The sequence below is a fragment of the Hydractinia symbiolongicarpus genome, chromosome 3 (genome assembly GCF_029227915.1).
Source record: "Hydractinia symbiolongicarpus strain clone_291-10 chromosome 3, HSymV2.1, whole genome shotgun sequence".
Lineage (NCBI taxonomy): Eukaryota > Metazoa > Cnidaria > Hydrozoa > Anthoathecata > Hydractiniidae > Hydractinia > Hydractinia symbiolongicarpus.
The window spans coordinates 12,108,462-12,180,550 of record NC_079877.1 but is presented as its reverse complement, the minus strand read 5'-3'; the positions used below and the strand labels follow the sequence as shown (position 1 = coordinate 12,180,550).

Genomic DNA, 72,089 nt, shown 5'->3' with positions numbered 1-72,089 from the left:
CATAACTTCCTGGAAACAACGTATATTACGTCTCATAATTACCTATCACCGTAGTTAAATAATGAGTAAAGGCAACTCGAGATAGTGTAACACTATTCTCGGAGAATTTTTGGCCACCTTTTTAGAATATATATATATATATATATATATATATATATATATATATATATATATATATATATATATATATATATATATATATATATATATATATATATATATATATATATATATATATATATATATATATATATATATATATATATATATATATATATATATATATATATATATATATATATATATATATATATATATATATATATATATATATATATATATATATATATATATATATATATATATATATATATATATATATATATATATATATATATATATATATATATATATATATATATATATATATATATATATATATATATATATATATATATATATATATATATATATATATATATATATATATATATATATATATATATATATATATATATATATATATATATATATATATATATATATATATATATATATTCGAACACAAATTTCTTTATCCAGTTATTCCACAAAGGATATATATATATATATATATATATATATATATATATATTATATATAAGTTCATAACAGCGTATGCCAAAGGAAGATTATCTGACAATTGCCATATATTTTGTATGCACTTATTTCTATCGTGCTTAATTTTCCAACGATTTAAGGGTATTATCATATGTGCATTCCACAAATAGTGAAGAAAGGGTAACACAATCTTTTATTCAACCTTGATATCTCGAAAAGCTGAAACTATCAAAAACAATGCACTTTCTCTGCATGTGTGGCTATGAAAATAGACATTTGTTAGTGTAATAGCAAGATACACAACTTATTTCCTCGCAGTCCTCTTTGATCACTATTTGGGAGACTTTTTGATCTTTTTTGCTTCAAGTTTCCTTCCTTTGAGGGTTTTTTAGCCGCTGGTTTCTTAGCGAAAATCTTCTTTTTATAAGGCTTCTCTGGTGCTTTCTTTGGCGTGCTCTTTTTTGCTGGCTTCCTTTTTATTGTGTTTTTATATGTAGTGGGCTTTTTGCCGTTGCATTTTTTGCAACAGCTTTTCTTTAGTTTTTTGTTCTTTACCTTGCCCTGCTTGAATGATCCTGAAGCATCAGTGCCTTCAGCTTGAACCAACTGACCAAATGTAACTTCTCGTTTAAGAGCCAATTTAAGATAATGATCTGAGTTTTCAGCAACTTTGTAATTAGCATGAATATATTGTAAAAGGTTGACGAGATAATTAAACGCGTTCTTATAAAAGAAGCGATAGTTGCCTTGATAATGTGCTCATATTTACTGTGATAGGCAGTCTTCCTTTGCGGGATTATTTCGGTGCACTTTTCCTTGGAAAGGCTCCTACAATCATTTTTAATGTTTTCTTGCAATTATCCAACGATAAACGATGTTTGTTAGCTATAACAGTAAAAGTATACTAAACATTACACTGTAAATGAGATATAATTTGACAGGGTCTGATTAATGCGGACGTAAAAGTACTACTCCAGGGAATTTATTTGACGGGAAAGCAGAAATGTGTGTTTTTGTGCATCATTATAGTGCCAGTTTCTAATACTTTATGCGCAACAATGCTTATTATTATTCGTGATTCGACGCGATGGTCTAAGTAAAGGCTGCTCGAGGTCGAAGTCGTCTGCTGTCTTTCTACTCTGTTAATTTCTGCTTTCTCCGCATTTTTGTTAGGATTTTCTTAAGGCGTTTGTTCGTTTGAGCTACGTAGCTTAGCTTACATCGACGGTACTGGCCGCTAACAGCTATTAAAATTGCTTATAAACGAAATATACGCGGGTATCATAGAAGTAATATCACGCGCTTAAAATTGTCGGCATTGTCGGTTTTCGCGTACGTACCAGCCACTCGCCAAATACGCTCTTTCGGAGGAAATTAAACAGCCTTGATTTTTACTACGCTGACTTTCATTGTACGTGGGGACAGTGGTAAAAATAGGAAAGTGATATGCTTCGCCAACAGTTACGGGATAGTGTAATGCGCACCATCGTAACATGTGTTTTTAGTCGCTTTTTGACACAATGGTGTAGTACTCGTTCTTATATGTTTACTACCTGGTAGACCATTGTCGGAATGGTTAGTAAATTAATCTAATTTTTGACCTTGCTTCATGGATGGTGGATTTATTCATGCCGTTTCCACTGGTTGCCTTGATGCTGCTGTAAAGTAAATAGTGATGGCACACCAATATAATCTACGGAGAAACTTAACGCGAACACTTAGCGAGAATACAGCCTATTCCGCGACATGGCAGTTAAAGGCGATAACACACTCAGTTACAAGCTTTGACAAACTTTGAAAGGTATCCCATGCTTCGTCACAACTTAAATTCATACAAACCTGACGGGGAAATACAGACTGATTAATAAGGATTTCATCGTTAGGCTCTTACATTGCAATACGCTTGGGCTGACCTCTGATATTAATGTAGATGTCAGTAAAGGCGAAAGTCAACTTCGATCTCGCAGCACGGCGTTCAAAGCGCATAAGGTATTACGCCCTTGGCGCACAAGCGTGCAATATCCACTTAACGTAGATGAAAATGAGCGCAAAAATATAAACAGAAATAAGTAAACAGAAATGGCAACTGTGGTTTATAGAAGAAAAAACTGATTTTTCAAGAAAGGAAGGAAAGGGGTTATTTTCACACACTAGTGAATGAAACAATGCTATTTGACCAAGACTATTTCTTTAAAGTGTTTTGCATGCTTCCCAGTAAATTTAAGCATCTGTTGAGATCAGTGGGACCCAAACTAGGAGGAGATAATACTCGTTGTAAAGCTATACAACCATCTGAGAAACTCTGCATAACTTGTGGTATCTTGTATCTGGTGATTCATTCATATCGATAGGTTGTAGTTATCACATGAGTAGCGTTACAGTTGGGCGTATTGTTAAAGATACGTTCAGGGTCTTATAGGACCCTTTGAAAAACGAGTTGAAGGCTCCCAAGTCAGTGGAACAATGGAGAAAAATCCCAATAGATTCTGAAAATAAATGGACTTTTCCGAAATTGTTTGGGCGCAATTGGTGGTAAACATGGTGCTACTTAATGTGCACCTACAGATGGATCTCCCTACTGTAATTACAAGGAATTTCATATCCTTGCTCTCATGGCTATAGTTGATGCCAACTATGAATTCATTATGGCGGATGTCCGAGATTTTGGACGTATAAGCGACGGGAATATTTTTGGTACATGCAATATAGGTGTTGCCATCAATGGTAACATTCTAAATTTACCACAACCACGTCGTCTAACAAATAATGCAGTAAATTTTACTATATGTATTGATGCCCTATCACACAGATAATATTTAAGAAAAGGAAAAAATATTCAATTATCGGCTTTCTAGAAGACAAAAAATTGTGGAAAATGCATTTGGTATAGCAGCACAATTTCCAGGTTTACGCCAAACTAGCACCCCAGGAATGCAAACAGTTGTAGAGGCCACAAAAGCAGTCACAGTATTACACAGTTTTCTCATGTAAATTATAGTATTACGCAATTTAAACATGCTTATCACAAGAAGTAATGAATACTGTCCAGCAGGTTTTATAGATAGAGAATCTCAGGTTAATGTTAATCTTGTAAAATGGAGAGCTGACGTTTCTGGAGGTGGGTTATTTAATTCACAACGCACACAAATCAAGAACTATTTAAGAGATGCAAAATTGGGTAGAGATGCGTCTTGGAATTAGTTAAACTCAGATGAAGGTTCAATACCATGGCAGCTGGAAGTGGTTAGAAGCAATCTTTGCTGAACGTTTGTTTATTCAAAGTATAGTCTAGTAAAAACAGCAACGGTTTTGACATGTTGGAGTTGTTGAAGCACAAGCCCCAAATTTAGTCGACACCTTTTTTTCTTATTATTACAGCGTACAAAACTATCTCGTACATTTTCTCACTGGTTTCGCAACACACCTGCAAAGAAAAAAAAAACTGACATATTACTTCTACCTTTATTTACATATCCTAAATTAACATATTTACATCAGTACATGCACCAAAAATTCTACATTTTGCATTGGTTTAGGTTGTTGCTTGCAATGTATGCCAGGTATTTACGAAAAAAATCGCTAAAAGTTTACACATATTTTATTTTCGTCAGCTTCCATTCTCGTGGCTACTTCTCACTAAGCATTATCCTTCTTTGTAGTCACCTGGTATCCACGGCAAATAGTTTTCCAAATTTTGGCATACTGCCTCATTATATCTATGAAGATTCCGTTAAAAATTTGACTTTCTTCCACAGCTGTTTGGTGGTTCCATCAATAACTGTTGTGTTAGCTGTGTTATCAACATTATTTTTAGCATTTTGAACTTCTTCATGTGATAAAGCATTAGGTAAAAATTGCAGATATATCTGAACTCGGTCTTAAGGGCATGCTAGAACGAATAGGACGAGGAATACCATGAAGACTGCCCCTAGCACTGTTACAAGAGTTCGTATTTATCTTTTCATAGCACTGCTGGTTGGTCGGACAATTTTAGCACCTTTGATGTTCGATCTAGATCTTTGGAGAGATGTTGCTAGATATGTCAGTTGATGGTACCAGGAATCTAACCTGACTATCATTACGTCTTAAATTGGCAATATACCCCATATTTCTTTTTATTTCTCCATTTTACCTAGCTTCATATTCCTTTGTATTAAAGTAGTCTTAGTTCGCCATCTTGTTTCTATATTGTGGTTTTGAAGCAATTTCATTGGTCGAAATGCTATGTATACGTCATTTCCTCTTGACGCTACTTCGCGTCCGTCGAAAATATTAAAATCGGTTTGATGTTCATGGCGGAGAAAACGATCACAAGCGCTCATGAAATGTTGTCCAATAACATACGCTTTTAGGCGTGTGCCTAGAACGCCGCTTGCTCGATCGAAGTGAACTTTTGCCTTAACTCGACCGTAGAATTAAACACTATAAAGAGCCCTTTTACAGATCTTGCTTGGAACATTTTAACGTAAAAATCTAAAAAATGAGAGAAATGCATGCCATTAGTGTTTTTTTACCAAGTCTTAAATGTTAATAAAAGTAGAATTAAATAGAAATAGTAATAAAAATTAAAGAAATGCCTCTTGCTACCGGAAAGTCTTTCGTTTGTGGTTCACTCATGTTATTTTTATCCTTAATTCAATAATCTGGTAAGTCGATAAAGCCCGTGAAAAAATACACTGAGGCAGGATGAAATTGAAAAAGAAGCGTTATTTGAATTTTGATGACGTCAACCTATTCATCAAAAAAATAATTCAGAAGCTTGTTTTCACGTTGCCTCTCTATTGTGTAGAGCTTAAAGCGCTTATCAAGAAAATCTCTATGATCATATGCTTTTGATGAGTGGTTAATGGGATATACGAGTTTAAAGATTTTGTTGACGTCAGCAACGGCCCGTTAAAACCTAAGAATTTTTTTTTTGGAAATTTGCATACCTGTTGCCTCGCATAGATCTTGCAGCGCTGATCAAAAAAATGTAGAGGATCATGCGCTTTATACACGGTTAAACGGTTGCACTGATATTGGGGTTTGAAGGTTTTTTGTTGACGTTCCAACTCGTACATTCCGAAACGGATTTGTGGACATAGGTTTGGGAAACTTACACAAATTGGTGCCACGTGGTACCTAATTACCCACGCGGTGAAAAATCATTGACGTCACCACCTCGTTCCCAAGTTATTTGGCCTCAAAGTTTTAAGTGAACTGTAATGCCTTTATTAATTTAATATAAGATATTGTTGACCTTAAGGTAGTATATATTATTGACGTCGCGCCGTAACGTCAGAAAATTTAGCATTTTAGACATGCTTTTTTTGGCAACATCAAAGGAAAATAAAGACATCCACTTTGCCTGTCACAGACACACGGAACTGGCGTATTATTATATAGATTGATATTAATAATACCAGAGTAAGAAATACAGTATTTGAAATGAAACAGAAAACCTATACAAAATTGTACAAAATAAATTTAAATTTAATAAAAAACACAATGGAGTAATAAAAATTATTACCCCAATTTTGATAAAAACATGGTATTTAAAAAATATTTTTGTGTAGTAGACAAGTGAAACATAAAATCATGTTATAGTTTATTGATGTGGTTATTAGACTGCATGAGAAAAACTTTAAACAGAATATACTAGTGAAGTAAATACATTTTTTTATGAAATATCATCACAAAGTTTTACATTTTGCAAATGTGATTAAAAATTGATCTGTAACCTTATAACTAATACTCTAAAATGGAATTAATATTTGACCACAACAATATTAATACATTTCCCTAGAAGGAAAACCATTTCCTTTTAGCCCCTCCGACTATATACCATATATTTTTCTTGTAGTGATATCTGGAAAGGTTGAAGCTATCAAAACCAATTTAGTATTTGCAGTTAATCAAACTGCTCAATTGCAATGGAGAGTTACTCCTGAGAATGGAGAACGTATATATGTAGTAGAGATGTATGTTGTAGGACCTCTTGCTGTTAAAATAATGTTTGGATTTCGGACGGCGGCAAAGCCCCTACAGGCCGGTAAAACAATGTTTGGTGAGCGATTATCTGGACGTTTTTCTAATAGCACCTATACGCTATTCATCAAAAAGATACAGTTTAACGAAAACATGTCTTTCAGATTCGAAGCTGCATTTCTATTACAATCAAAAGGTCGGTTTGAAAATGCAACAGTGGTTATAAAAGACGTTGTAGGTAAGTTGAAAGTTCTCATTTAAAACCTCTAAAATGTTTAATCACTTATCTCAATGGTTACAACTCTCTGAGAAAAACTGAAAATACATTAAATTTTGCCATTGTGTATCGCTTTATCAACAAGATATAAAGTATGGATTAATATAGAATAGAAATTTGCTATAAATGCGACATTAAAAAACTTGAAAACAAAGTTTTAAAATTTACATCCAGGGTTCCAATTATTTACTTTATACTTGAAAGAGTGAAAACACACTATCAGATTCCAAGTTCAAAGCACCAAAATTTGTTATACCAAATTTTGGTAAAAAAAACGTATGAGAGATACTGTAGCCACCGTTTTAGGTTTACTTATTAAACCATTCCTACTTTAAAATTTCACTTTTTCCTATTTCAATATTGTGTACAGTGACGCAGTAGGGAGTTGTTGTCCCGAGTATTGTGCATTTTTAAAAATAAAAACAGATGTGGAGTAAAAATTAAGAAGTTGCTCATTTTACGTCGACGAATAAGTATATTTTCAATGATTGATTTGCTTTTAAAAAGTCCGAAAATGTAACTTTTCGATGCATTTTGGTTGTCGATGTTGTGTCTCAATATGAAATAAGAAGGTATGCCAAAAAATAAAAAATAACATACTAACAACTGTTGCTTCTCTATTTAAGTTTCTCGAAATTAAAACTTTTTTAAATAAAATAAATCTTTTGGCACATCTTCAACAGTTACTGATTAATTGTACTTTTTCAAAATACATATCAAAATAATTTTTTCAGTAACTTGTTTGTATATAAGCATTTTACTATTTTATATGAGAATAAACACGTGAACTTCGCCTGTTACAGACAGATGGAAGTATCCTACTAATAAGGGCAACAATAGTTTATATTTTAAATCTTGACTCAAGCTTGATAATGTGTATGATTACTAAGTACTAACTAACTGTAAGCAAATTATACGAGATCATAGCAATTAGAAAAGATAGATTATAAGTTATAAAAACAACATGTGAGTCCAGCCTCGTTCTCAGAGACTCTTTTGCAGGTTTTAATAATCTCTTCGCCGTCCGAGATCGGTAGAAAGAGAAAAGTAGTTTCTCATACTACTTACACTTATCACATTAAATTAACTATAATATTCTCTACACGCCTTTCTTATTAGAAAAATTATAAAAACACGAGCTTCAGTTTTGCTGATAAATATGAACAAAAAAAGAAAAACTTTAGCCTTGAAGCTTCATAACAAAACACAACAGTATAAAATAAAACTTAATATTTGTGTATTTGCCAGAACTTTGAGCTTTCGTTTATTTCTTATTTTAGGTGGACCTGATGTGTGTGGCATTTCTCTAAATTCGAGTTACATTGTCAACGAAGGAAAACAATTATCTTTTATGAGCGAAGTTTGTGGAAATCCAAAACCTGTTTTAACTTGGAAATTGCACAACGAATTAGACTATTCATATTCTACCGAAGTTGCGCTCATGAATATCGTATCCATGCGATACAGATATGTTTATAAAACTCGACGTCCCGTGACACGTGAAGATTGTGGAACAAAGCTAGTTTTCAATGCCACTGGTGCAAATGGAATGATCAAGGGAGAGACACTAATAGATGTAGCATGTAATGTCTATTTATAATTATGTTTCCTCTCCGCTTTGATTTGAAAATTATAAAATCTAATTTTTATTTCAGTTTGCCCTCGAAAATTGCGGAAGGTAATCTTTTACAAAGATAATAATTGTATAAATGGTACATGGACAAGTGAAGCAACTGGCAATTGTGCGCTTAACTATCATTTGCAATTTGCACAAAGAAGTGATATTTTGAATACAACCGACACACATTACGCTGTATGCAACATATTTAATGTTTCCAGTGTAGTTATTTGGGCTTCATATAAAAACAATTATGGCAAGAAAGCAATAGTAAATATCAGTTTAACAACTCCAACACCATCTACAAAGGTCGTAGATGCTTGCAAACATCCTATATCGTTTGAAGGTATATGTTTCTTCTTTAATCAAAATAATTAATGTAAAAATAATTTAGAGAATCTTCTTATATCTGAATTTCCACTATATATATTTGTCTTAGCAAAAATGTTGGATACGAAGAAATTATTTGTAACAATAATTATAACGCTGGTTGTCACGCAAATAGCAAATATATGTATTTATGGAGTTGTAAAGCGCAGAGGTAAAAACATTTTCTATTAATACAATAAGACCTTGCAGTAGTATAAAGTACGAAATGACAAGCATATTTATTTGTCTAGGCGTTAAGACTAATTGCAGAAATAAAGAAAGCCGAAAAAAAGACGACGAAAATACCCAAGATTATGAAGTATTTCCTACCGCAGAATCTCATTATACAGGTCTTCAATTGGAAGGAAGAAAAGAAACTCCTTATGCCGATTTATCACCAACAACAGTCAACGAGTATTCAGAAATTGGAACAGAAGATAAGTCAAAACAAATGTAGGCCACTGGAAGAACATTCTCATTCTGATTAGCCTGTCCTATACATTTTATTGATTTTTGTTAACCCTATTTAGCCCGGGGTATAGGGGACGAGTGTAGTCCGTGGGGGAGGGGGGCAAAATACCCTACCCCACTTGCATTAGGTTATAACTTACAAAACGTGGTAAGAATGATATCTGTCACATGACAATTAAAAATCATGTGTCAAATGCTGACTTTCAGCAATTTTTTTGTTGACGTCATCATTTTTTTGAATTTGTGTAGCTTCATGATAGATTTTTATTTCTTCTTTTGTATATATTGAAAATGTTATTAATTTTAATAATTAAATAAATATTTTAGCTAATTTGGCTTAGTTTAAGACCATTTGTAGTAATCATATGATCGTAAAAAGTCAAATATATGACCACCTGGTTAGAGACAATTATAATAATAATTATTGACAATTAACGCAGGTATCAAAGTTTTAGTGAAAACTAAAAAAAAAGTGGCGTAAGGGGGCGTTCCCTTATTATAAAAATTAACGCCCACGGGCGTCAAAAGGCGATAAAAGCGAAGGGCGCAAGTTATTTGAACAAATTTAGACATATAAACGTATATGTTTACATTTTAAGTCCATTATGATATCTATATACCGAAATGCTAATAATAATTGGAACAGTGCCTTTCAAAATGGGCATGGCACACCACTTGCTGTAAATGCCAGGTAGGGCATACTTTCGTTAACGCAATTAAAGAATCTAAATAAACAGTTTATTTTCATAAAATGGCAAATAAGTGTAGAAGCATATATGGTCATGATATGGTTTTTACCGTCTAGTTTAGGTATTTTGAAGCGTATTATTGCTGCATATTGTCTGGAGTATACTCCAATCGATCTATTTCAGATATTTCGCATATAAATCTTTACGTGAATTTACAATTTTCAGATTTTTGCGAATACATATTTTGAAATTCTAGCATTCCGCAATTTTATTTGTGGAGATTTGAAATTTGCTCAATCTAGCCTAAAGAGGAGATTATTATGGGTACAAAGATAATCGCAAAATATCCAAAAAAGCAAAAAAATGTAATAAAGAAAGCCTGTAAAGTAGTTTTGCTGCGAAGGTATGAGAGAAACGGCAGACATCGTTGTGTTTTTAAAACACTTTGCACATTAGATTTTTCACGAATGTAGGTGAACTTTGAAAAATTAGCTAAAATTAATCTTCGCATAAATTAATCAACTGAAGGTAGCTGAAACATAGAAAAGATATTTATTTCCGGTGTAACAGGAATTTAGGACTTCAGGGAATTAAGACCAATGAGTCCTAAATCTCTAGGGATTTTTGGTTTAGGGAGGCCCAATATCCTAGTGAATTAGGAATCCATTGGAGAATTAGGACTTTACCGAAAATACGACTCGTTGTAATAATAAAGTCATAGTTCACTAGTAAATTAGAACTTTTGTTTTGATATAGATCTTTCGAATTCCGAATTTATATTTTGAAATATAATTCACGTGGTTTTAAAACCAACACAAAATTATGCCATCTCAACGAAAAAATTATAATTTTTCATCAATTGAAGATTGTATTAGAGATAGAGGCTATCCTGAAAATATCGACAAAGGAGAAAAGTCTAACTTCAGGAGAGGTACGTATTAACAAACATATTTCTAAATATTTTTTTTTGTATATTCTTTTTGTAATTTTTTGTATAAAACAATGCTCTCCCTTGAGTTGACTTTTGTTTATGGATGGATGTAGTCGCATGGGCCTGCCAAAACAAATTTTTCAAGCAAAATTAGTTCGTTAAATTTGTCTCTATCTGGAATAACTTCGCGTTTAAACAATTTTTGGAAATTTCACGCGAATAAACCTTTCCGTTGGACTTGAAAAGAAACTTGAAAAGAAAGCGAAAGTTCCTTCTCGTGAAAATTTCTTCCATTTCAATATACATAACTGAGGATATTCCATTCCATTTAGCTTGAAAAAGATTTAGCTCGGTAAACGGACAGCTCATTAACAAAAAAGATCGCAGGGTTATTGCCGAGAAAAAGCGTCAGTTTGAAATTATAAAAGACATTCATGAAGGTAAAGCAATTATTACAATAAAATTTTATAAATCGGCCATTTGTAAGCAGTGTTTATTTTTGCGTGTTTATCAATACACATAATTACAGATTTGGGTAACTATTTTTATTTCACTTTTAAGGTATCGGAGAAAGCTCGCACGCCAAAGCTATGGCTTCGCATTATCGAAGAGATTCTACCTATAACAAAGTTTCTGCTTTATTTTTAAGGTATTTAACGTGTGTACCCTGTCGCAAACAAGGAAGTTTAAATCTTAAGACAAAAATTGAGCTGCACAGCGTACCTGTTCCAACAGCCGTAATGAATCAGAATGGTATTGATAACCTACCAGAAGTTGATGTATGTTTAGTTGTATGCATAGATTACTTCAGCTAATGTTCTGAAGCGAAACCATTTAAAGAGAAATCGACAGTATCTATTTCACAGTCTTTGTACCAGTTAAAATGCAGACACGGTTGCTTCAAGGTCTTACTGGCACCAACCAACGCGTGACAAGTGGATACCACCCACAAGCAAATGGTCTTGTGGAAGGACAGAATAGAACAATTAAAAAAATTCATTAATAAATATGTTGGATAGTAACCCTACAGATTGGCCATATGTTATCAAAGGGGGCATTTTACTCATCGCGTCAGCAAGCATGCGTCTAAAAGATATCCCCTGTTCGAGCTTTTATACAATAGAAACGCAGTGTTGCAGATTGATATTAAATACAATGCAAACGATCTTTCGAACTTAGATGAGCCTTTTGACAAAGCTATGTTGGATGCAGTTCTGGAGTCAGCTACCTTTTCAAGAAACAATACTCACCACAACAGGCTAACATTAAAAAGTCGAAGAGAAAGCAACAGCACGATTATGACCTACGGCAATTTAGAGGTACTGACAATAAATTTGAAGATAAAGTTTCTTCGAGAGACAATAAGCGTATTAATAGAAAGGGAGAGGAGGAGTGTTTGGGGCCTTACGAGGTGACGAACATGACTGACCATGGATTAGCTTCATTGAAGAACCAAAATGGAACCGTTCAAAAAAAAAAGTTTAACAACTCTTTATTACGTCTTAAATAGTAAGGAATACGGATTAAATTAACGATGACCATGTCAACTTACCTGAAGAAGAAAATAATACTGACGATGATAAGTAACGTACTTAAACAGATGGATTTCGGCAAACTATGTCAAAGCGACGAGCCAACCGAATCAACTAATCTATGGGATGTGCCAGATGAAATCGTGGAAACCATTTTATTAAACGCTATTTCCAGCTTTAAAAACCAAATACAAGACTACCATTTATTAATTCGAACTGCTTCCACGTGTTTACATTCAGATACATAAAGAATTCGACCATTCTTATTGCCATAATATTGTCAAGGTTAGTGTCAGAGAATTTGCGAAAGTATTTTATCAAAATAGCGGACTTATCTTAGACATATCACATTTTATCAGCAAAAAGAAATGGAGATCAGCTTGGATTATTCTTTGTGAAGAGAAGTATTCATTTTACATCTTATACAAAACTTACTGGAAAAATGTTGTTAAATAGATGAAGATATCGCGTTCTGGTTACAAAATGAGTTTCATAACTTAAAAGAAGAAGATCAAAACATTTTGATATCTAAAGACGCCTGGCTTAACGATAACATAATGGACGACGCCCAAAAACTTATCTGCAAAGCTTTATGCAAAATAGACCGCCTCCAGTCAGTGCTCAATCCACAAAAGAAAACAAATTATTCATTCAGAATAGTTCGTAACGAGCACATACAGTTGATACATGACGGAAACCAACATTGGCTACTCCCCTTTTGTTCCTGTGACCGTGTTCAATTTGGAGACAACTTCAAAAACAAAACTGGGCGGTATACATTTAAACGCACTCTATCGCAAATTCAAAGACACCTCAACTGGAAAACTTACAATGTCATTTCTTTCTGTTCAAAAGAACAAAGACAGTTCCAACTCCGGCGTATTTGCTATTGTTTACGCAGCCGAAATTCTGGATGGGAAATTGTCCATTGAAGCTCGATTTGATATGCAACAGATAAAAACCATCTCATTTCGTGTTTAGTGCAAAAAGAATTGCGACCGTTTCCAAAAGTACAATGAAATAATGTACCTTGAGCGAAATAACTTTCAATGGAACTATTTTTGAAATTTGTTGAAATATTATCGCTTCCATTGTTAATATTATTTTTAAAGCACATTTTTATATTTTTATACTTCTGCATGTATGTATACATACAGCCAATACTAACATTGTATAAACATTTTGATATACATTTTATTTGTAATTTTGTTTGATTTCTTTTAAAAGATGATTTTTCATTGAAAAAATTGTTTTATTCCTTAAATTAACAAACCATTACCTTGGAGTCTTAATTCACCGATGCTGTCCTAAATCACTAGGGAATTAGAACTGCGTAAGTCTTAAAACACTAGTAAAAAATGGCTTCAAATCCTAATTCACTAGGGAATTATGACTCTGGAGTCTTAATTCTCTGCTTCCTATTTCCCCATGACACCGGCGAAAAGTATGCGAAGTTTTATTTTATCATATGCTACATATGTAATTATATAAATATATATTTTTTGCAAAATTTTATGTGATTTAAATAATTGTTAAAATTTAAAATTACTATGTTTAATAGCTACGTATTGCAAAGAGGTTTTGTTTTTTGTAGATGAGAGGTAAAGAAAATACATATAGACTTTCTTAAATGCCATTTTTTTGAGTAAAATTTTATTGATTTTAAAGAAATTCTGCGAAAAAATTATACGAACTATTTGATATTATATTACATTACATTTTGTAAAACCAACAATTGCGTCTGTATGTTTTTACATATTTTTCGAAAAGATACCTACTGCAGAGATATCCTTTCGCAAGTTATAAATTTCAAATATTATCTTTTTCTATGACGTGTACAGCAAGTAATGAATTTGGAATGTTTTATAAGCATAAGTTGAAACTGACTGGAAATCCTTTTTGAAAAATAAAAACAGATTAAGCCTTATTCCTCTCACCTTGGCTTTTACAAAGCGAAAAAAATTAAATTAACTGCGCGAACGGAGCTATAGTAAGGTCACAAAAAAATAAATTCTTATTTAAATTCAGATCAACTATTATTCTAAATAAAATTTTTAAATGAAATATATATTTTTAATCTTTTAAGCTGCAGACTGATAGCTTATTGGAAAGGCCATTATTTAATTGGAAATCAACTTTTTTAAGTTTCCTTAAATTCTAATACTGTAACTGGAACAAAAATTATCCTAAGTCAACATATTTTGTAATAGACCGCATAATTGCAAAAACATGACGTATAAACTCAGTTTTGGAAAGAAAGAAAGAATTGTCTTGGCATGCATTACAATATAAGTTGCTCGTTTAACAAAATTCCAAATAAGTTATATTTGTAATAATACCTATGTGGTTGATTTGTAAAGCACCGGAAGGCAATTTAATCTTATTCGGGCCGATATTTTTTGTAATAACTAAAATTATAGTAGCTATAGTAAAAATTGTAATAGCTAAAATTTGATGACTTTTCAGAATAGCGACAAAATATTTAGTCTGATGTCACGTCTGACTTTATAGTAACTCGTCGATTAACAGGTTGTCAGGAAAACAAGCATGAAAGAGATATCAGATACAATATTTTATATCAATTATGAATTAGTTTTTACTATTTGATGGTCTCCTTACATTTATTGTCCTATGTAAACTGATCCACTAATATAGATATAAATCAATACTACTAAATAATTACTACTACTTATGATATCTCTTTTCACAATTTGTGAAACCTGGTAACCTGGCAACCGTTAGTCAAAAGTACATTATACTATACGTTTTCTTGTTCAGCGTTTCAAGATCTATAAGATGAAGGCAACGGGTATACAAATTTCGAAGGAAAATTTTTTGTACTCTCATTAGGGACTTTGCTGACGTCAGTCAAAAAACATTTTTGTGTTTTGGCGGGTTATTGCTAACGTCAGCAAAATTTTTAAAAACTTATATCTAATTAACGGTTCATCAAAAGCACATCACCATATACATTTTCTTGATCAGCAGTTTAAGCTCTATACAATAGAGAGGTAACATTAAAACAAGGTTCTATTTTTTTAAATGACGCTATTTATTTTTTTAAATGACGCTTATTTTTCATTTTTATCCTGCCTCAGTAGATTTTTCGCGGGCTTTATCGACTAGTATTCTATAATATTCTAATAGTAATATATTGAACATTTTTTTAATTACTTTCTGTTCTAGGCTCTGTTAGGTTTTCTTTTTTCTATTTATTTTACTTCTCGCGAGAATTTTTAGGTCATGTTGGAGCAGCACAAGTTATAATAAAACCTCAGTTGATGGTAGAATCCTTTTCATAGGGTTAAACAGCTGTACCTTTTCTTAATTACATAATAAATATAACAAAATCTTATTTTATATTTTTCTGGTCATTAAGAATGAATATGAGAATGTGATTATTGTAGGTAATGTGATATGAGATATGATATGAGAAATTCAGTTGTTTTAATAACAACAAATTATTATTTTTATTGTGTGTATGGATATATTTGTAATATATTTGTTAAAAAAAGGTGATGATAGAAGCTGATGTTAACAAAGAAGAGGGATATTTTGGGATATTTTGAAAACTTTTAGTAAAGTTGAACTCAGAAAAGCAAGGTGTTTAAATCCGCCCTATTATTTGACAATCTTTGAAACCTATATTCAGAAACCATAACTATGCATTTCGTTACTTCCTTGGTAAAGTTTAACATTACGATTAGTATTTGTTAAAAGACTTTTGTTAAAAATAAAAAAAATAATTTTCATATCGAAATTTTTAAAGCATAGTTCTTTCTGGCTGGATTTGTTGTGAGTATTACGGATGATATAATAGCAAAATACAACGGCACTGTTAATTTGAAGTGAAGAGTAATAGACAATTAGAATTAGCTAAATTTTAATAGAACTGTTCTGCCCAATCTTGGAACGCGCCCCGTCTTAAGACTGGCCAGGCCAATCTTCCGACAGTGACAAATGGGTGGCCAGTCTTAAGACTGGACTGCCCAATCTATGGACGTACATGCCCAATCTTAGAACAATTGTGGAAGACAAACAGAACAATAAAAGTTTTAGAATTTACCTCTTAATAGGAACTTTAAATTGAAACTTTTCTTGGAAAATCAAAGGCCAAAAATTTATATATACCATGTATTTTATGTAGCTATAAAAAATTGAAACTACTCAACCATTTTAGCATAGTCTATAAAGTTTTTCTTCTATAGACTATGATATTACATCTAGTTAACTAATAATATGGTTGAATACGATTTTTCTGATACTTCATAAATAAAAACATTTTATTTTTAAAATTTAGCCACTACTACAAGCTGTATATAAATGCTAAATGTATAACACATGCTCTACCAGCTACCTAGCTAGCTAGCTACGATTTTCACTCTACTGTGTCCAAAAACAGGCCGGGTCAATTCAACAGTACCCAAAATATGATGTTTTAATGTGCCTAAGAATGTTTGTTGGGAGTCGCAAAAAACAGAGCTCGTGTGGTGCATCCCTTTCTTAAAATCTAAACGGCGCCAAAGATGGGCCTAACATGGTCGTTTGCCCAATCTGTGACGCCCTGCCCAGTCTTAAGACTGGCCGGCCAGTCTTAAGACTGGCAAATTTTATGTCCAAAGATTGGGCAGCGTCCTAAGATTGGGCAGAACAGAACTATTGTTTTCAAACCGTGTTCCAAAAATACTTTAAAGGAAACCAGAGATTTTGCAGAAAAAAATTTTTTGTTGCTCTATTTTTTCGCTTTTTAAAAAGCATACAAACATTATTTATTAACGAACTTAACAGAAATAGGTCTTTTATAACGAGTGTTTTGTTTTTGATAAGTAGACACTGTTTTTAAACAAAGTGACTACGTGAGTAACCCAATTTCCCGAAAATAAAAATAAGAAGACATAAGTAATATATGCAACTCTTTTAATTGCATAACAAAATCTTAAAACAATGTTAAAATTCGGTTAAAAACCAAAACTATTAAATTTTAGGCAGACAGTTGTATTGCAGGCAAATTTTAAACATTCAATGACGTCACATAAGAAGTGTTAATATAAGCAAAAACATATTGAAGTCATTTGTTTCTTTTATGACATGCTAAAGGTGTGCTAAATTTGATGGAAAATCCAATCAAAAGTTGTGAAGGTATGAGAGAGAGGGGAATACGTATTATCATCTCATACTTTGTATGTAATTGTTTCCCAAACTGAGAAATCGACACGAGCATCCCTCTTACCGGTTTGATTATTGATGATAGTATTATATGAATATTTGCAACTGACCAGTAAGATTTTACTTGAACGTTAAGGATGTTTTAAATGCTATTGATCTTGTTCTGACACCTAATCACGAACAAAGCCACGTTGTTCCGGCACTTCCCATTGTAGAATTTACAAGGGGCAAAAGTATGAAAGACATTTCCCACAGGAAATACAATTTGGATAACCTGTCATACAGGGTGTCCTTTAATTTTCATTTTTAAATGCCTGACCAGAACGTAATGCAAGATTGGCCCTACACACTAATGTACTAAGCACAATACCTCAATATTTACCAAAGTGAGATACTTTTAGAAACATAACTTAAAATTATCTATCTGTTGGTCAATTAGAGTTATCGCTTCTAAGAGTACTGGTGGTTTTTTGCAATGTGGCGTGGCTTTTCTTTAGTTGTATTACTGGTGTTTTATTTATCTTCTTTATTTGTTTCATTGGGATTTTCCTTTACATCTTTCCACTTAAATTCCTATATTCATTCATTATCCCACTCTACTGTTATAGTATTTGCAAAATAACCGGTTACCTTTTTTTCTTCTTTATTTTGTTACAATACACGGATTCCTGCAATTAGATTCTCTAATAACTTGCGTACTCCATTTTTAACGCTTCGACATGCATGTAATCTTTTTAACATGCATGGCTACAAAAATTATGATTACATTAAGAAACATTTCAAATAAGCTACAAGTTGTATCTATAAATAAGGAAAATCTTACCTAGTGAATTACAGTGAAATAATAAAACCACAATAACATTAACGCCCTGCGTCGACGTAAGTGTATTCCATGTGTTCATTCAAACGTGTCAGTAAGTGAAAATGGCTATGACTTGTCAATGATGGATGTTGCGCAGGCCTTAAGGATTTCAAAAATTTCCCCATCTTAAGATGAATCTACCAGATGTCTGGCCAACAAATTGTAAACCGCATAGATTACAGTGCAATGAACAAACTACATTTTTATAATGATAATGTGAACAAAAAAATTAAAAAAATACCATGTTACTTTTTTGTTGTTGGAAAGTATTAAAAAGCAAAAGTAACAGACGGACACAGTTACCGCAGTACCTTATAAGATAATATATAATAATCTTTAATTACTTTCTGTCCTAGAGTCCGTAAGTTTTCGTTTTCCTATTCATTCTATTCTTGTGGTGTTAAAACTATGATTCAGTACAATCAAGGACTTGTTTTATAAGTCACAACAAAGTTGGTTGTGGTAGAATCGACCACAATCCACGCAGTATAAATATTGCGCATCTATTTCCATCTCTTTACCCCTATTTGGTATGGGCTTTTTGACCCTTGTAAGTATGGGGGGGCATAAGGTGCCCGTGGGCTGTACTTTTTGTTCAGTTTGGTTTTAAGTAACGAAACTTGGAACAAAAAAGCCTCAAGATGTTGTGACTTAATTTGTGACAAAATATTTGGGTTGACATGTCATCACAGGAAATGCTAACGTCATAATGAGACAATGGTCGAAGAAAATATAAATTCTCGTTTTTTTATCTTTTTTAAAACTATTTACAGTACCAGTCATAAAATAAGTATTATAAGAATGCAAGATATTATTTGGAACATTTACAGATGTTATAAAGACATAGGATTTCTCTAAGGAGAAATTGAAAATTGATCAGAATTCAAACCTTCAATAAATTTTTTTGAAAAATCGACATCGGAGAACTTTAGTGCTAGTATCTGTCATGGATGAAAATTTGGTATATCTATTAGCACTTATGTCAGTAACTATTCAATCAAGACAATTTGGGTTGACATGTGACAAAATGACCTATGACGTCATCATGTGACAATGGAAATAGAGAAATAGTAAAATACAAATATTCCAGTCTGTAAATTACCAATATTCCGGTTATACAGTATGCATGTCAATTTTGTATGATGATTATTTGTCACTATTACATACATAATCACATATCACGTAGCAAGATCTTCTATTCTATATAGGCCTTTATCAATCCCGATAAGGGTTTCAAAAGCCCCTACGCCAAAATCTCCATCATTGGTCGATCCGGGCGTCGCTTTGTAAATCTTAATATATTTATTTTTTTCGAAAAGATTCAACCACGTACCGCGGATTTGTGTCCTGCTCTATATAGTCCTCAAATATCGTAGGTTTTTCGATATCCGTAATATAGAGTTGCTTCATTGTTTCTTTTCTTTAAGGAAAGAATGAATATTTATAGCTATAATCCATCAGAAAAATACAGATCAAACAGAGGAGAGTGGGCTCTAGGTGTAACTAAAGTGGAGCATCAGGACCTCTACGTGTCTACGACTTAGCACATTTCCATGGCCTTCCCACAGTTTAAAAAGTACCCTATCAAAGTTCCAACGACCTATCTCAATGATCCTGTAAGTGTAAATTGGGAAGGGCAAGCCTTGAACTATTGGAACATCCAAGTGAATTTCGCTTGTTATTGCGCGACAACGGCGTTGGGGATCTCTGCCAAGCACATGACTGGCTCCGTACCCCTCGTTAACTCGATATTTAAGTTTCACATCTATTACCACATGCGTCGTATTCTCGCGAGGATGAAAGTGCCAATGCCATACAAAGGAGGATTTTCACAGAATGAGAACCCATACTCGAGGTCAGGCTATGCGCAGGTATGCCGCGAATACGGTGCAAATCCTAATAGCCTCTACAAATTCAAAGCCCTGACTTCATCGTTGACGAGTGGTAGATGGTGGCCTCAGGTTAACGGTGACTGGGCTAAATTCATCATACCAACCTCTCAGGATTTGACATCGGAAGGTTTAACCAAGCTAAGTGAAAGTATCCGCGTTAATGTGGTTCTATTGCTAGGGTCTCAAGCAGAGGCTAAAGAATCCCTTCTAGGGTCTGGTGCAGACAACTAAACAGCTAGACAGATCCTCCTGCAGAAATTTGAGGCCATGGTTTTACGTGAAGAAAACGTAGGTCAAGATAATACGGAATTTCAAAAGGTGCTTCAGTTCAGTATGCACGAACCCCAGTAAATTTCGCTGTAATGCCAAGCGTGTACATGCTTCCTTCAAATATGGACCTCCGCATTGGAAAGATTGTAGGGTATAACAATAATGTTCTAATCGCGCCCTCTGATGTAGATATTGGTGTGGAGTTAGATCTGAATATCAAGGAACTGTCAAGCCTATACCACTCCCTTCACCATCCTCTAAGGAAGCTGCTGTTCACGAGGAAACTAAGGCTACTATTATCACTATGGGAATATTGCTAATTATCACTTATATATGGATGAAACATTAAGATCTGGTAAGTTAAGGTAAGTTTACCAGAATATTCTACGATCTCTTTCCACTCCTTCTGTTTCCCACGTATGCAACAACAATACCCACAGCTCCCGCAATCGCTAGGTAGAGGTGTCTCACTACATACTCCACTACTTTGCCGGCTACCCGGAAGAAAAGTGATACGATCGTACCAAATATCCCCAGCAGAGCAGCTCCCACTTTGCCTGCTAGATACTTTAAAATTTTTCCGAGCCTTTCCAGTTGCTTTTGAACGAATCCTTTACTACCACCACCACCTCCCGCACCTGCTGCACTACTACCTCCTGTGAGTGCTAATACGAGGTTTGATATTAGTAAGCCCACGGCTGAGACAATGATGGCAACAGTAATAACTTGTTCTTTGAATAGAATGTTGAGCTTCTCCCGTAATAAAGTATCATCTCCAGCTATTTTCATGAGGGTTTCTTTGATATTTTTCAACTGATTGTGATTTTTAGATGATAGTAAACTATGTGATTCCATTATAGCCTTTCGATCATTCTTTAGCTTTTCACTATCCTTCTTTGCCTTATCGAGGTACTTATCCCAGATAGCTAGCTGTTCCTCTGATACGTCGGACCAAGCCTTCTTAGCCTCAAGCCTCTTAATTTTGTCCTCTGCCTTTGAAAGCTCGCCATCGTAGTATATCATCTTACTTTTCACAGTATTCAAGTCGTCGTGGAGCGTTCTAACATAGAAATGAAGCTTTCTTCTTTCACGTTCGTCGAAAGCTTCGGTAAATAAAGTAACCTCTATCAAACTCTTCGTTTCATCAAGCACGTTCTCGAGTAATGGCAACATCTCAATGTCTCCGGGGTTGTCCTCGATGGTGTCAATATTATTCAAGAGTCCCTGCGCCATCTTTTTACTACCTTTGTGTGGTGTGGTATAGTCAGTAAACCCCATGGTTCGCAACCTACCAGCGCCCAAGGCTTTTTTTATCGCTCCCATGGCTCTCAACTCACCATTTTGTTTCGTGAGCTCTATTTCATCGTAGGTAAGCCGGTTACCATCCATTTCAAAATCATCATGATGTCTAGCGAGTGATTGACAGATCTCCCCACTAAGAGCTTCGTAGAGGCTATCAACCGTAATTCCGGCTTGCCGTGTCAGTGAGGCTGCCTCGTGAAGGTGTTGCGGGCTCAGTGCTTGTTCCTTGAATATACTCAGGCCTAAGAATTTCACTACTAAACTCTTCAGGTTCGTATGTCTTTTTCTGGTGTAAAATCTGGTTCAAACGCTGGATTATCAGCCATTTATTTCAACCCATGCGCCACTATAAATAAACATGTCTAACATATTCGGAAATAAGCTAAATCCATACAAGGAAGTCGAAACTATGCTCGGCATGAAAGGGAAAAAACAAAGAGTGAAGGTATCGCACGTGTCATCTACAATTATTCAGAATGAGGATCTATATGTGGACATACCAAACATGGGGGAGAGCTGCTTAATTTTCCCCGGCTCAATCAAGTTGCTGTTCAGCAATATCGGTACAGAGCTTACGGATTACACTGAATGCTAACGAAACACAAAACATAGAAGATTTTAATATCCTCGGAGTGTATAGGAATTTGTGGCTGCCAAAATTTGAGCGCAACAACACTTTGATTCTGGAGGCGATAAATCCTAATGATGGTACTATCAGAGCCCTCCAGGTGAAGGCCAGTGATCACGTTGGGAATAACGAAGAGAAGGCCATAGCCGAGGCCTACGTCAACACTTTTTGTATTCCGATAGGCAAAATGTTATCGTTGACACGAGACTTGCCCTTCTACCAACATGGCTTTTATGATAGACTGCAGTTTATCCTGTATTTTGCACCATATAATCGGGTTATCAATGATGCCGGGACTCCAGCATCTGGAAGCACAGCAGCAAAGGCCACGGATTCCTCCTACAAGATCAGCAATATCTGCTTAGAGTTTGATAAAGTCATCAATGAAGGTCTCGCAAGTGTCATGATGTCGAGATACTCGAGATTGGCCCTACCATATGAGAGGATCCTCAGAAGTAAAGTGGTGACCCTTAAAAAGGCTGACACATCATACAACCTACAATTAGAAACCCCTGCCAAGAGCTTAAAGGGAGTCCTTCTATTATTCCAGGACCCTGCAGTGGTCAAGGCATATGCTGGTAAAAATGAAAATTTTTACAATCCTTGCATATCGTCGGTCAGTGTTACTATCGAAGGAAAGCCCAATCAGCTCTATTCCCACGCGATTTTGCCGAAAGATCACATGGAACAAATGGCTGCGTTGCTGGGATCTCATGATTCTATAGTGACGATAGGCCTGTTTTTAACTGAAAGATATGCGCTGTTTGTCGAGCAAGTCCGGATGATACAATCCACGGGAGTGGGCGACCTCTACAAAGGCTCAGTGATAGCATAACCCTGCACATGAATTGGGGATATACGGTGTTACGTGTACTTGCCAATGGACGCACAATTAAACATCCTGGATGGCAGGTTCCACAGTGACGAATATTAGTGCAGCAAATTTTTATAGGCCTAGGTCTACAAAATAAGTGGCAACAATTGGAGTACTCGTAGCAGGTGCAGCAATTAACGCTTGGGCCTTTTAAGGCTCAAATTTTCTATTCAGTAAACTAAGTGGACACTGGGAAGAGGAAAGGAAGCGCCATGACTTAGCAATCGAACCTCTGCAAGCTGCCCAAGCTCATTGGGTGCGCAATAGACAAGCAAAAATAGATTGGTATAACCAGCAGCGAGAGCTTAAGCGTCAAGCTGGTGAAAGTTTGAAAGAGCTTGATGATGGTATGCAAGAATACTATATCGCGACAAAGGCCCCTAAGTTATCTGATTTTTATACATCCTTCAAGCAGCAACAAGACGGTGAACTCACATTCATTCTCGGCTCATTAATCCTCCTCGGCTTCATAGCGTACAAATGGATGTAGTCGTTGTTTTGACATGTATAATAAACATGTCAAAAGTAAAGCATATTGTTACAACCGATGAAGCTAAAAGCTAAGTCATATATATTACCAACCAGAACATCTCTGGCCTGGACGCAAGGCGATCGCTAAGCTTGTTGAAAGCACTGGCATCTCAAAAAAGAAAGTCATACATTGGCTACCCCGTCAGTTGCAAGAGTCCGAAAAAGATCAATTACCCGCATTTCACTATCACTAAACCGAACGAAATGCATCATTTTGACTTGCTCTACATGCCCCATGACAGAGTATATGGTAGCACCTACAAGTACATCCTGACGGGTATTGACGTGGCATCTCGCTATAAACTGGCTCGGCCATTGAGAACCAAAAAGGCTAGCGAGGTCACCAAGATGTTCCGCGATATATATAAAGCGGGACCTTTACACTACCCCAAAACCTTTCAATGCGATAATGGTAGTGAATTCAAATCGGACGTGACAAAGCTGTTAGAATCCAAAGGAGTGGAAATCAAGCGGGCAACTACCAAATACCATCAAAATTTCCCAGCGTTTGTGGAGTCCTACAACAAGGTGCTCGCGGAGAAACTATTCAAACCCCAAGATGCGCAGGAATTGGCTTCTAATGAAACTAGTACCACATGGATCAAACACCTGTATACCATCGTAAAAAGCCTTAACCAATACCAAGACTGCGATGATCGGAATGAAACCGAGTAAGGCCGTTAAGCTCGATGAAGTTCTGCTTACGAAAAATGAGGAATATACCGAGGAAAAGCCTTTGCCCGATGATGGCCTATACATATGTTTGATGCACTCCGGGGAAGATCATGGGGATGGTCGGAGAAAGGCCACAGATGCCTGGTGTTTGAAGCGTACGTACAGGTTGGATCGTATCGTAACCGGTGGTACCCGTCTCCTATACTACTTGGCAGATGGGCCTGATCGATCCTTCGTATCAGAGGAATTAATGCTAATACCAGAGCTACAAAAACACATTATGACATATCGATATCATAGATCCCCTCGAAAACTCACGCGTAGCATCATTTGGCAAACTAAAATGATTTCACTAGAATTAGCCACACCGAGATTATTATCCCTAAACCTATTCCATGTATGTACGGCGTTGGGATCGTTACATATTGAATTTCTTTCTACCATATCTGGATACATATCCCGTAGGTTACGGAGTTGGTCGTTTAGAGATCGACGTTGGCAACGAATGATATAGTGAGGATGTTGCCCTTTTTTCCCACATTCATTAGAATCATTTTTATCTATCACGCAAATTACATTATCATAGGGATAACCATTAGGAACATATCGATCACGAAGCTCCCCATTTTCTAAGGTTCGAAGATCTAGCTGTTTCTCTCGCTCTTGAAGGTCATCAGTGATCATTGCTAGAGCTTGACGATGCTCTTTGATGGTTTCTTGTAATTTTTCCACACCTCTTTTAGTTAGCTATTTCATGACCTCAATAGCCCTTGGTTTTCCAGATCTATGTATAATCTCCAATGCATCATCAAGGGGCACGAAAGCATCGTCTGCGTTTGTTTCCTTGGACCATGCGTTAGCCGCATGGTTTGTGATCTCATGACGAGGCGTGGTTTTTACATCTCTGTAAGTTGCTCTTATCTCAGCAATTCCCAAGAACCTTCCAAGATCAGCACGCTTAAACATGGGTTGACCTTGATTGTTTAATAATATCTCAATGGTAGGCAATAAGGTAAGTGCCATTTTTCTTTAAATAATGGTTCCAATCAGGGTCCATATAATTAGGACAGATATGAAAAAACACTTGGTATTCCTTTCCCTTTCTAATGCATCCCTTAGCTCTTCATCAAGAGCCTCTACTTGAGATTGAAGATAGGGTATTCTGTCCATCTCTTTATAACAATTTTCCAATTGCCTTTCTAATGTTCTAATATATGACATTTATTTTAATATACCTCAAGTCCGAGGATGTTCGAGACGGATAAACAAACACGCGTGTTTTGACTTTTTTAGTTGAGTTTTAATGGGCTACCAATCGTCTATCAGGTTCGTTTTTTCATCGATCGGCTTCATATCGGAGCGCTCACTAGGGTATCACATAAACAGCTGCTTCTTCTGCCGTCTTAAATTTTTAGACAAAGTGGTATAACTCTGAGTTATGAGCCAGGAACTGTGCCTTCGATGTCTAGCAGAGATTGCGAGCTCCAGTAATGATTGCTTACGTTTATCCATGGATTCATCGGCTATCATGTCGTCGACAATAAATAATGTTTGTTCGCCTGCCAGGAGGATTGAAATTTTGCTTATCCAATCGAATAAATTATCACCTGGATCAATAAGAAATACATGAGGATCTTTCCAAAGCGATGTTCTATCGAGATAAGTGGCATTCCATCGGAAAGTAGGGCAGAGTATAACGATATTGTGGAATTGTCCTCGATACTCGTTATCTAGGAGATCTAGGACTCTTTGAGTTTTACAGCACGACGTAGGGCCGGTAAATATTGTAATGCACGGATCTTTAACGATGTCTAGAGTCATTTATTCTTCGTGTATACCATGTGGTATACACGAAATTTGCATGTGCTTATTCTGTAATTTTTCGATTACCCTTGGACATGTTCTCGTGTGCCCACATTGGTTGAGTGTTGGTGTAGTGTAACCGTCTCGCCACTTCATCAAGCGACGGAGCAACACCATTTTTCTTATATAGTAGTAAAATTTTATGGTCAATATGCCAATCTCCATAATTGTCCCGATTCATACCTTCAGTGAACTGAACTTCAATATGATCCCTCAGTTTAGCCATATTGCACCCAAGGTACTCTTGAAATCTGAGCTCTTTGCTCCTCTGTAGGGTATGGCTGACCCGACTGCGTACAACATGGGCGAGATGGCCAGGAGGGGGATCATGAATTTTACAGGTGGATCTTATCCTACCACATGGGCATAATTGATTACCTCCGCAGTCCTTACATTGATATCTTATCCTACCATGTTCAATACACCTATTTCGTTCCCTTGAAGCCTTCATGCCGTCTAGGCATTTGATACATTGTTTTGTCCCTTGCCCATTACGTTTGTTGATCTTGAAATTGTCTAATGTAAAAGAGCGATTGCATTTATTGCATTTCTTGGTCCCCAAATTGTTTGTGTATACCGCCTGATATACACAAATTTTTCGCTGGGCTATTCTATTTTGGAGGCATCATGGAACGCTTATACCAACCTTGTTTTATTGCGTAATCGTCAAATAAGATCGCACCAGTCATATATCCAGCGAGCTTAAGCCCATCCTCCAGATCCATCTTCGCACCTGGTCGAGAAACGCCTAATGCTTTTTTAACACCCAGTGCCAAGACGATTGTATATGAAACTAGTCTGACAGACTCCCATAGGCTATCAACAACTTCCTTCTGATATTCTTTGCCGCTCATGCTTTTTATACGCTCATCGCATCTTGAAAATGTCAGTATCTGCCTTGGACTCCTGCCGCGCGATTGGTTGATGAACCGCTGGTGGAGGCTGCTGAGTAATCGCGGATTTTTTACGAGTAAAATATAGGATACCTCCAATACATGCGATCGCGAGTAGGCTTCCACCAATGTATATTCCATTTCCTGACTGTATACAACTCACTCTAGAAGAGGCTTTGACTGGAGGTTGTACAGCACCCTCTTGTTGTTTCAGATCTTCCTTCCTCTTCTTCATCAGTGCGGCCAACTTGTGGCCTTGGGCTACTCTACCAGGACGATTCACTGGTTTTGTTATGGCCCTATCTTCTTGTGGTTGTTCAATGCTCATTTCTTTATAAGCCGCGAGAGTTATAAAATTTTCTTTTATGATGGAGGGCTTGTATCATTTACCATTTCCTCCGAATCCGGGGAACCCTGTTTAGACAATTTTGTATGATTTATCGTGTGCGCGGAAATGAGCAAAGGCGCGATGAATCGACCAAAGGCTGTATAAACGAGAATACCCAAGTCAGCCATGCTCTCCCTAATAATAGCATCTTCCTCTATATCTCTTCTCAAACCTTTGGGGCTATCGAGGGTTACCAGGTTGCCTATAGCCTTCGGTTACAAGCTAATGGCGTGACAGGAAAGAGCTCTGGCAGTATTCTGCCCATTCTCAACCACCTCGCGTTCAGTAAAATCATTATATATTTTTTCGATAATCTCGGGTGATGCTTTATCCAGAAAACCATCAGTACATTTTTTTGGCAGTAAATGTGGCTTGGATTTGCAAGCATCCTTCAAAGCCTGGCGTTTATTTATAGGTTGATCAACAGCACCCGCTGGTGTATCTACAACATCAATAATATCAACGAGATATTACATGTTTATCTGTATAATAATACGCCAGTTCCGTGTCTCTGTGACAGGCAAAGTTGATGTCGCCATTTTCCTTTGATGTTGCCGAAATTCTCTTTGAAGTCGCCGAAAAAAATATGTCTTCTTTGTCGTGAAAAGCTGCGAGTTTTATGTGGTTTTTTAAATGAAGTTTTAGCACAAAGTAACGGAAATTGTGTTTGTAAAAAAGATGGCTGTTCTTTTTAAGGAATTTCTACTCTTTCCTTCAAAATAAATCTTTACAAAAGCATTTAAAAAGGGGCATGGTATATAAATGAAGTATAAAAAGGTTTCTGTAAGGTTTGTTTATGTTTTTTTCAGTTTTGATGATATTATGTTTGTTAGCTAGCATCAACCACACCAACAACAACTAGCTAGGTAGCTGGGAATTTATAAATATGTAGCTAGCCATGTTCTTTATACCTAGCTAAGTCTCCAGTTTAAATTTAAGTGACCAGCTATTAGCTGCTGTAGCTACCTTATGTTAGCTTCAGTTTTATGTTGCTTTTTACATGTAAGCTAATCTTAGTGGTCTTTGCTAAGAATGTGACTGTAACTTATTTTAATTGACATTTTAAGCTTAAATTAACAAGCCACAACAACTTTTAAAAAAGTATTACATAATATTTAAGAAGAGTTTAAGGACTGTTTTTAAGCAAATAATGTATTTTTCACAATTTGTGTATGCAAATAATGTATTTTTCACATTTTGTGTAACTAAACTTATATACATCGGTTACATGCAATATGACGAAACGATTTTTATTTAACATGTAGTAATTCTGGTACCTTAAGTGTAGTGATTTTTGTTGTTCCAGATGTTCTGACTAAAATGTTTTTGTTTATGGCATTTTGTCTCAATTAAGAAAAGTTTCAACTTTGATGCGTTCCAAATCACAGTTCTTTGAAATTTTAGGTAATATTTAATGAGTACAAGATGCAAATACTGATTTTTGTTGAATCAGAAGTATTTCCTACAACCATTCTTTTTTTACACTTCTGTGGAGAAAAAGTGTATGCAATGTCATCAGAATAACTGATTTTGTTGCAAACTGTTTTTCTTTTTTCACATTTTGGATTGAAATATTGTTATAAAGGGCATATATCAATAGACATATATATACCAAAATAATTAAATTCTGCAAACTTTGATTTTGTCGTTCACCTCTCATCTTTTATATTTTCATTAAACTTTTGAGGAAAACCATAGGAATTATTTAGAATTTGTATTTTGTGTTGCAAATTTAGTGCAAAAATTTAACTGTTGTGAGGGAGGACCATATGCAATTATATATACTAAAAATAATAATTTGATATTCTACAAGTTGTATTTTTGTATGCACTTAAATGACTGCTTTTTCTGAGTTGAATTTGATGGGTTTCATATCAATTTTGTGGAACATTTTATGGCTGAAGACAATATAAAACATGCCAATTGAACTGATTTTTGTTCATATTTTGATTTACCTCCTCATAAACCTTTGTGTTATACATTTATTGTAAACTTTTGTGAGGAAGGACCATATATATATACAATGTTTTCAAAATAATGATTTTTGTTGATTTGAAATTTACTCCTTGCTCATTGCTTTTTCGACATTTCAGTTTAAAATGTTTGGTAAAGTCAGTACGGATCATGAGACAAAAAATTGTTTTGTTAACCGGTTAATTTTTTGTTTTTAGGTGTTTTGTGTTTGTTAAAGTTTGGCTTTTTGATATTGTTCAGGTTGTATTGTTGTATAAGCATTTAGGGAAAAGACAATGTTTAAAATGCGTAAAGAACTTATTTCATAGATCTGTGCTTACTGTTGCAAGCCTTTCTTTTCGACACTTCAGATTAAAATATTGAAGGTTTTCAACATAATCACATAATAAGATGTATACATATTTGAGATATGTGTTATTTCTGACATTATTATTATTGTTGTCGTAACTGTCTGGGTTGTGACTGTCAATGTTGTAACTTTCTACTGACTAGATTTTACACCTTGCACGCCATTTTTTTTCATATTTTTTCTGAAGTTTTGTTGGGAGGATTTCATGCGATTTGACATTTGATATTTTGTGTTAGATTTTAAGAACTTTTTTGTTAAATTATGACTTATATACTTTCTTTTTATGCATTTTCAGATTATTTTTTTTAGTAAAAGGCATATTCAATATACTGAAATATTTGCTGATGTCATCAAAATTCAAATGACAGAACTTTTCAATTGTTTTTCTGCCTAAGTGGAATTTTCCACGGGCCTAATCGACTAGTCTATATAATATTACGCTAAGTGCGTCTGTCTGTGTGTCTGTGACAGGCAAAGTGGATGTCTTCATTTTCCTTTGATGTTGCCGAAAAATGCATCTCTAATATGTCAAATTTTCTGACATTACGGCGCGACGAAAATAACACTACTTTAACGTCAATATCCTATATTAAATTAATGTAACCATTACAGTGCACCTGAAACTTTGAGGCCAAATAACTTGGAAACGAGGTGGTGACGTCAATGATTTTTCACCGCGTGGGTAACTAGGGACCACCTAGGATCAATTTGGGTAATTTTCCCAAACCCGGATCCCCGAATCCGTTTCGGAATGGACGTGTTGATGACGTCATCAAAAATCCTTTAAACCCTATTTCTGCAACCGTTTCTCAAAGGTACATCATCTTATACATTTTCTTGATCAGCGTTTCAAGATCTATGCGATGGAGGCAACAGGTATACTAATTTCTAAAAAAATATTTAGGGTTTTGACAGTTCTTTGCTGACGTCAGCAAAATTTTTAATCCCTGATATCTCATTAGGCGTTCGTCGAGAACATATGATTCTGTACGTTTTTTTGACCAGTGTTTCAACCTCTACACATTACAGACAAGGAATAAACAAATTTCGCAATGTTTTTTTATCTGCACTGCACTGCTGACGTTAGCAAAACATCTAAAACAACTTTCTTTTTATTGACCTTTTGCCTAAGTGGATTTATCCACGGGGTTTATACACTAGTTATTATTAATAGCAATACCTCCATTTTATTTCTCCTTTAACCGGTAATGTCCTCTGGCTAATGTGATCTGATCCGCCTGAACAATTCTTTTGTCATCAGCGGGATTAAGCGCGATTTTTGTTACTTCCTGCGTGTATAAATTATGGCCTTTGTTATTAATGCACCTCCAGGTTTTGTTAATATCGTTACCCTCCATCAGACATTGTTCATAGTCCTCGAAAGTGATACATTTTTTTGTTACAGCCCTCTTCACACCATTGGCCTTTCTATCGCCGCCGTCTTTTGTGAGGCTCTTGTATGCATAGGCCTTCCGTCTCAATGTGATGAAATGTGTCATTATTTTCCCACCGAGCTCATCTTTCATTAAACCAACGTCTTTCTTATTTTTGTCGATGGTCAGGGGTCTATTATCATCCTTTGAATATCCTGAGGTATCAAATCTGGCTTCAACATTATCGGAAATATCCTTGTAAAAATCATAAGTTTGTATGTGGCAAATGAAACTGTCGGTGTCCATATAGCAGATCAGCAACTTACTACCATACTTGGGTTGCATATACTCATAGTGGAAGCTGTACATGATGGCCTTTGACCGATCTAGGATGGCCTGCCCAATATACACAGGTTTGTTCATTTTGATACTAATCTTACCCATCTCCACGCCCATGAAGGTGACTGCTAAAGTAGTTTCCACCCTTGAAATTGGGCTTCATTACGAGCTTCGTATATGTGGCTTCATTGGTGACTAGCTTGATATTGCGATGGTTCCCGATATTCTCCATCGTTTTCCCGAATACGCTTAAATTCATTAGCTTGTAAAAGTCCTTCTCAAAATCATTCTTGGCAGCAGTCCTAAGCTTGGTGTTGTGATCTATATAACCTCGGAGCCACGCGCTTTGTTTAAATTGAATAACACGGTGTACTTTCTTAAGCTCTAGCCCGTGTTTCAAGGCTTGATGAAGAGCCCCTATGTGTACAACATATTTCCGTTTATGTTCGAGATTTGGCATCAATTTCTCTACTCTATGTACAAACTTGCGCTCTGGTAGGAAAGGGAGCTCATTGTGCTTGTCGTAGAGGTTCTTAGGGTAATCAACATCGATCTTCAGGAGGTATCCATGCTTGTTATCAGATACCAGCTTCGCGATCTTCTTTTCATTGATTATTTCTACATTAGAAACCCATTTGAACCCATGTGTTGGAAGAGGCTGCTGCATCGCCCAGCCGTATAAATAGATATAAATACTGAAGGTATGACGACTCATACTCCGGATTCTATTAATCGCCCATATATTTGTTATTCGCTCTCGCGTAGCGGTGTACAACCTGAGTTATACCACCCCTAATACCCCTTTCAAACATCAATAACACATCGGGGTCCGTAAGGAGCTCCAGTTTGATTTCTGTGTACTTAAGTGCTGTCTTCCAAGCGAGACCAGGTGCGCTGTAGAAGTGAGCAGGATCGAGCTTGTAGTTATCATGGCACACTCCTCGAAAGTTTTGGAATATATCAGTCAATAGCAGTACATCCGTCACTAAATATGCATCGTGGTAGTCATCCATGGTAGTCTCTGGACCCTTTGGAGTAATAGAATTCATATTAAGAGTGCTATAGAAGGCCTCCCTAGGCGGAAGCTCATTCTCCTCGAATCTTCGCCAACCATTCATGTATTCATAGGGATATATGCCCTTTCGAAGCATGAGCCGGAATAACTCATCATCGTTAAAGTAGTAGCTCATGGCTGGTGTATTAGCCTTTACCTGATCCTTGTTTAAGTGTTTCGTGGTGTCAAAGTCGCAATTTTTACACCAAAAGCTTGCCACATACTCATAATTGATGTTCCTAAATTCCAAGCATGTATCTGTACACTGCTGGCATTTCATACCTGTCGTGTTCGTACCAATAAGGTTGCTTGCCAATTTCTCCCATGAGGATGCCATGAATCGGCAACTATCAATAAGTCTTATTTTAATCTTTTTGTAAAATTCAGCGTCACCGTACCCCATACCCGCTATTGGGATCTTGATCTTCACATTAAATGATATATATTTCTCTGTGTTCTCAGCAATGCAGCCGATATCTTGGGTATCGTATTTTTCACCGAGCTCACGAATGAACAAGTGGGCATCGTATCCTGATAGGTTGTGAAAAATCACTGGTACATGGTTGGGTATTTTATATTTTAAATTGCAGGTATTGTACGCGGCACCCCTGTATAACCCAGTGTAGTGACAGTGTTCCTTCACCTTACGGTACTTCGGGTCATCGCCAAAGGGTTTCATGCAGATGTGACAACTCGTGGCGGAGTCGTGATCCCTTTTTAGTACTTCCGTTAATGGTAACATGTCCTGTTGAGGGTAGGTGCTGTAGAGTCGCTTTACCTCATCCTCTAGAACTTCTTTACACACTCTTCGCCCCTGTAGACTGCTAGTGGATCTGGTACTTATCCATATGCGAAAGTGGAGTATGTCGCCCACCCGCATGGTACATGCTTATTCAACGTCTTAATCTTGGTATCCCAAGCATTTTCTTTCATCGGTATCAGTAGGCTTTCAAAGTCCGCATATATTACGAATGGTACTTTGAATTGACATTGTTCGTCCTGGTAATATAACCATTTTTCCTTCTCGCTCGGCATTGTGATTGTGACCGCTTCGTTGTCTTTGGAATAGGTATAATGATTGTGTCTTAATTCTATCGTTTGGAACCCCTGCAGGCAATTAAGACAAAAGTGCTTTTTCCCATGCTTCATCGATATTTCACGTCCTAGTAGTCTTATAGATTTTTGATGACCACGTAGTGGCTCTTCTTGTCATCCGTTATTAATAGTGTGCTTCCCACGTTCGTTAAATGCCGATCGCCGTAAGATATTAAAATTTTTACCCATCGAATGCAATACCTTCACAGCAATATCAGGATTATTACGTTCAAATTTGTTGATGTCCTTAATACTAGTAGGGAATTCTAAACCATTCCAATAATACTGCTCCTCATATGGTTAAGCTTGCTTATTCTCTGATGGTTTGAACCTATGTCTTCGTGATGTATGACGGCGATAATTGACCATTTAAAGCATTCTTGATCATTGTTATTCGGATTAATTATGGCCTGCTTGGTAGCAATCCACTTGGGTGTTTTAATATATCATGATCCCCGCGTTAACTTCAGTTTATGAAAGTCCACGTCAAGATGTGGGATGCGGCCGATACTAAAAACCCTCTCGGGCAGCGCAGAATTCTCCACATGCGTTCTGATTTGTGCGAACATTGTATCCATCACTTCATCCACGATTGTTCCCTGAAATACTGATGTCAATATGCTATGGAACACCTTTTTCACCTCGATAAACTCGTTGGTACCATCAATTAGTTTCCTCCATAAATTCAAAAAGGAGCACTGGATTTTCGCAGAGCCCATTTCTTCCACTTGGTTTTCAATAAGTGTTTTTACATTTGATCGAATCATACCCAAGTAACCATCAATATCTGTTCCATCAATACCAGCTATACGATAACTTTTAAAGGTCTTATGAATCGCATGCTTATGTTCCTGAGGCGTAAAATCTTGGTTAGGTTGCTCTGAATTATGATCCTCCTTCGCCTCCTCCTCGACCTCGCCAACCATGGTATTCTTCTTGGCACCATCATATATTGAAAGTATTCGTGATTTTATCGATGTATATATACTTTGCACTGGTTTCTTTATAATCTCAGGTACATGTAATAATAGCCACTCTGACCATTCCTGCAATTTACTTTTGACTATTGGTCGCGTCCTCACCATCTCTTGGAGCTCAAAGATATTCATGGCTTCTGGTGTTGGTAGAATAGTAACTGGTCTGACTGGATTTCGTCGCTCGGCCCTCCTGAGTTGTCTCTGTGGTACATCCTCTATGGGAGTTGATGCTGGAGTGGGTTCTAATAAAGCAATGAGATCTGCTTTGCGTACTTTTGAATAACCTTTAATCCCACGGGTTTTTGCAATTATATGTAATTGTTTTACGGTTTCAGAATTCAAATCCATCTCTGTTATATATATAATTTTTTTGATTTCAAAAAATTTTGGCACGGTCATGATTTTGAATGGGAATTTCCCTTTACTCATATTGCGCATGATGTCATTTATATTATTTAATATGATTATGTGTTAGTATTTAATGATATATACATTAATATGAGTTTGTGTTGGTAATTGGCAGATGACGTCATGTATTTTACATTTAATATTATTTTGTGTTACTTACTAATGGATGACTTAGGGAATTTCCCGTTAGTCGACGTCGACTGTGCCAGAAGGAACATTTCTCTATCTCTTTACTGAAACAGTGATCAAAAATAAGTTAATTGCATTACAGACAGTTAACATAATTAATGTAATTAAACCTGTCAAGTTATAACGAAACATTAATCTTACTTTATGCATCAACAATATATGTAATATTTTTATTATTCCAAAATGATAGTTTTCGATAGTGTAAAGAAGAAGCATCTTTGTATTTGTTTTACACTTCTTTTAAAGTTGAACTCAGGTAAGTAAGAATTGTCCGTATTTTTTCTCAGTCGTTAAATCTTTTATTTGAAAACAAAAACCACGGATTTTTATATTGCTTTGGTGAAGTTCAATATTCTACAGACGTTTACGAATTAAAAATTTCATAGAACGTGACGGAGAAAGTTTCATTTCTATACTTCGAAAGCGTAGTAATTTATTGCTTTCTGTAGCGATTTGTCTATCTCTTGTGAGTACTACAAATGACACAGTAGCAAAATGTAACTAGACTGTTTTAAGTGATGTGTAATAGAAAATCAGTACTGGGAAAAGAAATTAGTGTAATAGAATTATTGTTCTTGAAGTCAAAAATACTACCATTTCCAAAAAAGGTAATAAAAACATTTAAGGTGACATAATTACACATTAAAAGAAATGTTATAGTTGCAGAAAGTTCAATTGCATTTTATTGAAGATGACAGGAGCTACCGATGTAGGTAGCATTTAGTAATTATTGTTATATTTTTTACTTATTGTGTTATCTATTCTTTTTTACTACGCTAAAGACAATAAAACGGAATGTACATTTTAGCCAAAACAAGATTTTTTCACTATTACCATATTATTTGTATGAACTTTTTTCTAATGAACTTGATTTTTTAAAGGTATAGATGCTTGTTATGAAAGTATTGTTATACGTTCTTTCTACGGAAATAAGTAAATTTTGATGTATGCATAGTGCAGAAAGTGTATCATTTTTTTTTTCCTTTTAGTGATATCTGGCACAGTTAAAGCTATTAAAACCAATTTAGAAGTTCCAGTTAATCAAACTGCTCAATTGCAGTGGAGAGTTGTACCTGACGTTGGGGAAGAAATAGCTGCACTGAAGGTGTTTGATCTTGAATCTCACAAAGTTCCATTAGTGCTAGCCACAACGTTGGCATCAGACATAACAACTGCTGGTAAAGCAATGTTTGGTAATCGATTATTTGGAAGCTTGTCAAATGACGTATATACACTATCTATCAAGAAAATCAAATTTAATGAGAAAAAGTCTTTTAAGTTAGACGTTATATTCATATCACAATCAGAAGGTTATGTGAAAAGTGCAACACTGGTTATAAAGGAGGTAGTGGGTAAGTTAAAAGTTATTATTAAAAATTTTCAAAATGTGCAATTTATTACTCCAATTTCTGGTTGCAGGCTTTTTTTAACCTTTTTAATTTTTTTATTTTTTATTAAGCAAATATTTACATTGGATATACATGTCAACTAAAAGCTCTTATAAATATGTGTCCAGTTAAAATATATTAGAAGATATTATATATACATAAGTGATAAAACTAAGTATGATGGACAAACGAGAATCCAGGACAAAATAAGAAGTCGGGTGTAAACGAGCCTAAAAAACCTAGAAAAAAATAGATTAAAAGCAGAGAAAAACTGGAAACTTACACCAAAGGACCTAAGTAATATAAATAAATACTAATTGAGATGTTCATTTAAAAATGTTTTTAGATCAGACATGCCTAAAGAACGGACTTCTAGAGGAAGTGTATTATAAATGTTTGCTTCCATAAAAACTTTTTTTTTTTGGAGTTGTAATCAACTTTCTGTTATTTCGCGTGTTCATTTCATGATCTTGAGCATGAAAATAGAAAAGACATTTGTTGCAGTGCACGCACGTTTTCTATTTTCATTTACTATTGATTAAAGCCGATTGTTCGGATCGCTATAATCGCAGGGAATCCATTTTGTTATGCTGAGTTCGTGAGTGCCACGAGATGTAGCCCACAATAGGTGAACGTTGGTATCAACTACTTAACTGATGGTCAACTGTGATGCTAAAGTTGGCGAGCTGATGTTTTACTTTCCTCGATGTTCCAAATAATAGAGCCTCAGTTTTTCCTTTCTTCAGATTAATTATAAGTTCGGTTTCTTTGCACCACGATGAAACGGCATCGAAATCTGCGTTTATTTTTGTAGTTATATCTTCAACTTTTTTTGACTTGCTGTACAATACGGTGTCATCTGCATATTTAATAAGCTTTGAATATTTATTAACATCGCCAATATCATTGAAAAACAGGAAAAAATAAAAGAGGACCAAGGATAAACCCTTGCGGTACTCCAGAACATTTACCAAAACTTTCGGATACGACAAAAAAGATAATCTGTAAACCAATCTAGTTCACGATCATGTATTCCATATGTCGGCAGTTTCGATAGCAATTTAGAATAACTAATTGTGTCAAATGCTTTCGTAAGATCTATAAATCACGCACCAACCATATCTCCTTTATCAACATGTGAACAAATGCCATCAAAAATATGGTAACTGCTTGTTGGGTTGACATACCCTTACGAAACCAAATTGACGTGAACACAGAAGTTCATTTTCCGGCAGATAGTTGTTAGGTTGATTATGAAAAATTTCCTCATGAATTTTTGAAAGAATTGGTAAGATTGATATTGGTCGATAATTGTTAAAATTAGATCGAGTAACAGATTTTTAAACCGGTATAATTTTGGCATTCTTTCAGGCAGTTGATATAATTCCAGTTGATATGGATAGATTTAGAATGTGGCATAAAGGATGAATTATTGAATGCTTCAGTTAATTCAGTAAAGCAGACGGAAGCTCATCGTTAGCACTGGATTTCTTTCTTTTTAATTTGCTAAGGTGATGTTTTTTAGATGGAAGGTTTTGTAAGTCTTGAGAAATGTATCTGACGGTTTTCTCTAAATCGAATCACATAAAAGCCGCGACTTTGACATTACTGATTGAACTATTGCTGATAAGAATGATGTAAAACCGTGCCTGATCTTGTTGCTATCTCTACACTTGTCTCCGCCAATGTCAAACGTTTTGCAAGTTACATTTTCTGATGAGCTGGATGGATAAATCAAATTTAAAGTTTTCTAAAAGTTTTCGGGATCATTAGCGTTTTGTCCAAGCAAGTTTTTGCTATAGCTACTTTTGGTGGTCCGAAGCAGGATATTTACGCGATTTCTTTTGTTTTAGTACGCTCTACGGTCACATTCAGATTTTGTTCTGGGGGATTTTCTTAATAATTTATCCCATTCATTTATCGAAGCTTTATTTTCAGGTGTTAGCCAAGGTGCAGGTTTCGACTTTACGTGCTTCAAAATAAAGGGAGCATGTTTGTTATATACTGTGGAAACTGTTTGATTGAAATATTGCCAGGCCGTGATAGCCAATCAGAATTTTGGATTTCAGCGTTTATTGAATTGTGATTTTATTTACATTAGTCTCGACGACGGATCTCTTTAGCTTTGAATTTTACGTGATTCAATTTACGCACACAGCAAACCAAATCGTGATCACTAAAGGATGTCGGAAAAAAGTCACTTGATCAAAAAAGTTTTCAATGAGATCGAAATTTTAAAGACTGTATTCCAGGTTTAATTTGTTTCTCCTTTATTTTTAACAAACTAACCTTTTTTAAGAAGTCTTTTTCATTAATTCTAACAAAACTGCGGATTTGATCAAAAAATGTAGTTTATAAACCCTTGAAATTAGGGACTACATACTACAGAAAATATACAACCAGTCTTAAACTTCCGTATTTCACAATTCTTTTATAAACCCTAAAATCAGCTGCAATATCATATTTTTTATTTCCCCTTTGATAGTCATTTGAAATGTTTATGTTGTAAGCCCCTGCTTCTCTTAAAAAATTATGCCAGATGAATACGCATTTGTCTTAGTACTTATCATGATAAAAGTGAATTAGCTGCTAATGTGATTGTACTGTTGTTGGGTTATCCTTTATTTGGCTTTTAATGCATTTAATTTTATGAGTTTATTTACAGTTTAACTGTAGAAATGTCGGTTACCAAGGGTGTGGTATTTGTACAAACGAGGATTAACATAAGAAGAGTGTATAATGGCAAACTTAGGGGTGAAAACTAAGAAGTTTTCCAACTGAGATAACCACACAATTTGCAATTAGTATTAGAATTAAATCTTTTGTTTTACCAGGAATAAATTATAACAACTAATGCCTTTATTTAACAAATGTTGTTGTTGTACATATAAATTATGTGGTTTGAAACGAACAAAAAGTATGACGGTTTCAGATTGTTTTCCTGGAAGGAAGTCATTCAACCTGATTTCACAGTTACGTGTGAATTTATAAATGAATCTTAATGATATCATATAATGTTGTCCTCACCCTAACCACCCCAACGTATGTACCAAGCTTTATAGAATAAGCGTCCTTATTCCCGGAAAAATAGATCTTTTTAGATTTAGATCGTTATAGAAACAAAATTTTAGATATTTTTGTACATTTGTATCCCATTTATGTCATTAAATTTGACTTTTTTTAAAATAAATTAATTTTAATTAGTCTACGAGGAATCAAGGTCGCACAATCTATAACAAGTAGGAAATCTTAGTACACTTAAATCACTTATCATAATTTATAATTTTTTAAAAATTTTGTTATCACATGATATTTACATGTCAAAAGGTGTGTTCATATGAAAGAAGTCCAAAAAAAAGTCCGCTAATGATGGCTACTCGATATACCGTTTGTTAGGCGTTCCAGTTTGCGGTTTATAATACAATATAAAATATCAATATAAAATATTACCACTCTGAATTCTACATTTAACAATCTTGAATACAAAATCACTAGACATTTTGTTTTTTTAAATAATTGTAGGTGGTCCTGAAGCTTGTGGGATTTCACTAAACACAAATTATGCTGTAAACGAGGGTAAACAGTTGTCTGTTACCACCGAAGTTTGTGGAAATCCGAAACCTGTTTTAACTTGGAAATTACAAAAAGAATTGGAGTATTCATACTCTACCGAAGTTGCGCCAGTGAATATCTCAATCATGCGATACAGATATGTTTATAAAACTCGACGTCTCGTGACACGTGCAGATTGTGGAACAAAGCTAGTTTTCAATGCGACTGGTGCGAATGGAATGATCAAGGGAGAGACACTAATAGACGTAACATGTAATGACAACTTATTTTCTTTCACTGACTTTGTTTTTGAAAATTTATAAAATCATTTTAAAACTTTTAGTTTCTCCTCAAAAAATCCAAAATGCAATATTTTACTAAGATAATGATTGTATAAATGGTATATGGACACGTGAAGCAACTGGCAATTGTGCGCTTAACTATCATTTTCAATTTGAAGGAGGAAAATATATTTTTAATGCAACTCATACATACTACGCTGTGTGTAATGTTTTAAATGCTTCATATATATTTATTTGGGCGTCATACAAAAACAAATACGGCGAGAAGATAAAAATCAGTGCTAGTTTAACAACTCCTGCACCTACAAATGCTACCGATCCTTGCACATGTCCAAAACTGTTGCATGGTATATGCCAATTTTATAGCCGATGTTATTTTGACACTTGTGTCAGTACAGCATTGGTACTTATTTTGTTTTTTTGTGAATTTCTTTTGCTAAAAGTGATTGTGTTAATTTTAGTGAAAAGATTGGATACGAAGAAATTAGTTTTAGCAATAATTATAGCGCTTGTGGTCACGCAAGTAGCCAATATATGTATTTATGGAGTTGAGAAGTACAGAGGTTAGAACATCTTCTATTATTCACTGTAGCAGTATAAAGTACGAAATGAAAAGCCCATGTATTTTCTAGGTGCTGAGACTAACTGCTAAAATAAGCAAAGCGTAAAAAAGAACGACGAAAACGAAGATAGACAAGAGTACGAAGTATTTCCTACAACTGAATCTCATTATACAGGTCTTCAATTAGAAGCAAGAAAAGAAATTGTTTATGCCGATTTCTCACGATAAACAGTCAATAACTGTTCAGAAATTGGAACAGAAAGAAGGTCAAAACAATTTTAGCACACTGTGTTCTTCTGTAGAAGCACATTAAGGCGTCTTTTTTAAACAATTTTGCGTCCTTTTCGTCAAGAAAGGCACCGATTCCTATCCAATTTTATTGATTTTCGTGATGCAAGAAGAGAATAAATAAGTTAACATCAGAAAAGTTACCATACCTATATAAAAGGATATATGGACGTTTTATTGTCATTATAACCTAGTTTGACTATTTTAAAGTTTATGCTACATTTTCAATGTATGGCGTAACCTTAAATTGATCTATTTCAAATATTTCGCAAAGCCTTTTTTTTCGCGAATTGACCATCCTTAGATTTCTTGGAAATATTTCATTTTGCAGTTCTAGCACTTTTTTAAAGTTAATTCTAATTATTAAGATTATGACGGACCTTAAATTGGCTCTAAAACGAGATTATCATTGCTACTAAGATATTCGCGAAATGTTCAAGAAATCAGAAGAACCTAATACAGATATTACATGGACAATCTTGGAGGAAAGAATACGGAAGAAGAAACAACTCTTTTAATTCTATTGAAACACTGCGTGAGGTTCTAGCAGGTGTCTGTATAGAAACTTAATTTGAAATTTTGGCGGTTGTGTAACTAAATTATTCGTGAATAACAATTTGCAACTATGATTGGTAATTTGATGATGAATTTGATGATGAATTTGATAATATTATCAAAAGAAGAAGCCATATTGAAATCGGTAAAATTTCTTTTGTTTTTATGTTAACATAATTAGCGAAGAAGCACATGCTCGACACTTTTGTAAACAAAAAGAAAAAGTTTATATGTCGTTTTAAAACGACGTTCTGTTATAAGAAGTTATTTCTTTAGTTAGAATAAACATTAATCCAGCACACATTTTGTCGGCACTCGTCCGGCGCACATCTATCTATATTGTTTTTCATGATCAAAGTGGTATACTCAAGCCTGTAAAAATAGGTTAATATCATGGTTAAACGCTTATTTCCAAACGTATTGTTGACGTTTTTAACAGCAATGTTCACTGTCTTATATTAGGCACACTTTCCATACAATAATCACGTGCCTGCAGCGTGTTACAGACAGATTTCAATAGAAAAAAGTTAGCACCTCACGCACTGAATCTTTTGAAATTAAAAACAATAGAAAATTCAATACATTTAAAGCGCACAAAAATGAAGTTGTTTCTCCTTCCGTATTCTTTCCTCCAAGGGACAATGTATGAGAAAAAACAGAAAACATAACCTGGTTTTAAAAGAATTCGCCGCATAAACTTTTGCAAATACAGGTAACATTTGCAGTATTAGCTATAGTTCCCATATACACCTATCAGTTTAATCCTATCGATCCGGGCTTTTGTGAACTTATTATATCCGAGAAGGGGGGAAGGGTTACGCCACCCATCAATAACTTTTCACAGGCTTACCACACTTTCAGTACGTCACAAATTGAACAAAATATTTGATTTAAAAAATCCAACTAAGAAGAAACTATGTAAATCGAACACTTTTTCAGCAATTAGTTTGTACTAGATCTTGAACGGTAGAAAGAGAATCAAAGAATTAAAGAAATATCGGTCATTCTTGATTATATTTTACTTTTATTATTTTTTTCAATTTTTGAAAAATTCGGATATCTCTGTCTAAATCTAATTTTCAGCCTTTAAACCTGAAAATTCGAACAAGAGAGACTTTATACTATTCGAATCTCTCTATAATTCGGACAAAACCTTTTTCCCTTCGAGATTCGAATTAGAGAAGGTGAACTGGTTTAAAAAATTAGCATTGGCAAACATATATTTTTGGAAAAGATACTTGCACATATACTCATTCCTACTTTAAAGATTTAAAATATCGTTCTTTTTCCACGGCATTTTAGAGCAAGTAACAAATTTTGTAAGTTTTATCAGTGGCGGATAAAGCTACCTTACCCGGATTTTATAAAATACAATAATTATGACGTCATGTAAAATTCTATAATTTTAAAATTCTATAATGGTTGTGTGCTCTTCAAATAAGGACTTCAGATAGAATACTGAATTATCATGACAAATATGAAGTTTGTAGAGCAATATAATATTATGTTGGGTCTCGTTTTAGATCTGAAGAAAATAATTACTTTGAAAACGAGGCTATTCTTAGGAAGCTTGACTATATGAAGGGTTTGACCGTAACTTTCAGCTTGAAAATGAGGCACTTAAAAAATAAAAATATTAACGAAATTTAGGTAAATTGTTCTAATTTGGCTAATGAACTTAGGGATATGAATCATTTTTATTATAGAATTTTTCAATTGAGTTTGGTGTAGGGGAAATTCAGGCAAGGTCTACTTCACGTTGTTTTTAAAAAAAACAGATGAGGGCCTAAGGATCCCCTTATTGGCTTTTTCGGAGGGAAAAAATGACAAAAGTAATGCATAAGGGTGAAATCACTTTCCCCCGGACCAAGTAGGGTAAAAAGTTATAAAGCTCAAATAAGGAAAAAAGTACTATCTGGAGTCGTTCCAGAATGCTGCTTTGAAATTCAAACCACTAAAAATACACCAATATTGCGAAATAGTAACCTCGAATAAGTTATACAGTATGTTAAATTTAATAAAAGTGTGCTAAATTGCAAACAATTAATTTGGTAATAACAAAAATAACGATTGCGAATAACTTTTTTGGAAATTGGAGAAAATAAGATTGCGAATGCAAAGGAAATTTGTTGCATTATTTTCTTCCATAAGCAATTCCTCTTCTTTCATTTCCTCGCTTGAGGTAATGTAATAAGGAGAATAATTTAAGAAATGTAGGTCCTTTTTTAACCCTATTCGGCCTGGGGTTTGCGAACATATTATAACATCTCAATAACTTTTCATAGCGTCGTTCAAGTTGAATCAACTTTGTCACACTTACAAACTTGTCATACTAAGTATGTCATAAAAGGAACAAAGTTGCTACAATGAATTTCTGCTTGCGTCAGCGCATTTTCTGTGACGTCAGCAGAAGCTTGAAATGTGTTAAAAATGCCACTATCTGCATAAATTTTTTGTTCTAGAGCGAACTTTTGCATTCTGTTTGAAGTTTCTAAAAGCTAAATAAAAGTTATTTTACATATTTGCCGGTTTTTAGGTGGATCGCATAAAAAAGTGCCAAAAATTGCCCGAAAATCCGGGTTTTCCGATTTTCGGGAGAGATTCGACAAAATCGGGAAATCGGATTAATCACGTGTCCAAATTATTCAAAATGATTCTTCTTCAAAGTTGTGTTGCAAGTTTCAAGTTCTAAAAATAATCCTAACAGGAGTTATTAAATTTTCCCCATCATAAGGATTTCATAGAGATTTTTTGGGGTAGTTTCGAGTAATGGCCAATATCAAGGCCTTTGAAATGTATGGGACCTAAAAATTTGGCTTGTATGTGTCTAATAGATAAATATTGAAACTCAGTAAGTTTCATAGCCATATAACATAGCAATAAGGTCTTATTAAAAAAACCGTCAGGGGAGGGGGAATTCGCCACACCTCCCCCCACCCCGTAGACCGAATAGGGTTAAACAACGGAGAATGCAAGATTGCGAATTAAACGGAAATTCGTAAATACCATATTCTTTTTGTGCTGAAACTTTTTCTCCTTAATCATTGCCAATAAGGTAGACGTAGAACACTTTTTTCATATCTATTTACAAACGTCATGTTCACAATGGTATGGTAGCATAATATTGTCCTGCGGTTAAAACCCGTCACAAGTTTTAGTTTACCTTCCTGTGTTTTCAGGAATTTGTAATTTACAGTTTATTGGCTTTCACTGGTATCACTTTACTGAATAATCTGAACCTAAAATTTAACTTGTAGGACTAATTTATTCGTCCGTCAGATGATAACTTAAATGTTAAATTCCACAAAAGTATATTAAATCAGACATAAATAAGGGTAAATTTTAGTCGGTAGCATGTTTTCTTATTGGTTTCTATCAAGTTTTCTTTGTAATGTATATAAAATGAATATCTCATGTAATGATTTTCTCTGTCTTTACCCGGAATGGAACATTATTATTTAATTGAAAAGCGTCATCTAAAAGTTTCATTAAATTAAGCAATTACAATGAGGTTTCACTTTTCCGTTGATTATGGTTTAATTACGTTATAATGAGTAAACGCAACTGAACTTTGACATTATCAAATGTTAGCAAGTGGAGTATACAACATTATATTTACTTTTACAAGATGACAGCTTTGAAGAAGTACCTTTATATCTGTTTAACACATTCGGTAATGTTGAAGACAGGTAGGTGAGTGCGTATCAATGTAATATTAGTCCTTTTTATATTGTTTTCGTGAGCGAAATATTTTGTGGGAATGTAGTTTAGACATGACATGGTCCCAACCTATAAGTAACGTAACAAAGTATTGTTATCAATCGTCAGCGCATATACGTATTCGATGATACCAGACACGATATATTTAAAAAAAATTTGGTTACATGGTAAAATGTATCTCTGTTTAGGTTAATAAACATGCTTAATGTTGGAACAATAAATTGGGAACTAATGCAACCGTACTTAAATAATCAAGGAAGTTCGTCTGTAGAGAAAAGTAGTTCCTTGTCTGCCGAGAGCTGAGATTATTAGCCAAACTGTACCAGACGTAGGAAAACTTCCCAGAAAGTCGTTCACAAGCCCCAGGTTTAGTGGACAATATTACTTACGCAATAAAAGAATTGCACATGTTAGGAAACAAAGACAAAAATGGCGAATGTCTGTCTGTTTAGATTTTACAATAATTGCAAATTAAAGGACTGTAATTGAGCAAATTTAATGAGGTTTTGGACGTAAGAATAAAAATTAAGAAACTGTGCTCACTAAACTTGAAAAAACGCCTAACATTCTCAATAATACAAAAATAGTTTTACAAATAATATTATAAGGGCATTGATTATATCATGTCAAACAGAATAACTTCTTCCACATTATTTTATTGTTCTGTTATCTAAAAAGCTCGGGAAAAAATACGCCCGACTGACCAACGGACTCATTTTTGTAGGGTCTTTAGGACGTGAACATAACATATTTTTTATGGTGGCCTTAACCAGCTACCTAACTAGAAAGGAAAGATTGCCATTTTTTTCAAATGAACCCCATTTTAACTGTTGTACCAAGTAAAAAAAACAAACAAAAAAAGATTTATACTTTGTCAAAATTTTCTGGATGAGGATATGTTGTATATTTGTTGCACTAAATTGAGAAACCGGTTTTATCTTTTTGCCTTTTTGCAGTCCCTTAGACGACCCTCATCATGATGCGTGTTGTTTATAATCCCCAGACCTCTCACGCAAGTTGACAGACAAAATAATCAGTCAGGGATAACCGCAAATTAGGCAATGATAGTGTAATTAATCTATGATATAGCTTATTTACGCGATTTATCTGTCCGAATTAAACTATCAACCTGGTTTTTGCTGCCTTTGGCTGTCCTTCTGCATATATGCAATGATTTTATTAGCTAAAAACATTCTATAGAACCTCATTTTGATGATCCAAGTATAACTTTTCTTTATTATTTCTGTTACGGCTTCTTTGTTTTACGACCAGGGTTGCCTCTTGAAAAGGCTAATTTTTCCGCGCACATATTCTCAACATAGTGGTGCATAGCTTAAATAGGCTATTTCTTGTCTAATTAGAAAATCAAAAGACTTTTAACATACCATTTTTATTCCTGTAAAGCAAACTATAAAAATTTTTGCTTGAACGAGGATGATGTAATGAGCAACAAAACTCCGAAAAAAGGTGACACGATCAGACTTGGTTGTTGAGATAATTGTAAAAGAAGAAAACACACCTAAATAGGAGATGATTTCCTAACTAATCTTTAGAAAATCTTTTAACAAATCTGCTATCCTAAGTTGGCGTGATAGGCTAATTTGCTATCCCTGACTGATAATGCAGGTGATAAGCCGTGGATCAGTTAATTTCAAACTTTATTCTCAGGTGGAGGCATCTTTTGATCTTGAAATTAGGATATAGGTTGCATGTACTTCAGATTTTGATCATATATCAGTGAAAAGATGCTAGTAGCCAGAGTACAAAAGTTCTTAATCATATTTTGATTTTTGTTCACCTATGGTCTGCATTTTTTGCCCCAATTTTTCTGATTTTTTTTCCAAATGTGCAAGACAATCCCGTGAAAACATAAACATTGAAACTCATCTATAGCAAGGTTCAAAGTTCCAATAACAAGCCATAAAATCAGTTGAAGAAATATGCATATACTTCTTTAATAGTGACAAGCAGTTGTTAGCAATTGAATTCCAACAACATATGTTTTTGTTCGCCATTGCACCAACTAAATGCCACAACCAATGAGGGACTTAAACGTGCAAGCCATAAAATTTATGTTTAAGAATTGTTACCCTATCGTTATCATAACTTTTTAAATAACGTGAACGATTTTTCAAAAATTGTAACAGATAATTGTAACAGTCAATTTCACAAAACTTCACTCGTGCCAAGTGTATGCTGCCATGTTGTTATAATATCCATATTATAATACCCCTAACCTTTTCCAAGCGATTTATTGCTCAGATGAGATTTTGTTTTCGATAAACTTGGACAATGCATATCCCTCGATATTTGTGGGGCTAACCATGTAAAATATGCACATCTACATCTGCACTTGTTTTATATGAAAACTCCATTTTGGGCTCTTTCAAGACAACTATAATAAGGTGATTCTTTCTTTCCGTCTGGTTGATATTTCTATAAAAAAATCTCCTTGATTATGGAAACAATCTCCAGAAATGGATATAATATCCTTAATAAGATCTGTCCCATAACAAGATCGGCGAAGATCCTAAATTCCTCGGATCTCCACATACCGTCATTGTCTAGTTGGGCTAGACAATGACGGTATTCATACTGAAAATCAAAATCAAATGAGCTTTTACCCTTTAAATTTCAAAAAATGTTGTAGCTCTAATTAGAACTTTAAACACTCTAGAACTAATGGAAACAATTGACAATTTTTATTCTTCCAAATGAGGAAGGGTAACCACATCAGATATAATCCCCAGACCTTCAATCTGACAGAAATAAGCAGCAACAATCATGTGTTCATACAACGTAAGTGGCAAAATAAAAGTAAAACAAATTAAATTAAGAAAAGTTATGCTATTTTATAGCTCTTAAATCAATAAAATTTTTACTTAAGAGAGGATACAGAGATCTGACGTTAACATAACATGCATAAATTATTAGACTAACTATAATGTTTCAGCCAGTTGTAACACAAACTGATTGTGAGTTGTCAAAAAATGGAAAATAAAATGTGATGATAAAAAAATTGTAATTTTAGCAGTTTCTTGATTCCAGGACCTTGTAAGCATGAACTATTTAAGAAAACCTCCAAAATTTCAAAATGTGGAGAGATTTCATGTCTTAAAATCATACAAAAACGAACTTTCAGAAATTTTCAGACCATAATTTTTATACACGGAATTATATACAGCGATCGTAAGTTAAATTTCCTATGAAGAACACAAGGAAAAGTATAGGTGAAAAATTTTTGCTTTGCATACCGTAATTCACTTTCACACTCATAAGATAATTTACGAGTGTTTTTTTATCGCACTCATGATTTTTTTCTTTTCTATAATATATAAGAGCGATGAAAAAGGCTATTACGCTGATTAAGTAACATTCATTTGTTTGTGATTGATTTGTTAAAAAGTATTGAGAATATTAAATGTTTTCGTGTTCTAGTACCAAAGAAAAAATATGTTGAATAAAGTTTAAAAAATATTTTTGAGAAAAAACATGTTGAATAAAGTTTAAAAAATATTTTTAAGAAGAAACATGTTGAATAAAGTTTAAAAAATATTTTTAAAAGGGGAAAGAGAAATCAAAAATGTCTATAAATATAGTAAATGCCAAAAACGTATAGCAAATCTGCCAACACATCATCACGTTCAACATTGTTCAACCTTGCACTGGGTGGTTAATACGTTTTACAATATTCATTTCCGTACAGCTTAAGTAACATTAAACGTTGCAGTAAACAAAAAACAGTTAAGTGTGAATCACACTTGCATATATTCACATCACACTTGTAAATGTTGCTTACGAATGCGATTTTTCGCACACCATAGCACTTATAATTTTTTAGCGGGTGCTTTTTGTAGCTCTGGCATAGTTTTGTTGAAGAAATGGCCTGCATTGTCACAATGTAAAATAGCAGGGGCTTGTTTATCATGCCTGCAATCGTAATATTATAGTTGTTTGTGGTTAGTTGTTCCACTCTTTATTTAAGAACTCATGTTTTGTATATATATAATTATATTATAACAGCTCTGAGAACGTGAATTTTAAAATGCAAATTTTAAAGATATTTTTGCATTGATTTCGGAACGAAAATTAATCATTATTCATGACTATGTATAATCTTACTTTAGTGATATGTGGTACAGTTGAAGCTGTCAAAACTAATTTAGAAGTTCCAGTTAATCAAATTGCTCAATTGCAATGGAGAGTTGCCCCTGATGCTGGAGAACAAGTATTTGGAGTAGAGGTGTTTGTTCTTGGATCAACCAATGTTCAAATAATCAAATTAACATCAACCCTCACAATTGTTGGTAAAAAAAGGTTTGGTAATCGATTATCTGGAAGCTTGACAAATGGTATATATACACTATCTATCAAGAAAATCCAGTTCAATGAAAAAAAGTCTTTTAATTTGAAAGTTGTATTCTACAAGGCACCAGAATATTATCCAAAAAATTCAACAGTGATTATAAAAGAAGTTTTAGGTGAGTTACAGTTTTTTTATTTTCCAAAATGTGTAATTTATTACTCCAATTCCTAGTTGCAGGCTTTTTTAAAGTAATAAATAACTTTGCAATGACAGCGAAATCTTAAAGTCTATATTCCAGGTTTAATTTATTTCTGTTTTATATCTATAACAAGCTAACCTTTTCAAGAAGTAGAAGCTATTATACATTAAATCAAAGAAAAACTGCATCTTGGTTAAAAGGTTTATGAACACGTAAGATTAGGGACTACATGCTACAAAAAGTATAGATCTGATACCGTCACATTTTGTTTAAAATTGGAGAAATAAGAATGAACAATGTGGCACCTGTTTTCCATCACAAAGAAACAAAGGATCATCTTGCTGCTTAAATATTTAATTATCTGTTTAACACCTAAATTAAAATGCCTGTAGGCACCACAAACAAAAATCCCTCATTTCCAATATATTTTTCTGTTAGATGGGTATGATCTTGCAATATTTTAATCAGGGAGGAAAGTTTTACCGAATGATCACAATAAGTTCTTAGGAAAAATTTATTTTTGGCATGTTATTGAGACTTTCTGTTGCCATCAAAATTATTAAAATTAAGTAGCCTTTTATGAGTTTTGCTCCTCTTCCTAAAGTTTTAAATCCTAAAGCTTATTAGGAATTCAAGTTTATGATAACATTTGGCTATAGAATTTTGCAAGAAAGTTAAAAAAATTATCCTCCTGAAGTACCGTTTTTACAACCAAGTTTTTTGCTATGATAAGCCACTTCTTCTTAACAAAATCAGCAATTTTTACTATAAATTATTGAATTGATAGTACGCTGCGCTATCAATGATAATTTTATTAATAAATTTTAACTACTTTACATGCATTAATCATTTATGATATCAACCTAGCAAGTAACATGTGGTTTTTATATCCTTCAAACTCTTTTGTTTATTACGTCCATTAATAATGAAAGTCTTTTGGTTATAATAAGTATGTGCATGGTGTAACCTGCTACATACTTGATGAAGGGGGTCCTCTTTTTTGTCGTGCAAATATATCTGAAAGCGACAGCATGAATGCAGTAACAGAATTGACTTTAAACAAGATGTTTGTGGCAATCCTTAGCCAGTTCTGCTTTGAAAGAAAATATCACAAGAACTTACCAATACACATATACAACAAAGGCATTAACTAGGACAAATTGCGGTCACATAATTGGATTTCGAGCATATGGTCACAAGCTTGAAATAACTTGATATAATTGTGAGTCACTGTTTTGTTTATTATACTGTTTATTATCTACGTATAAATAAACATTTTTTGTAGTATACCAAGCATGTTAAAAAAATTTGTGTACCGATTTATTAAATTTTTAAAAAACATCATTGCCTGTTAGATGGTATAAAATCATTTAGTTAAGCCATTAGGGGAAACTGCCATAGCTATTACCATAAAGATAATTGTGTCCATGTGGATTGGAAGACAGAGGATACTGTAAATTGTAAGGTGACATATCAACTTACTTTTAATACTGGAAATACTTTTGAAGTAACTGGCAATATTTTAAAAATTGTTCCTTATAAGTACTAACAACCACATCTGTCGATATAACAGGGATATACAATAATTAACCTTTGTGAGACTATTTCTAACTCCATTGAGACCTGTTAGGACAAAAAAGTTGTGAACTTGATGTACCATGGAGGGTTCACTGCATTATTCGGACGGTGGCATGTTCCGGGAACTTCTAAAAGTGCTTGTTGGCAAACTGGGAGAATGGTTTATTTCAGACATGTGCGATATTGCGTGTCATATTTACCTTGTATGTGTTTGTATTATGACTTTCTACAAGTAGGACACGTTTTTTTCTATGCATAGGTAATTCCAAATTTACTTTGTTCCTCTTTTAAGGGCTATACAGTACAAAAAAGACCCGCTGTTAATAAGGTTTAAAAGGAAAAGAAAATTCTAGCTGCAACTCGTAAATCCTTTGAATATTTTATGTTATAAGCCCCTTCATCTGTTAAAAAAATTATGCCTGATTAATACGTAATTGTCTTAGTACTAATCATGGTATGGATTATCCGGAAAGTAAATTAGCTGCTAATAGGATTTTACTATTGTTGCTGGGTGACCCTTAACTTGGCTTTTAATGCATTAAAGATTTAATTTTATGCCTTTGTTTACAGTCAAACGGTTGAAATACATGAGTCGGTTACCAAGGGTGTGGTATTTGTACAAACGATGATTAACATAAGAAGAGTGTTTAATAGCAAACTATGGGGAGTGGAAACTAAGATATTTTTCAATCTAGATGACCAAAAAATTTAACTTAGGTTTTAACAGGAATATATTATGACAGCTAATGATGTTTTTAACAAAAGTCGTTATTGTAAATATAAAATATGTGGTTTAAAAACAACAAAAAGTATGACAGTTTCAGATTGTTTTCTTGGAAGTAAGTCATTGATCTTGGATTCACAGTTGCGTGTGAATTTATAAATGAATCTCAATGTTATCAAATATTTTGTCCTCACCCTAACCACCCTAACGTATGTACCAAGCTTAATAAAATAAGCGTTATTATTTCCCGGAAAATTGGATCTTTTTAGGTTTAGATCGTTATAGAAGCAAAATGTTAGATATGATTTTATTTGTATCCCATTGATGTCATTAAATTTGACTTTTTTTAAATTAAATTAATTTCAATTAGTCTACGAGGAATCAAGGTCGCACAATCTACATTAAGTAGGAAATCTTAGTACACTTAATTACTTATCATAATTTATAATTTTTTTAAAATTTCGTAGTCACATTTTATTTACATGTCAAAAGGTTTTCTCATATAAAAAAGTCCACAAAAAGGTTCGCTAATGATTGCTACTCGATATACCGTTTTACAAGTTTGTTAGGCGTTCCAGTTTGCGGTTTATAAAACATCTTAAGATGAATTATTATTATAAAATATCAGTATATAATATTACCACTCTGAATTTTACATTTAACGATCTTGAAGACAGATATCACTAGACTTTGTGTTTTTTTAAATAATTGTAGGTGGCCCTGAAGCTTGTGGTACTTTACTAAATACAAGTTATGCTATAAACGAGGGTAAACAGTTATCTGTTACCACCGAAGTTAGTGGAAATCCAAAACCTGTTTTAACTTGGAAATTACAAAAAGAATTAGAGTATTCATACTCTACCGAAGTTGCGCCAGTGAATATCTCAATCATGCGGTACAGATATGTTTATAAAACTCGACGTCTCGTGACACGTGAAGATTGTGGAACAAAGCTAGTTTTCAATGCGTCTGGTGCGAATGGAATGATCAAGGGAGAGACACTAATAGACGTAACATGTAGTAACAACTTGTTTTCTTTCACTGACTTTGTTTTTGAAAATTTATAAAATCAATTTAAAACTTTTAGTTTCGCCTCGAAAAATCCACAATGCAATATTTTACAAAGATAATGATTGTATAAATGGTATATGGACACGTGAAGCAACTGGCAATTGTGCGCTTAACTATCATTTACAATTTGAAGGAGGAAAATATATTTTTAATACAACTCATACATACTACGTTGTGTGTAATGTATTAAATGCTTCATATGTATTTATTTGGGCGTCATACAAAAACAAGTACGGCGAGAAGATAAAAGTCAGTGCTAGTTTAACAACTCCTGCACCTACAAATGCTACCGATCCTTGCACATGTCCAAAACTGTTGGAAGGTATATGCCAATTTTATAGCCGATGTTATTTTGACACTTGTGCCAATACAGCATTGGTACTTATTTTGTTTTTTTGTGAATTTCTTTTGCTAGAAGACATTGTGTTGATTTTAGTGAAAAGATTGGATACGAAGAAATTAGTTTTAGCAATAGTTATAGCGCTTGTGGTTACGCAAGTAGCTAATATATGCATTTATGGAGTTGTGAAGTACAGAGGTTAGAACATCTTCTGTTATTCACTGTAGCAGTATAAAATACGAAATGACAAGCCCATGTATTTTCTAGGTGCTGAAACTAACTGTCAAAATAAGCAAAGTGCAAAAAACCACGACGAAAACGAAGATAGACAAGAGTACGAAGTATTTCCTACAACTGAATCTCACTATACAGGTCTTCAATTGGAAGCAAGAAAAGAAATTGTTTATGCCGATTTGTCACCACCAACAGTCAATAACTATTCGGAAATTGGAACAGAAGAAAAGTCAAAACAATTTTAGCACACTGTGTTCTTCTGTAGAAGCCAATTTCCGCGTCTTTTCTAAACAATTTTGCGTCTTTTTCGTCAACAAAGGCACCGATTCCTATCCAATTTTTTGGATCTTCGTGATGCAAGAAGAAAATAAATAAGTTATCAGAAGAGTTAACGTAACTCTAAAAGGATATATGGACGTTTTATTGTCATTATAGCCTAGTTTGACTATCTTAAAGTTACTGCCACATTTTCTATGTATGGCGTAACCTCAAATTGATCTATTTCAGATATTTCGCAAAGCCTTTTTTTCGCGAATTGACCATTCTGAGATTTCTTGGAAATATTTCTTTTTGCAAATCTAGCACTTTTTTAAAGTTAGTTCTAATTATTAAGATTATGATGGTCCTTAAATCGGCTCTAAAACGAGATTATCTTTGCTACTAAGATATTCGCGAAATGTTCAAGAAATCAGAAGAACCTATTACAGATATTATATGGACAATGTATGAGAAAAAACAAAAAACATAATCTGGTTTAAAAAGAATTTGCCGCATAAACTTTTGCAAATATAGATAAAGTTTGCAATATTAGCTATAACTCCCGTTTACACCTATCAGTTTAATCCTATCGATCCGGGTTTTTTTGAACTTATTATATCCGAGGAAGGGGGGAAGGGTTACGCCACCCATCAATAACTCTTCACAGGCTGGCGTAAAATGAATCTAACTTAGCACACTTTTAGTACGTCACATACGGAAAAAAATGTTTGATTTAAAGAATATAACTAAGAAGAAGCTATGTAAATCGAACAGTTTTTCAGCAATTAGTTTCTACTAGACCTTGAACGGTAGAGAAAGAAAGGATCAAAGAAAAGCGGTCATTCTTAATTATATTTTACTTTATTATTTTTTTCAATTTTTGAAAAATTCCGATATCTCTGTCTAATTCGAATTTTCAGCCTTCAAACCTGAAAATTCGAACAAGAGAGACTTTATACTATTCGAATCTCTCTATAATTCGGACAAAACCTTTTTCCCTTCGGGATTCGAATTAGAGAACGTCAACTGGGTTAACAAACTAGCATTGGCAAACATATATTTTTGGAAAAGATACTTGCACATATACTCATTCCTACTTTAAAGATTTAAACTATCGTCTTTTTTCCACAGCAATTTAGAGAAAATAAAAATTTTTGTAAGTTTTATCATAGCGGATCAAACTACCTTACCTGGATTTTATAAATTACAAAAATTATGACGTCATCTAAAATTCTATAATGGTTTTGTGCTCTTCAAATAAGGATATTCCGATAGAATATTAAATTTTCATGACAAATATGGAGTTTCTAGAGCAATATAATGTTCTTGTGGGTTTCGTTTTAAATTTGAAGAAAATAATTACTTTGAAAACGAGGCTATTCTTAGGAAGCTCGACTATATGAAGTGTTTGACCGTAAATTTCAGCTTGGAAATGAGGCACTTAAAGAATAAGCATATTAACGTAATTTAGGTAAATTGTTCTAATTTGGCTAATGAACTTAGGGATATGAATCATTTTTATTACAGAATTTTTCAATTGAGTTTGGCGTAATGGGAAATTCAGTCAAGGTCTACTTAACGTCGTTTTTTTGAAAAAAAGACGAGGGCCTAAGGATCCCCTTATTGGCTTTTTTCGGAGCAAAAAAATGACAAAAGTAATAAAACAGTGAGTGAGATCACTCTCCCCCCGGACCAAATAAGGTAAAAAGGTATAAAGCTCAAATAAGTAAAAAAGTAATATCTGGAATTGTTACAGAATGCTGCTTTGAAATTCAAACCACTAAAAATACACCAATATTGCGAACCTCGAATAACTATTGTTCAGCTTAATTGTTGTGCCTAAGTAAAACAATATGTTAAATTTAATAAAACTGTGCTAAATTGCAAACAATTAATTTGGTAATAACACAAATAACGATTGCGAATAACTTTTTTGAAAATTGGGGAAAAAAGATTGCGAATGCGAAGGAAATTTGATGCATTGTTTTCTTCAATAAGAAATTCCTCTTCTTTCATTTCCTCGCTTAAGGTAATGTAATAAGGCGAATAGTTTTAGAAATGTAGGGCCCTTTTTAACCCTGTTCGGTTGGGGGCTTTTCAAACATACTATGACCGGGAGCAGCGGAATTTGCCCCCCCCCCCCAAATAACTTTCCATAGCGTTGTTCAAACTGAATCAAACTTGGAGCACTTATAGTATGTCATAAAAGGAACAAAATAGCAACAATAAATTTATGCTTGTGTCAGCGCATTTTCCGACAAAAGCGAGAAATCAGATTAATCACGTGCCAAACTTATTCAAAATGATTCTTCTTCAAAATTGTGTTGCAAGTTTCAAGTTCTAAAGATGATCCTAACAGAAGTTATTAAATTTTCCCCATCAAAATGATTTTATCGAGTTTTTAGGGGTAGTTAAGCCAATATCAAGGCCTTTGATATGTATGGGACCTAAAAATTTGGCATGCATGCGTCTAATAGGTAAATATTGAAACTCAGTAATTTTTATAACCGTATAACATAGCAATAAAGAGTTATTAGAAAAAAACCGGAATCCACAGCCAACTTTTAGTCGGTAGCATGCTTTCTTATTGGTTTCTATCAAGTTTTTTTTTGTAATGTATATAAAATGAATATCTCATGTAATGATTTTCTCTGTCCTTCCCTAGAATGGAACATTATTATTTGATTGAAAAGCGTCATCTAAAATTTTCATTAAATTAAGCAATTAAAATGAGGTTTCACTTTTCTGTTGATTATGATTTAATTACGTTACAATGAGTAAACGCAACTGAACTTTGACATTATTAAATATTAGCAAGTGGAGTATACAACATTGTATTTACTTTTTCAAGATGACAGTTTTGAAGAAGTACCTTTATATCTGTTTAACACATTTGGTAATGTTGAAGACAGGTAGGTGAGTGCGTATCAATGTAATATTAGTCCTTCTTATATTGTTTTAGTGAGCGAAATATTGTGTGAGAATGTAGTTTAGACATGACATGGTCCCAACCGATAAGTAACGTAACAAAGTATTGTTATCAATCGTCAGCGCATATACGTATTCGATGATTCCAGACACGATATATTTAAAAGAAATTTGGTTACATGGTAGAATGTATCTCTGTTTAGGTTAATAAACATGTCTAATGTTGGAACAATAAATTGGGAACTAATGCAACCGTATTTAAATAATCAAGGACGTTCGACTGTAGAGAAAAAGTAGTTCCTTGTCTGCCGAGAGCTGAGATTATTAGTCGAACTGTACCAGACGTAGGAACCCTTCCCAGAAGGTCGTTCACAAGCTCCAGTTTTAGTGGACAATATTGCTCACGCAATAAAAGAATTGCACATGTTTGAAAACAAAGACAAAAAATGGCGAATGTCTGTCTGTTTTATTTTATGAGGTTTTGGACGTAGGAATAAAAATTAAGGAACTGTGGTAAATAAAATTGAATAAACGCCTAACACAAATAACCTCTCTCTGTACTACATACGCAACAGTCTTAATAATACAAAAATAGTTTTACAAATAATATTAATAAGGCATTGATTATATCATGTCAAACAGAATAACTTCTTCCACATTATTTTATTGTTCTGTTATCTAAAAAGCTGGGGATAAAATACGCCCGACTGACCAACGGACTCATTTTGGCAGGGTCTTCAAGACGTGAACATAACATAGTTTTATGGTGGCCTTAGCTAGCTAGCTAGCTAACTAGAAAGGAAAGATTGCTATTTTTTCAAATGAACCCCATTTTAACTGTTGTACCAAGTAACAAAAACAAAAACAGAAAAGATTTATACTTTGTCATAATTTTCTGGATGAGGATATGTTGTATATTTGTTGCACAAAATTGAGAAACCGGTTTTATCTTTTTGCCTTTTTGCAGTCCCTTAGACGACCTTCATCATGATGCGTGTTGTTTATAATCCCCAGACCTCTCACGCAAGTTGACAGACAAAATAATCAGTCAGGGATAACCGCAAATTAGGGAATGATAGTGTAATTAATCTATGATATAGCTTATTTACACGATCAGACTTGGTTGTTGAGATAATTGTAAAAGAAGAAAACACATCTAAATAGGAGATGATTTCCTAACTAATCTTTGGAAAATCTACTATCCTAATTTGGCGTGATAGCCTAATTTGCTATCCCTGACTGATAATGCAGGTGATAAGCCGTGGATCAGTTAATTTCAAACTTTATTCTCAGGTGGAGGCATCTTTTGATCTTGAAATTAGGATATAGGTTGCATGTACTTCAGATTTTGATCATATATCAGTGAAAAGATGCCAGTAGCCAGAGTACAAAAGTTTTTTAATCATGTTTTGATGTTTTATGTTTACCATTGCACCAACTAAATGTCACAACCAATGAGGGACTTAAACGTGCAAGCCATAAAATTTATGTTTAACAATTGTTACCCTATCGTTATAATAACTTTTTAAATAACGTAAGCGATTTTTCGAAAAACTTTGGTCAAAAATTGTAACAGATAATTTTAACAGTCAATTTCACAAAACTTCACTCGTGCCAAGTTTAAACTGCCATGTTGTTATAATATCCATATTATAATACGCCTAACCTTTTCCAAGCGATTTATTGCTCAGATGAGATTCTGTTATTGATAAACTTGGACAAGGCATAACCCTCGGTATTTGTGGGGCTAACCATGTAAAATATGCACATCTAAATCTACACTTGTTTTATATATAAAACTCCATTTTAGGTTCTTTCAAGACAACTATAATAAGGTGATTCTTTCTTTCTGTCTGGTTGCTTTTTCTATCAGAAAAATGTCTCTGATTATGGAAACAATCTCCAGAATTGGATACAATATCCTAAATAAGATCTGTCCCATACCAAGGTCGGCGAAGATCCTAAATTCCGTGGACCTCCACATACCGTCAATTTTTTAACTCTAATTAGAGCTTTAAACACTCTAGAACTAATGGAAACAATTGACAAGTTTTTATTCTTCAAAATGAGGAAAGTTAACCACATAAGATATAATCCAAAGGCCTTCAGTCTGACAGAAACAAGCAGCAACAATAATGGGTTCATACAACGTAAGTGGCAAAATAGAAGTAAAAAAATTAAATTAAACAAAGTTATGCTAATTTATAGCTCTTAAATCAATAAAGTTTTTACTTAAGAGAGGATACGGAGATCTGACTTTTACATAACATGCGTAAAATGTTAGACTAACTATAATGTTTCAGCCAGTTGTAACACAAACTGATTGTGAGTTGTCAAAAATGAAAAATAAAAGGTGTTAATAGAAAAAATTGTACTTTTAGCAGTTTCTTGATTCCAGGTCCTGGCAAGCACGAGCTATTTAAGATAACCTCCAAAATTTCAAAATGTGGAGAGATTTCACGACTTAAAATCATAAAAAAACGTACTTTCACATAATTTCAGGCCTTAATTTTTATACACCGAATTATATACAGCGATCTTGGATAAAATTTTGACATTTCTTTTATTCTTTTTGTTTTTAACGTAAGTTAAATTTCCTATGAAGAACACAAGGAAAAGTATAGGTGAAAAATTTTTGCTTTGCATACCGTAATTCAATTTCACACTCATAAAATAATTTACATTTGCTTTTTATCGCACTCTTGATTTTTTTCTTTTCTATAATATATAAGAGCGATGAAAAAGGCTATTACGTTGATCACGTAACATTCGTTTGCTTGTTATTGATTTGTTTAAAAAGTATAGAGAATATTAAAGTCGGCCCCTTTCCTTCATGCTGACACTCTTATGCTCGGCTGGTGGATTACATTGAGACTCAAAGGAAAGACAGAAAACCATTTGGAACCATGTCACAGGTCAGTTCGGCCTTCATTGTCACAGAGAATACTGCGAGAAGAGTGCACATCCATGCAAGTTAAATATAACCAGAACATTGGGAGGTTAGGTGTCCTGTACCTAATACAGCTTAGGGACGAATGTTTTTGTGTTGTAATACAAAAGAAGAAACATGTTGAATAAAGTTTAAAAAATGTTTTTAAAAGGGGAAAGAGAAATCAAAAATGTCTAGAAATATAGTAAATGCCAAAAACGTATAGCAAATCTGCCAACACATCATCACGTTCAAGATAGTTCAACCTTGCACCGGGTGGTTAATACGTTTTACAAAATTGATTTCTGTACAGCTTAAGTAACATAAAATGTCGCAGTAAACAAAAAACAGTTAAGTGTGAATCACACTTACATATATTCACATCGCACTTGTAAATTTTGCTTACGAATACGATTTTTCGCCGACCATAGCACTTATAATGTTTTAGCGGGTGCTTTTTGTAGCTCTGGCATAGTTTTATTGAAGAAGTGGCCTGCATTGTCACAATGTGAAATAGCAGAGGCTTGTTTTTCATGCCTGCAAGCATAATATTATAGTTGTTTGTGGTTAGTTGTTATACTCTTTATTTAAGAACTCATGTTTTGTGTATATATAATTATGTTTTAACAGCTCTGAGAACGTGAATTTAAAATGCATATTTTAAAGATATTTTTGCATTGTTTTTTGAAAAAAAATTGATCATTATTCATGACTATGTATAATCCTACTTTTTTTAGTGATATGTGGCACAGTTGAAACTGTCAAAACTAATTTAGAAGTTCCAGTTAATCAAACTGCGCAATTGAAGTGGAGAGTTGTCCCTGATTTAGGGGAAGAAATATCTACGGCAGAGGTTTTTGTTCTTGGATCACCCAATGTTCAAATAATCAACTTTGTATCAACCCTCACAACTGCTGGTGAAGAAAGGTTTGGTAATAGATTATCTGGAAGCTTGACAAATGGTATATATACACTATCTATCAAAAAAATCGAGTTCAATGAAAAGAAGTCTTATAACTTGAAAGTTGTATTCTACAATGCACCAGAATATTATCCAAAAAATTCAACAGTGGTTATAAAAGAAGTTGTAGGTGAGTTACAGTTTTTTTATTTTCCAAAATGTGCAATTTATTATTCCAATTCCTGGTGTCAGGCTTTTTCAAAGTAACAAATATCTTTGCAATGACAGCGAAATTTTAAAGTCTATATTCCAGGTTTAATTTATTTCTGTTTTATGTCTATAACAAGCTAAGCCTTTCAAGAAGTAGAAAGCTATTATATATTAAATCAAACAAAACTGGATCTTGATCAAAGGTTTATAAACCCGTAAAATTAGGGACTACATGCTACAAAAAGTATAGATCTGATATCGTCACATTTTGTTTAAAATTGGAGAAATAAGAATGAACAATGTGGCACCTGTTTTCCATCACAAAGAAACAAAGTATCATCTTGCTGCTTAAATATTTAATTATCTTTTCAACACCTAAATTAAAATGCCTATAGGCACCACAAACAAAAATCCCTCATTTCCAATATATCTTTCTGTTAGATGGGTATGATCTTGCAATATTCTAATCAGGGAGGAAAGTTTTACCGAATGATCACAATAAGTTCTTAGGAAAAATTTATTTTTGGCATGTTATTGAGACTTTCTGTTGCCATGAAAATTATTAAAATTAAGTAGCCTTTTATGAGTTTTGCTCCTCTTCCTAAAGTTGCAAGTCCTAAAGCTTATTAGGAATTCAAGTTTATGACAACATTTGGCTATAGAATTTTGCAAAAAAATTAAAAAAATTATCCTCCTGAAGTACAGTTCTTACAACCAAGTTTTTTGCTATGATAAGCCACTTCTTCTCAACAAAATCAGCAATTGTCACTATAAATTATTGAATTGATAGTACGCTGCGCTATCAATGATAATTTTGTTAATAAATTTTAACTACTTTACATGCATTAATCATTTATGGTATCAACCTAGCAAGTAACATGTGGTTTTTATATCCTTCAAACTCTTTTGTTTATTACGTCCATTAATAATGAAAGTTTTTTGGTTATAATAAGTATGTGAATGGTGTAACCTGCTACATACTTGATGAAGGGGGTCCTCTTTTTTGTGGTGCCAATATATCTGAAAGCGACAGCATGAATGGAGTAACAGAATTGACTTTAAAACAAGATGTTTGTGGCAATCTTTAGCCAGTTCTGCTTTGAAAGAAAATATCACAAGAACTTACCAATAGACATATACAACAAAAGCATTAACTAGGACAAATTACGGTCACATAATTGGATTTCGAGCATATGGTCACAAGCTTGTAATAACTTGATATAATTGTGAGTCACTGTTTTGTTCATTATACTGTTTATTATCTACGTATAAATAAACATTTTTTGTAGTATACCAAACATGTTAAAAAAATTTGTGTATCGATTTATTAAATTTTTAAAAAACATCATTGCCTGTTAGATGGTATATAATCATTTAGTTAAACCATTAGGTGAAACTGCCATTGCTATTACCATCAAGATAATTGTGTCCATGTGGATTGGAACACAGAGGATACTGTAAATTGTAAGGTGACATATCAACTTACTTTTAATACTGGAAATACTTTTGAAGTAACTGGCAATATTTTAAAAATTGTTCCCTAGAAGTACTAACAGCCACATATGCAATAATTAACCTTTGTGAGACTATTTCTAACTCCATTGAGACCTGTTAGGACAAAAAAAGTTGTGAACTTGATGTACCATGGAGGGTTCACGGCATTATTTGGACGGTGGCATGTTTCGTGAACTTTTAAAAGTGCTTGTTGGCAAACTGGGAGAATGGTTTATTTCAGACATGTGCGATATTGCGTGTCATATTTACCTTGTATGTGTTTGTATTATGACTTTCTACAAGTAGGACACGTTTTTTTCTATGCATAGGTAAAATTTACTTTGTTCCTCTTTTAAGGGCTATACAGTACAAAAAAGACCCGCTGTTAATAAGGTTTAAAAGGTGAAAATTCTAGCTGCAACTCGTAAATCCTTTGAATATTTTATGTTATAAGCCCCTTCATCTGTTAAAAAAATTATGCCTGATTAATACGTAATTGTCTTAGTACTAATCATGGTATGGATTATCCGGAAAGTAAATTAGCTGCTAATAGGATTTTACTATTGCTGCTGGGTTACCCTTTACTTGGCTTTTAATGCATTAAAGATTTAATTTTATGCCTTTGTTTACAGTCAAACGGTTGAAATACATGAGTCGGTTACCAAGGGTGTGGTATTTGTACAAACGATGATTAACATAAGAAGAGTGTTTAATAGCAAACTATGGGGAGTGGAAACTAAGATATTTTTCAATCTAGATAACCAAAAAATTAAACTTAGGTTTTAACAGGAATATATTATGACAGCTAATGATGTTTTTAAGAAAAGTCGTTATTGTAAATATAAAATATGTGGTTTAAAAACAACAAAAAGTATGACAGTTTCACATTGTTTTCTTGGAAGTAAGTCATTGATCTTGGTTTCACAGTTGCGTGTGAATTTATAAATGAATCTCAATGTTATCAAATATTTTGTCCTCACCCTAACCACCCTAACGTATGTACCAAGCTTAATAAAATAAGCGTTATTGTTTCCCGAAAAAATGGATCTTTTTAGGTTTAGATCGTTATAGAAGCAAAATGTTAGATATGATTTCATTTGTATCCCATTGATGTCATTAAATTTGACTTTTTTTAAATTAAATTGAATTTAATTAGTCTACGAGGAATCAAGGTCGCACAATCTATACCAATGAGGAAATCTTAGTACACTTAATCACTTATCATAATTTATAATTTTTTTAAAATTTCGTAGTCACATTTTATTTGCATGTCAAAAGGTTTTCTCATATAAAAAATGCCCACAAAAAGGTTCGCTAATGATTGCTACTCGATATACCGTTTTACAAGTTTGTTAAGCGTTCCAGTTTGCGGTTTATAAAACATCTTAAGATGAATTATTATTATAAAATATCAGTATATAATATTACCACTCTGAATTTTACATTTAACGATCTTGAAGACAGATATCACTAGACTTTTTGTTTTTTTAAATAATTGTAGGTGGCCCTGAAGCTTGTGGGATTACACTAAATACAAGTTATGCTGTAAACGAGGGTAAACAGTTATCTGTTACCACCGAAGTTTGTGGAAATCCAAAACCTGTTTTAACTTGGAAATTACAAAAAGAATTAGAGTATTCATACTCTACCGCAGTTGCGCCAGTGAATATCTCAATCATGCGATACAGATATGTTTATAAAACTCGACGTTTCGTGACACGTGAAGATTGTGGTACAAAGCTAGTTTTCAATGCGACTGGTACGAATGGAATGATCAAGGGAGAGACACTAATAGATGTAACATGTAATGGCCACTTATTTTCTTTCTCTGACCTTGTTTTTGAAAATTTCTAAAACCTTTTTAAAACTTTTAGTTTCGCCTCGAAAATTACAAAATGCAATATTTTACAAAGATAATGATTGTATAAATGGTATATGGACACGTGAAGCAACTGGAAATTGTGTGCTTAACTATCATTTACAATTTGAAGGAGGAAAATATATTTTTAATACAAGTGATACATACTACGCTGTGTGTAATGTATTAAGTGCTTCATATGTATTTATTTGGGCGTCATACAAAAACAAATACGGCGAGAAGATAAAAATCAATGCTAGTTTAACAACTCCTGGACCTACAAATGCTACCGATCCTTGCACATGTCCAAAACTGTTGGAAGGTATATGCCAATTTTATAGCCGATGTTATTTTGACAGTTGTGTCAATACAGCATTGGTACTTACTTTGTTTTTTTTGTGAATTTCTTTTGCTGAAAGTCATTGTGTTAATTTTAGTCAAAAGATTGGATACGAAGAAATTAGTTTTAGCAATAATTATAGCGTTTGTGGTCACGCAAGTAGCCAATATATGCATTTATGGAGTTGTGAAGTACAGAGGTTAGAACATCCTTTATTATTGTAGCAGTATATAATACTGTAGCAGTATAAAATACGAAATGACAAGCCCATGTATTTTCTAGGTGCTGAGACTAACTGCAAAAATAAGCAAAGCGCAAAAAACGACGACAAAAACGAAGATAGACAAGAGTACGAAGTATTTCCTACAACTGAATCTCATTATACAGGTCTTCAATTGGAAGCAAGAAAAGAAATTGTTTATGCCGATTTGTCACCACCAACAGTCAATAACTATTCGGAAATTGGAACAGAAAAAAGGTCAAAACAATTTTAGCACACTGTGTTTTTCTGTAGAAGCACATTTCCACGTCTTTTTTAAAGAAGCTTTACGTCCTTTTCGTCAACAAAGGCACCGATTCCTGTCCAATTTTATTGATCTTCTTGATGCAAGAAGAGAATAAATAAATTATCATCAGAAGAGTTAACGTAACTCTAAAAAGATATATGGACGTTTTATTGTCATTATAGCCTAGTTTGACTATTTTAAAGTTGCTGCTACATTTTGTATGTATGGCGTAACCTCAAATTGATCTATTTCAGATATTTCGCAAAGCATTTTTTTTCGCGAATTGACCATTCTTAGATTTCTTGGAAATATTTCTTTTTGCAATTCTAGCACTTTTTTAAAGTTAATTCTAATTATTAAGATTATGACGGTCCTTAAATCGGCTCCAAAACGAGATTATCATTGCTACTAAGATATTCGCGAAATGTTCAAGAAATCAGAAGAACCTAATACAGATATTTTATCGACAAGGTATGAGAAAAAACAGAAAACATAATCTGGTTTAAAAAGAATTTGCCGCATAAACTTTTGCAAATATAGGTAACAATTGCAATATTGGCTATAATTCCCGTATACACCTATCAATTTAATCCTAATCGATCCGGGGTTTTTTGAACTTATTATATCCGAGACTAGTTTGTACTAGATCTTGAACGGTAGAAAAAGAAAGAAAGAATCAAAGAAAAATTGTTCATTCTTGATTACATTTTACTTTTATTATTTTTTTCAATTTTTGAAAAATTCCGATATCTTTGTCTAATTCGAATTTTCAGCCTTCAAACCTGAAAATTCGAACAAGAGAGACTTTATACTATTCGAATCTCTCTATAATTCGGACAAAACCTTTTTCCCCTCGGGATTCGAATTAGAGAAGGTCAACCGGGTTAACCCTATTCGGTCGGGGGGGGGACGGATTCCGCCCCCCGGCCGCTGACGGTTTTTCTTAATAACTCCTGACTGCTTTGTTACATATCTATGATACTTACTGAGTTTCAATATTTATCTACTAGCCGAATTCCTGTGGAAGAATCCACTGAATCTTTTATTGAGTTCTTTTCAGGGTGCCAAATAAAAACATAGAACTCAGTAATTTGAATTTTCAAAACTCACATTTTAATATCGACGCCGCGCTCTTTGTCTCTTTTATAACGGGATGGCAAAAAGAGAAAAACGCCCTGGGATCGAGGTTGCTCACAATCCGCCTTATTTTATGTTTATAACCGCTGAAAGAAATCGTCTAAAAATATAAGCATGTGCAACAAAAACATATGTCCAAAAAAAGCCATTCCAGAAATACACCAGGGGAAAAAAGGATACCAAACATTGAAAAAATCCAACATTTTTCAAAGTCATACAAAATCAGCTGTTTAGTCTATTGCAAACGGCAAACCTTCCAAAGTTATACTCAAAATACAAGAAATTAATAGTTGAAAACACAAAGAGAAATATAAAAACTTGAATTATTTAGTATGTTGTATATCTATGGAAATATCTCAATCCAAAATATTAAAAGAACAGACCCAAACTTATAGTTAAGGAAATCACGCATAAAATCAAAGAAGATAACAATACAGCGTTTTCGAATTTAAGAATCGATTATATTTCAAACGATCGTAACGTAACAGATCTAAACATTGATTTAACTTTAGGTTTTAGGTTTAGGTTTTTTATAACGACATCAATACTGAATCACACAATCTGTAGTGTTAAAAACAGTAACAACGGAAAAATTACTTTTTACATGTTTATGCAAATTCTTGTCTAGGATATACACGCTGTATAAGAATAGTGGGTTATAATTTCAGCCTCGATGTTCTGAACTTTTTTCACTTTCATATTTATAGCAAACTATTAAGCTTAGACATATTTTTAGGATATTCAAACTTCTGACCCATTTTTCAGAGTATGTACTTACAAAATAAGTGCTTAAAGAAAATATTTTCCGGCTCAAGACACAACAACAAAGTTAATATTTACGGAGAATTTAGCTTTGAAAGAAACGGCTAGAAACTCGTTATGCACCCAAGTTCATTTCTTTACTAAATAATCTAAACAACGAACCTGCTTTTCTTTTTCTTTTCACTAGGTAGCTTGCTAGCGTTCTCCTAATAAAACTCCAATCATTTTTTTACTATGAATACTAAACTTCGTTTCATCCCAAAGAGAACGAATTGAAGATGCATACAATTGCCTGAAACATTTCCAATCAGTTCTCTTTGTGATGTTAAATCATCGAACGTTAGAAAAATTTCTAACTACAACACCAACTTCGTTTGACAACAACACAACAGTTTGTTTTTTACATTTCAGATTCGAATTACATTCATATTCGAATCTGATAGAATTTCTATAAAAGGAAGCAACCTCGGTCCCAGAACACAAAAATGGAAAATATAGAAAAACAAATGATAAGTAAACACCTCATGATAAGTAAACAATGTTTCAAAAAACCTTTTCCAGGATTACTTTGAAAAACAGACAACCTTTTTCGCTCCGCTTTTCTTTTGCAGTTGATAAACAACTTGTTTTCGTTAGATACGGCGTGGACATTAATCCAGGTGTAAAATTAAATTATTATATTTAAAACGACTCCGTTCACGGCCATTTGTCGATGAAAAGAAAGTGTGCTCATGCGCCGGTTTTTCTGAAATTTCGCGTGGTTGCCGAATTCCATAATGGCTTCTGGCGCTCAAGGGATGCGGAACACAGCGAAGAATATCTTTGAAAAACATAAAATTTTAGGCCCAGTGGAAAAAAGGGGGGAGCTTGGTCAGCTTTTTTAGAGAAATAAACCATGCTGGATGAATGAAAGCCCAAAATAGCAAGTTCCTTTTGCGATAAGCTGCGGTGACACATGGCTGAAAAAGACAACCTGGATTAGTCTTGGAATTGTGGTTGCAACGAAATCGAATACGATATTTCAAGTTCTACCCAAACTAGGAATAGCAGGTAATTTTTTTCTGATAAAATATAGTTTGGAGAACTTATTTTAATTGGAGTGATGTTGCTGTACTTTTTTGTCTGAGGACCATCATAGCACAAAGGTAGCCAAAAAATTTTAAAATACCCAAAGTAGCCATATTTGCTATCGTCTAATCAAAACCTAAATTCAACAATTCTAGTATAATAAATTTAAGAAACACATCCTAGAAACATAACATGGTAGTTAGACATGCACAGTACTGTGAGGCTGCCATTAAAATATCTTATGTTTGCGTCCTCGGACTGACTTGCTTGCGGTAATAAAACCCCAAAAACAACAGCGTTGGGCTTTTAAAATAAAAACAAAACAAAATAAAAATGTTTAAGAATAAAAAAAAAATTATTTTCAATAAAATAAAGCTTTCAGTAAAATAGAGATTTATTTTTTAAGGTAATAAGAAAGAAGAACTAAATGATTATATAGTAACCCCCTGATTTGCGTTTTTTTTAACTTGGTAAATTTTAGCGTAACGCCACGTCATAGTGACCCGTACTGTGCCTGTCGTGGACTCACATGGCTACTCACACAAGCGTATTATTATATAGATTAGACACCTGCATGCTAAATTTTTAGGTCCCATACCTTTCAGACGTTTTGATATTGGCCATTACTCGAAACTACCCCTAAAAATCTCTATGAAATCCTTATAATGGGGAAAATATAACAACTCCTGTTAAGATTATCCTTAGAACTTGAAACTTGCAACATGACATTGTTTCATCAAGAAGAATCATTGTGAATAATTTGGACACGTCACTAATCCGATTTCCCGATTTTGTCGGATTTTACCCAAAACTCGGAAAAAATTATTCCGCCGCGTCTCAATAACTTTTCATAGTGTTGTTCAAATTGAGTCAAACTTGGCACACTTATATTACATCATAAGAGGAACAATATAGCGAGAATAAGTTTTTGGTTGCGTCAGCACATTTTCTGTGACGTCATCAGAAGTTTGAAATTTGTTAAAAATGCTACTATCTGCATAAAATTTAATTACTTTTGTTCCAGAGGAATTTTTGCATTCTGTTTGAAGTTTCTGAAAGCTAAATAAAAGTTACTTAACATATTTTCCGCTTTTTACGTGGATTGCATAAAACGAGCCAAAAATTGCCCGAAAATCCGGGTTTTTCCGACTTTCGGGAAAGATCCGACAAAATTGGGAAATCAGATTAATCACGTGTCCCAATTATTCAAAATGATTCTTCTTCAAAGTTGTGTTGAAAGTTTCAAGTTTTAAAGTTAATCCTAACAAGAGTTATTATTTTTTCTCAGTTATAAGGGTGTCATTTTTAGGGGTAGTTTAGAGTAATAGCCAATATCAAAGGCTCTGGCAGGCGTAGGACCTAAACATTTGACATACAGGTGCCTAATGGATAAATACTGAAACTCAGTAAGTATTATAGCCATGCAACGTATCGTTAAGGAGGTATTAAGAGAAAACCGTCAGGGGGGATTTTAAGATGACATAATTTTTTTAATTTGTTTCATTTTTCACTTAATATTCGGTGCAATTTTCCATATTTGTGTTATCGAATTCGAATGATAATTCGAATCTGAAGTGTAAAAAACAAAACTGTTGTTGTAGAACGACTGTTGTTGTCGAGCGAGAAAAAAAGTTTATGTTGTTTTCAGAAATATTTTTTATAAAGGAGAATATGGTATGATGATATAACGTCCCAAAAAGAACTGATTAGAAATGTATTAGACAATTATAGCCAGGTATACACTTTAAATTTTTTTCTTTGGGATATAGCGAAGTTTAGTAATGGAGGTCGAAAACTGATTGGACTTTTATCCAAAGAACGCTAGCTATCAACCTACTGAGACAGGGAAAGAACGAGCAGGTGTGTTGTTTAGATTATTTGGTAGAGAAATGAATTCAGGTGAATCACGATTTTTAAGTTAACCATTAGAACTTAAGTTTCCCTTAAATATAAAGTTAAATATGTTGTGTCTTGAACTTGAAAATATTTTCTTTAAGCACTTTGTTGTAAGAACACAATACTTCTGAACAACGTAGCCTATGGCAAAGAACACAAGAATATCAAAGTGTCACAAAAAGAACGGATTGTGTAAAAATTTTTTATATTTACAGCAAAATCAAACACCCATGGCAAACGCCAATGCATGTACAATTAGTAACAAATCAACAAAAATAATTACAAATAAACACTTACTAAACGATATTAACGCGACCGCTAAATATCCGTGAAACTGTAAGATATATACGTAACTTTATTCGAACTTAAAACTTTTAAGTTAAACAACCTTTAACATAAGCCTCTCACATAAGAGCTCCTTTCTTTCTTAATCTTAACATTCGCAGTATACATTTTCAAAGCGGCAACTTAGCTGTGACGGCTAAAATAAAACTAGCGATCGTCAAAAAAGAACAGCCTATTTATACAGTTTAGAACTATGCATGAAGGAAGCCAGAAGCGTGCATGTCCCTACGCGCGAGCACGAAAAACTGACACACATACGCAACACATTTCAATTAGATGTTACATTTGAATTGGATGAAATACCAACTATAGGAAGTACTAAGATGGATGAACAAGTCTTAGGTTAAAATCAACTGGTTATCCTAAACGTGAATTTCCTAATAAATTAATACACATGCTAAGGCTATCATTCGTCATTTCGATAATAATCAATAAAGAACAACCTGTTTTATAAGTCGACATTCATTGTAATATTTTTCAACTCGACCACCACAACATTATCTGCCATTTTGATTTTTGGTCAAAAATGTGCGCGGAAGCTTATTGACATAAGCGGCCATTGCAAAGTTTACTGCTGGTTTTGACGTAAGTGATTTAGCCAAAGTAGTTTATGTTATATATATCAAGTTAGTTTAATATACTTTCTCAAACAATCTATATTTGGGTATTGAAGCCTCCTATAAAAAACTTCTATTTATCCTTGCTGTAAAGCTTAAAATTATACATAATACGTTCTTAGGAGAAATAAAACGATTTGTGTAATATTTTATAACGTTTTGTTACTATTTGATGTTTACTGATTTGATGTAATGCTATGGAAAAGCAGATAAACACACTGTCAGTAACAAAATAAAGTTCAAAATATATTACTTACGGAAGTACAATCGATCTTTTTCTTATCACAAATTTGCATAGCTACTCAATGAAAAACGTTTCTTTTAATGTAACAATTTTTCACAAGCGTAGTGAAAATTTAAAGGTTTCTCTATGGATTTGGTAAATTGTTAGTTTATCAACTTTTACTCGACTTCGTACCAGAACAAAAGACAGCCACTATTGTACCTTTCGTCTCTTTTGTTTGT

The 72,089-nt window shown here is 33.9% G+C and overlaps 5 protein-coding genes across 6 annotated transcripts in view; 4 read left to right on the top strand and 1 right to left on the bottom strand.

The window, feature by feature from the left end:
• LOC130636840 (histone H1-delta-like) overlaps nt 1–2,095 on the bottom strand; it is a 2,398-nt gene extending 303 nt beyond the window's left edge. Inside the window, exons 1-3 of the mRNA XM_057446689.1 lie at nt 1,937–2,095; nt 905–1,323; nt 803–860 (exon numbers count right to left, since the gene is read on the bottom strand). Coding sequence (XP_057302672.1) covers nt 803–860; nt 905–1,323; nt 1,937–2,095 — 636 coding nt within the window. The remainder of the gene's footprint in view (nt 1–802; nt 861–904; nt 1,324–1,936) is intronic.
• Nucleotides 2,096–5,299: 3,204 nt separating this feature from the next.
• On the top strand, nt 5,300–9,542 carry LOC130635754 (uncharacterized). The gene is made up of 5 exons (XM_057445213.1): nt 5,300–6,805; nt 8,125–8,427; nt 8,500–8,808; nt 8,902–9,003; nt 9,083–9,542. Exons 1-5 carry the CDS (start codon nt 6,559–6,561, stop codon nt 9,286–9,288), a joined length of 1,167 nt encoding a protein of 388 aa, XP_057301196.1. The 5' UTR covers nt 5,300–6,558; the 3' UTR covers nt 9,289–9,542.
• A 26,125-nt stretch (nt 9,543–35,667) lies between these two features.
• On the top strand, nt 35,668–41,936 carry LOC130635756 (uncharacterized). Of its 2 annotated transcripts, XM_057445214.1 has the most exons (5): nt 35,668–35,812; nt 36,546–36,908; nt 40,467–40,769; nt 41,260–41,361; nt 41,431–41,936. In XM_057445214.1, the coding sequence occupies exons 1-5, from the start codon at nt 35,740–35,742 to the stop codon at nt 41,448–41,450; spliced, it is 861 nt and encodes a 286-aa protein (XP_057301197.1). In that variant the 5' UTR covers nt 35,668–35,739; the 3' UTR covers nt 41,451–41,936. The 2 variants fall into 2 exon arrangements, with proteins under 2 accessions (XP_057301197.1, XP_057301198.1); XM_057445215.1 differs by lacking the exons at nt 41,260–41,361; nt 41,431–41,936 and adding an exon at nt 40,840–41,135.
• A 3,820-nt stretch (nt 41,937–45,756) lies between these two features.
• Nucleotides 45,757–54,930, top strand: LOC130635753 (uncharacterized). Its single transcript, XM_057445212.1, has 6 exons — nt 45,757–45,892; nt 50,051–50,404; nt 53,445–53,747; nt 53,818–54,123; nt 54,238–54,339; nt 54,409–54,930. The coding sequence occupies exons 1-6, from the start codon at nt 45,832–45,834 to the stop codon at nt 54,618–54,620; spliced, it is 1,338 nt and encodes a 445-aa protein (XP_057301195.1). The 5' UTR covers nt 45,757–45,831; the 3' UTR covers nt 54,621–54,930.
• Nucleotides 54,931–57,441: 2,511 nt separating this feature from the next.
• On the top strand, nt 57,442–67,278 carry LOC130635752 (uncharacterized). The gene is made up of 6 exons (XM_057445211.1): nt 57,442–57,545; nt 61,228–61,581; nt 64,597–64,899; nt 64,970–65,275; nt 65,391–65,492; nt 65,576–67,278. Exons 1-6 carry the CDS (start codon nt 57,485–57,487, stop codon nt 65,785–65,787), a joined length of 1,338 nt encoding a protein of 445 aa, XP_057301194.1. The 5' UTR covers nt 57,442–57,484; the 3' UTR covers nt 65,788–67,278.
• The last annotated feature ends 4,811 nt before the right edge of the window (nt 67,279–72,089 follow it).

Coding starts and splice junctions, on each gene's coding strand:
- LOC130635754 (XM_057445213.1), top strand. CDS start 6,559: ATGTATGTTGTAGGACCTCTTGCTGTTAAAATAATGTTTGGATTTCGG. Junction 8,809..8,901: donor ACATCCTATATCGTTTGAAG/GTATATGTTTCT, acceptor TATTTGTCTTAG/CAAAAATGTTGGATACGAAG. Junction 9,004..9,082: donor TGGAGTTGTAAAGCGCAGAG/GTAAAAACATTT, acceptor TTATTTGTCTAG/GCGTTAAGACTAATTGCAGA.
- LOC130635756 (XM_057445214.1), top strand. CDS start 35,740: ATGATAGTTTTCGATAGTGTAAAGAAGAAGCATCTTTGTATTTGTTTT. Junction 36,909..40,466: donor GGTTATAAAGGAGGTAGTGG/GTAAGTTAAAAG, acceptor AAATAATTGTAG/GTGGTCCTGAAGCTTGTGGG. Junction 40,770..41,259: donor GACACTAATAGACGTAACAT/GTAATGACAACT, acceptor TGTTAATTTTAG/TGAAAAGATTGGATACGAAG.
- LOC130635753 (XM_057445212.1), top strand. CDS start 45,832: ATGACAGCTTTGAAGAAGTACCTTTATATCTGTTTAACACATTCGGTA. Junction 45,893..50,050: donor TTCGGTAATGTTGAAGACAG/GTAGGTGAGTGC, acceptor ATCTTACTTTAG/TGATATGTGGTACAGTTGAA. Junction 53,748..53,817: donor GACACTAATAGACGTAACAT/GTAGTAACAACT, acceptor TAAAACTTTTAG/TTTCGCCTCGAAAAATCCAC.
- LOC130635752 (XM_057445211.1), top strand. CDS start 57,485: ATGACAGTTTTGAAGAAGTACCTTTATATCTGTTTAACACATTTGGTA. Junction 57,546..61,227: donor TTTGGTAATGTTGAAGACAG/GTAGGTGAGTGC, acceptor TACTTTTTTTAG/TGATATGTGGCACAGTTGAA. Junction 65,276..65,390: donor ATGTCCAAAACTGTTGGAAG/GTATATGCCAAT, acceptor TGTTAATTTTAG/TCAAAAGATTGGATACGAAG.